The 72089-nt window shown below is 39.7% G+C and overlaps 1 protein-coding gene across 2 annotated transcripts; it reads right to left on the bottom strand.

The window, feature by feature from the left end:
- Positions 1–11363: 11363 nt before the first annotated feature.
- Positions 11364–38623, bottom strand: GAD1 (glutamate decarboxylase 1). Of its 2 annotated transcripts, XM_026045838.1 has the most exons (17): positions 38586–38623; positions 37327–37474; positions 35624–35686; positions 31719–31877; positions 31058–31300; positions 30637–30727; positions 26009–26121; positions 24487–24602; positions 24306–24385; positions 24060–24114; positions 22364–22480; positions 22130–22194; positions 19773–19851; positions 18339–18488; positions 17411–17518; positions 17018–17107; positions 11364–15266 (listed from the first exon to the last, which is right to left on the bottom strand). In XM_026045838.1, exons 2-17 carry the CDS (start codon positions 37394–37396, stop codon positions 15093–15095), a joined length of 1773 nt encoding a protein of 590 aa, XP_025901623.1. In that variant the 5' UTR covers positions 37397–37474; positions 38586–38623; the 3' UTR covers positions 11364–15092. The 2 variants fall into 2 exon arrangements, with proteins under 2 accessions (XP_025901623.1, XP_025901704.1); XM_026045919.1 differs by lacking the exons at positions 11364–15266; positions 17018–17107; positions 17411–17518; ... (7 more) ...; positions 26009–26121; positions 38586–38623 and adding an exon at positions 37920–37954 and having other exon boundaries at positions 30633–30727.
- Between the last annotated feature and the right edge of the window lie 33466 nt (positions 38624–72089).

Below are 72089 nucleotides of genomic sequence, written 5' to 3' on the forward strand. Positions count from 1 at the left end.
ACCTCAGCAGAGGTTGATGTAACTTTGGCACTTAGGAGTCCTTTGCCATTTCATTAAAGCTGTTAAAGAAAAGCTCTGAACTTCTTGTCTTTCTCTGTAAAAATAGATGAGTGTCTATTATCAGAAGCTTAATACTTCTGTCCTTGAAAAGTTGCCATTCTGATGAAAATATGAACAAAAATATGAAAATATGAATTTTCATTCTTGCTATTCCTTGCCTGCATGTGGTGAACCTAGAAAGGCTTGGCCATATACTGTTCTTGTTAATCATTCAAGATAATCCTTCCTGAGAAATATTAACCAGACACCTCTCTGGAGTCATCAGCTGCATGCATGAGGACCTGAGATGCTATTTCTCAATAAAATTAGCCTTACCAGAGCATATTAGCTTCCAGACAAAATGCAGTCTTCACATTAACTCCTTTTGGATTATTCCACTTAGGTGATGAAGGATGTTCACTGTAGATGTCCATTGATTTCCGTTAAGGGCTGAACTAAAACACCAGATTTATCTGAGGGAGTGTTTCTGAACTTGGTCCAAAGTTCTACAGATGAAAGCTAGTCTATAAAGAAAGAGCAGCATTTAAAACCCTCTTAAGTAAAAAATGCACAAAACTTACATGAGAATTTTGTTGCATGGAACAAAATTGCCTGAAAGTATCAGTTAGGATCTGATAACAACAAGCTGCGTTTGTTCAGAAATTAACTAACAAATATAAACTACCCGCTCCTTTTTGTGTTTATCTCAAAGCTGCGTTTCAAAAGTAATTAAAGTTAATGAGCTGTGCTTTGTGGTAGAATCACGAAAACTTAATTGGCATAATTAGTTGGGAAATGGCAAGTGCATCTTCCTGGATAACAACGTGTCGTCATTTGACAAGAGTAATAATGAATTTCCTAAATAAAGCAGGGCCCTTCTAATATGCTGATAAAATAATAGAAGCCACACATATGTGCAAATGATAAATTGCTAGATTGAAGCCTGCATACAGTTGTCTCACTAAGATGGATGTGGAAGTGGCCTTCTTGAAACTGTCAGCCAAGGTCTGAGCTGGAAGCCTGTTCGCAACAGTTGAAGCAGCCACATCTGACCTTTGAACAGAAAATGGTGCGAACACTTTCAGTGCAGATCTGCATCCCTTTGCAGAGCAGAAAATACAGTGGTTGAAGAAAAACAACAAGAAGTCCCTTCTTCTTATCAGTATTATTGGTGCTGGGCAGATAGGAATAAAGATGGATGGAGAGAGCAAATCATGGGCAGCAGGGAGGGAACTATGGAAGCATGGTGTACAAAGCGACCAGATTGACCCAAAGCATTTAGAAGCTAAGACAGGCAGAAAATGACGATTTATTATAGAAATGATCTTAGTATCTAACACAGGCAAACATGCCAGAATAAAACCTTTTAAAGAATTATTAAGATCAGTGAATAGAACCATTTTGATTAATGGGTGTCTTTAAAATTAAATTAAATGAATACCATTATAGGTATGTGATGGCCTGTTCCCCTAGTGGATAAGGGGGTAAAAGGAATTGTCCCAGTGAGTGAGTACTAAGGCAATAATTCTAGGCAGAATGGAGCAGCAGTGTCCAGTGACTGGGAAGAGGATGGGTCATAAGGTAGATCTTGGTCTTAACATCTTTTTTTCCTCTTAATCAATGTATGATCTCATTGACTCCTGCTGTATGCATTGACCTGCATGAGCAATTGCAGGCTGGAAGCTCTCCTTGCTGTGTCTTGTCTAATACATGTCTAAGAACTGCTCATTGGTAAGTGGCGTCCAAGGGGATTTAATCTCCCTTGCAGGAGAGCACAGAGGGAGCAACTATGGCTACTTGGAAGGCACTCACCTGTCTATGAGCCCTAAATACTTCAGGCTTCACACTAGCAGAGGACAGAAAGCACAGAATCTCCTGCTCTACCCAGAAAGTGCCCTTAGCTTTTGCAAATGGTTGGGAGAAGCCTGCAGACACAGAAATCTTACACCCATCCATTGGTAGTACTCACATTTACTCTCTCCAATCCTAGTGTAGGAAGACAAGCTGTTTCGAGGCTGAGGTTGTCTGTCTAAAAAGCTAGGGATGGTCAGTGTGTGTGTGAGAGGTGAGAGGCTGAAGAACCTGCTCTTTGTCTGCTGCTAGTTACAGTTGCAAAAAGGCTGTGCTTTTCTGGGCCTTCAGATCATGTGTGAAATGTGAAGAGAAATAACAGGGAATTATTTTGAATTGAAGCCAAGCATTAGTGAGCCTCAAACCAAATAACCCACTGAAACTAGGCAGGCTGTGATAAGCTGCTATGGTCTGATGCTCTGAAAGTTAATTAAATACAGGAATAATGTGGGGCTTTTAAAAGCTGTTTTTATGGTCATTAGTTGCTATGCAGCTAAAAAGGGAATAAAATGTGAGCAAGGAAGGCAGTAGCTGGACAGCTTGCTCTCAGGCGTGCGTGGTCTTTCCAGTGGGAGTGCTGCAGGGCCAGCTCTCACCTGGGGCTCGCCAGGGCATCAGGGACCACTCGGGCTGTTGACGTATTTTACTGCTACAAAACACCATCAGTTTCCATTGCATTATCACTGTTTTTCACCAGTGCACAAGAGAGGAGAAGCAGGTCTTGTGAGATAATTAAAAATATCCAGCAGAGAAACAGCGGGAGCCGATAGGTCTCCACCAGCACCACTGTGTTGGGGACGTTGCAGCAGGCAGCAGCTCATGATGCCAGCACGAGGAAGGGCTGCAGGGTGTGCAGGACCAGACCTGGCAGTGCCCAGCTCAGCAAGGGGCCTGCTCTCAGATCTGCCCGCTGCTCAGAGGACACGTCAGAGACGCTCTCGGGGTTGTCGAGCTCTGCTGTCACTAGGGACAGTTCCTCCGTTTCCCTGCACAGAGCACTGCAGGTGCCACCAGCACGTCAGAGGGTGAAGGTGTGTAAAGGTGACCCACAATTCTCCTGCCCAAGTGCGTTGAGAGCAGAATCAGGGTTTTTATCTCAAAAACAGAAACTCAGCAAAAATAATTTGTGGAGGTGTCGTAAATAAAATACACTGGCATTTAACTAAAGATTTTGTAAATTTTCAGCTATAGCAACTCATAGTATAAGTGATCAACTTGGCTGTTACATGGGTGATCTCTGCGTGCCTGGCGGCCACGTAGCTCTCCTACAGTTAGATACTCACTGGCAGTTTGCAAGCAAAGGGGAGAGGTTTGACAAATTATTTAGTGGTAGGTTCCTGACAGAATGCCCTTTTATATCCTGAGAATCTTTAACTGCTTCTTGTGGCCACAGTGCTTTTACCTGACCTAAAAGACCATAGATGACACTCCGAAATAGATGTCATCTACTCCTATAAAGCTTTAAAAATGTGGGCCTGAATTTCTGAATGGGCTTAGTGAAATGAATGTCCTGCCCCCTCTATCTCCAGAGTTCTTCTCAACTTGCAGCACCATTGTCCCATTTCCTCCCAATTCCTGGCCTGAAGGACAGCATTTATAATTTTTACAGAATGTACCGGGAGGAGCAATCATAAGAGAGGAATAAGTAAATTTACAGACTCACAATAAAGGGTGCTTTGATGAATGGTTAAGAAAGGACCGAGAGTTAATGACAAATGTCAGAATGTTTCAAGATTTCCGTGATTTTTAACTAGGAAACAGCACAATATACACAAAAGCACAGACAGTAGGTTTGCTTCACTGTTAAAAATAAATCTCCTTAAATTGTGCTGGGCTGAAAACAGAGTTCGCAATAGAAACACCGATAGAATCTTAATTATAAAAGCGCTTGCACAGAGTAAGGTCTGGCCGACCCACTTAGGAATTAGAATGCAAATACTTAAGAGGCTTAATAGGCCCGCGCTGAGTCCGCTGTAGATAGCAGCTGGCTTTGAAAGTACTGTAGCTAGAGATGTTCCAGGAAAAGGGTTTATAATGGAGGATAAATTAAGTAATTTTCAACCACTTCATTACAAAACACTTACATGTGTTGTCAGTCATTTTTAACATGAATGGTTAGCCAAAAATTTGAGTTTTTTAGAAACTGTTTACAGTAAGAAACTAGAATGATAGTCAGAGGGCTGCTACTACAGTCCTTTTTATTTAATAAGAACATGTTAAATCTTGTTTTTCCTGAACATAATAAACAATAGAGGTATTTTGGAGCAGAGAATCCCTTCTGTAGTGTGCCTTGGGTGTCCAGTGCTTTGTACAGCAATATGCACTATTTTTGTTATGGTTCTATAAAAGGCTAAAAACTTTTCTCTTAGATGAAGTCAGCTGCAGTTTGCTTACACTGTCCTTTATCTAGAAGTGAGTCTGAGGCAAAAACTCCAGGTTTCAATTTGTTAACAAAGCAAATCAACGAATAAGTCTTCCTCTGAATTTCCTGACCCAGCATTTAAAATCCAAGATAAAGCAGCAATGGGGTAGAAAAGCAAACCTACACCTTGATTGAATTGTTAAATTGCTGGGTTCTGCTCAGAGAAATGTAGAACAGCTCTTTATGAAGGGTTTCCTAGAAGAATAGTGTTGCACAAGGTCTTGCCAGAGAGGGCTGAATTTAGAAATAGGCCGTGGTGTCCTTTAGTTTTCTATCTTCAACAGCCCTGTTTGCTATTCCTGCCACACAGGTCAGACATTTAGCCATTTCTGGCAAGAAGTTCAGATCTTTCCTGGCCTTGCGGAGTTATTACAGACACAGTAAATGTTAAGAAAAGAAATGAATCTCCGGGATCAATCAGACAGAACTAAAAAAACTCTATTATTCTTGAGTATCAGGGGCAAGAAACATCACATGATGGTATCACTGATATTTCCTTTCCTAGAGTTGCTGCAGATTTCCTGCCTTTGGGCTTCTGCTGTCTTGTCTTGCCAGGGACAGATGAACAGGGTGAGAGAAGAGGAAATAAAAAGGTCAGAGAAAGTCCTTTAGAGACAGAAGGAATAAAAGAAACATTATCATGAGGAGCTGGAGATATGCAGGATAAATACCACACTCAGGCTCCGGCAAAGGGATGAAATGAAGCCGTAGGTTGCGCGTGTTACTCGCAAAACTCCCTTTCCTTGCTCGTGGAGCTGCAGCTCTCTGACAGCCCGGCGACGGGCGCTCATTAGTCACAGAAGGGCACATGCCTTCATCTTCCGGACAGCTACAAACTAAACACTATTAGCCTCCTTCCAGCCATGCTTGAAACAATACATTGCTAGCTCAAAGAAAGCAATCTGCTCTAGCCTCAGGAAAGGATCTTTTTAGTCTTTGTTATATTTTGAGTTATTTTCATCCCTGACATGTGCTATGAAATCTTGCAAGCTCTGAATTCCTTACGCTAGTTCTTATCTCATTTCAGAAAAAAAAAAAAAAAAAAAAAAAAAAAAAAAAAGACCTCTTAACTTCTTCTCTTTTATCTTTTTTTTGCCCTGAGAAGTCTTTCAGGATTTATTCTCTTCTGCCCCACTGGCTGATAACTTCTTTCCCTTTAAGCCTCAAGAAGAAGGATTCTTTTATCTTCCACAACAACAAAGTGTGTGTGTGTGTATAAATAAATAAAGCAAAAGGAGGATTGTCTTAGTTTTCACTGTTATTTGTAATATCACTGGGACAGGATGATGGCCCTGCTGGGACCTTGTGAACACACTTTATTTATTCCGTGATTACATTCAGAGATTTGAATGCAATCAAACACAGTGGCAACATAAAATATACAGGGGAGAAACAATCCCCTATTCCAACACTCCTGAGATAGCCTATCAGGAATGCCATTTGAGAGAACTACTCTGCAGATAGAGTTTAATATGGTGAGACTGCTTTTCTTTTATAGAAGAATTACTAGAGGAAATAAATTTGTTAAAGAGAGAGAGAAAACTTGGGATTTAACCTAATCTTGTGAACCTGGATGTAAAGGAGGTCCTATCATTTTCCCCAGAAAGCTGGCTCTCAGGTACTTATTAGAGTGGCTAGACGCTGGAGCTAACTCTTCCTTCCCTGGGTATCCAAGTGCTCCTGGCACCACGGACTACAAGGAAATGCTGCAGTGTTTCCTGAGTGATTTAGCAAAACCAGTGAGTTTCAGAAAAAGTAAACATGCCAGAACTTACTTCTACAGCTATCTGGATGCAAAGATGTTCAACTGAATTAATTTGCCACAAGATGTAGTGTCCCTGAATGGCCATTTATTTCAACTGCTTTTCCATCTCACTGCAGGTGAATGAAACACTTTCTGCTTCCTGCTCTATGCTGAAGACAGTAGCAAAGGATGTCACCCATGTGTGGCGCTTAAGAATCAAAATGAGCAGTTTGTCATCTGAAACACTTGCAGGGAAAGCCCAGTGATACAGGGCCATAGCACTTTTCCATGCTGCTGACATGAGTGATTCAGTGGGCCTCACTAACACAACCTGCTGCAGTGGTGGTGTTTGCTTTCCTCAGCAAGCACAAACCCGGGCAGAGAGGAGCTGGCAAGCCCGGCTGCGTCCCACTGGGTTGTGCTGGAGTATGTTTTATTTATTCTGAGATTAGACCTGTAGGCTTAAATGCATTCAAAATCTGAGGACTTACTGTACTGGCTGGGAAGAAGCAGGCAGTTGCTGAAGCTTCTTTCTGGTCCGCTGGTGCTGGCTCCCCTCTTGCCAGCTTTGCCAGCCCGGGATTGACTCTGCCAGGATGGGAGTCACTCTCCAAGTGCCCTGGGTGGCTTTTGGGTGAGAGCACACTGCAAAGAGTGGGGTGTTATCCATAGGATAGGATAAGGAATGAATCTTAAGTCACTGGCTACAAGGCTTCTTCCTTCCTATTTGTAGGAGTAGCATTTTGTCATGTGTCAAAGAGAACTGATGAGCAACACATTTATCAGGACTTTTAAAGATGGTCCTGGAAGATCTTTGTAATATTTTCAATGAGACAGATGCTACCTACCAAATGTATTTCTCCAAAGGTCTTGTCTTGTCATTGTCTTAGATACAGCCACCTGCGAGAAATCATACATGGCTTTTAAAACTCATCACAAATGAGAGTGTTGTCCTAACCCCAAGCACTACTGGGACAGGGATATGGGCTGAGGAGTTGCTCAGGAGGATTTGCAGAACAACATATATTACTCCTTCAAGATCAGAAGAGCTAAATGGCTGTTTGAAAAAAAAAAAAAAGGAAAAAAGGGGGGGGGGGAAGATCATTTGGAATTTTTCTTACTGAAGTCAGTGTGAAGGGGAAAGATTGTCAGCATCAGTGCAGAAGAAATTCTTGTGGTCAGGAAACCAGTAGCTGAAAGGCAGTTTACCCGCTGGTCTAAAGGGAAGCCACAGAACTGCCTGGCGGAGGAGCAAGGAGAGATGTAAGAAGGAGGTGAGATGCAGAGCTGGTGCAGACCGGCCTGTGAGGCTGGGAGCTCAGCTTAACACAACTGTTTCCTGTTCCCTCAAAAGTTTCCAATTAACAAAGTTTTTCAAACCCCAAAAAAAGCTACTGAAAATAATAATGAAAAAGTCCCTGAAAATGACAATACAGTTTTAAAAGCCTTTATCAATAGCAGTCATTCATCAGGTGTCCAAGTCCATTGATCACAGAACTCCATCTTCCAGCCTCTTTCATAGTTTCTCTGACCTGGTATGGATTTTTCTAATGATTAACACCAATAAAAACATTAATATGATTGGGGGAATTTCCTAATTTCTCCATTATAAATATACAGTACAGTTCTTCACCACTGAGGAAATATTAGCAGCATGTTTACTATTATATCTATTCAGGCCAAATAAATACTAGCAATTAATGATGGGATAAAAAATCTGTGATCCCATGTAACTAATTCTTCCAATGTTTTGCCAGGGAATCAAAATGTGACTCATTTTGTCTCCCCCTATAAACCATGTTCATTACAGAAGCAGAGGAGCACACCTCATTCTGAAGCATTACATTTGGCCTGAGTTTTCCTGTGTGTAATTCCACTAAACTTCAGTGCAACCACACCAGAGTGAGCTCACTGTTTTATCTTTAAGTCAGCTTCCCAATTACCTCTTTATTTATGCTCTTAGGTCACAGTCTGTTAGAGAGGCCATCATCAGATTACAACCTAACTGGATAAATTAGTAATGTGGTAATCTATTAATAGTTTATTGTTTTGTTGTTGTTATTTTATTTAAGGGCAGCCCCGCTAAATCCCAGGAATTAGTCAGCTGCAAAGTAATAGCAACTATTACTGACCCACCAATTCAGCATTTGCATCCTCTAAAACATTACTGAGCCCAGAGACCAACAAGTGTTACAGACCTCATAATACTATCCCCAATTACAATGTGGCTTACAGGGCATGGATAACTGTGAATAACATAGTAAATATCTTCAATTTATAAGGTCATTAACAAGTTATTTGCACTGTGCAGTGTACAGAAAAAGAAAACAAACCCAGCGTTTTATAACATTTTATATATTGCTTTATCGTTTATATATTGTTTAACATTTTATAACATTTATAAATTGTCCACACTATTAGAAAAAAACCTTATGTAAGATAGCTAAAAATAAAAGAATAAAATGGGTAAACCAGGGTTAACCTCTCTCAACAATTCCTGTTTGCATCTTTCAATGAGCGATGTAAGTAGATAGTAGTTTTTGCACAAATCACTTTTTAGGTAGATAACATATGCTAGCAAACATATAGTTTAAAAAGTATTTCCAGGACCTATGGATGTAATGAAAACACTACCACTAGAAAAAACTTATGTATTTAAGACTGTAGACATTAGCAGTTATGGGTAGGCAATTTTTAAAATATATTTCCACATCAAATGTATTCCTACAAAACAGCATACTGCAAGATGCTTCAGATATATGTAGTGAACATCACTTAAATTCTGCTATCAAGTAATTTCTTGCTTTCTTTTGATCCTTTGCTACTTCACAAATTACTTACTCTTAAGTGTGCTTTCTGTGGGCTGGACAATTCTGCTGGCTTTGAATTGTTGCCGTATGACTCTTCCTTGGCACCATTTGTATCTGAAGCACCTAGCAATATAATTATTATTTTTTAATAGGTTTCCCTCTAAATCAAATCTCCCACTCACAGAAGTAAAAGACTGGTCTTGTAACCTCATAAAGAAATATTTTTCTCTTCTCCCTCTCTCACACATGTGCACACTTGAATAGGTCTGTTGTTCCTTTCAGAGGAAATGTCAGGACTATGCAGTGCTGGGAAGTCAAAAAGCATAATTTACCTTTTTTAAAAAAATTGGATGCTCTATGAGGAATAATTTGATGTTGCTGTCCCAGAGATGTAAGTATGTACAGGAGCTATGCCCATGTAGAGATTATGTAGCTAGGTAGATAGATGAGTTGGTAGCTCATCCTGTAAACCCCGGACTGAGGCTGTGTTCCCATGTAGAGATCACTTGCTCATAAAGCTATTTTAATTGATAGCTTTTTGCTAAGAGAGGAGAGGGGAAGAGGCATCCCTGCTGTAAGTTCCAGTCATGTACATTTCTCTGAATATCTATCTAAGTCACTATGACATACTCACTGATTTCAGGTCCTTCTTTGGGTCATTTTTCCAGCTCACTGGAAATGGCTCTGGATTGAGAAGCAGAGTAAATGAAAGAGTCTCCAAATTCCCCCAAGACTGTCCATTCCAGGGCTGGAGTGCTTCCAGCACACCAGTAACTGCACGGGGATTGCAGTGTTGTGTATAGACAGTCATCATGAGGTCTGAAGGCATTCAGCAAGAGCTAAGTATAATTACTGACATTGCTGTCAGAGATATTCTGGGAGAAAAAAGACAACCTAAAATTAGACTTTTGGGAAAGGCAAATTGTAGCAATTGCTAGTCTGGTAGCTCTTTTTAAAGAGATGCTGATGTGCTGGGTTCTGCGTGCGCCCTCAGCACGGCTCACCACTGCAGCTGTGGTGCTGCAGCCCCTACGTGGGGCGTGCAGGGGCAGCTCTCTGGTGACAACTACAGTCCTCACAGCTAGGGAGCCAGGTCAAGCACAAATGCAATCTGATGTCTGATCATATCTTGCAAAAAGACAGGCAATATATTATATTATTATCTTGTTTGGAAAACAAGAGAATATGCATCACATTATATTGTATGATGACAAGGCCAGTAGAAATGTAAACATACAGAATAACTATATTTCACTAGGACTGACCAAAAAAAGTAAAAAAATATCAACTCACTGGGATTTTCATTATCAGTGTTTGTAGCAAGGAAAATAAACTTCTTTCTTTTCAAGTTCACAAAATCTCCCTTGAAAAATATGAAGACTAATAGAAGATCTATAATGATGCAAAAGAATATGAAGAAATATACTGATCCTGAAACATAACACAACAAAGTACAAGTAACATGCTTGGAAAAAAAAATGCAACTTACATAAATGAATGCACCAAATTATTGGAACAGCTCGCCTATCAACAAATTAAAACACTAAATTTTTAAAAATCATAGATAAGCCCAGGACAAATAGGTCTAAAATTGCAAGGGATTGTGCTAGCTCCAACGATTAAGAAAAAATTAACACTTAACAGTCTGTGAATTTTCCAAAGTAAAATACAGCAGTTGGTTGTAGTCAGTCAGTTTTCTGGAGATGTTAATTCCTCAATACAACAAAATCAAGAGCCAAGTGAATCTAGGGCTGTGTAGCAGTAAGGCCTGCTTCTGCTAGATCTAGAGCACATAGCAACAGAAGCTGCTGGTTGGGTCCTGAACTGGGCAGTTCCGTCTTCCCATGGCTCTGGATCAGAGCAAGGGAAGGAGCTTGCAGAAATGCCCAGACACTCTGTGGCTAGCAGAGAGCACAGGCAGAGCCTGACGCGGTCCCAGAGGCACCAGCAGCCCCCTTGCTCCAGCTGCCGCTCCTGCCCGGGGCTCACAGGCATCAGACACTTGAACTATTTGTTCCCAAGTGAACTAGGATGATAGCTCAGAGCAGGGTATGCACTCTTAATTCAGAATTTCACTCACTAGAGATGTAATCACTCGTACACACACACACAACCCATCTACATACTTTTGTAGGTAAGAAGAGGAAACAAAAGAACTCACAAATTATATGAGACAAAATGAGACAGTTTTAAGATCAACTTTTATTGAAAAATTAAAACTGCATTGCGTATCTTCTTTGTAATTTTGACATTTCTTTAACCACAAAACAGAGATTCTGTTTAAAAAATCTCATCATATTTTTCACCATTCAAAAAACAGATAATGAACTGAACAAATGACAACTTTAAAATCCTAGGTTATTCTCAAGGCCCCTGGTTCTGTCTGTCTGCCGTGAACACTAGAATCCAACTATGTTCTCCAGAAAAAGGACCTTTAATAATTTGATCAGAAGTTTTGTCATTCAAAAATCAGCAGCTGCTGTTGATTTTTATTTCATGATCAGTCTTTTCCAAGTAAATCATATCTGCTAATAAGAGCAGCAGCTACACCTTTAGCTAACACCTTGCTTGTTGTTTACTTCATTTGAATTCACCCACCCAAAATGCTGGTGACTGGCAGTATGATTTTAAACACAAAACTCATCATCCTAAAATATGTTTTAAACCTCAGAAAAACAAAGTTACTCACCTGTAATTTCAGTGCTTTGAATTAGTCACCACTTCCACATAGCCTTTTTGATCTTTCACACTCAGTAGTATATGAATTAAAGCATAGGAAAATTCCAGGTAAGCTTTCGTTTGAGAAGCTGTAACATATTACTCAGATGAAAATTACCTACTGGGAACAAAATACAGATGAGTTTTCTCACCTATGAACTTGACTCCTCTTTTGAAATTATCTATCCAAGCTGCAAGTGAGTTCTGACATGAGTCCTGTGCCTGTGGAAGGAAGCAGGTAAACATAATGGGGAAATTCAGTGGATGATATTAGAATTAAAAGCTTCACAAAATAACTAATTGTGAGTATCATCTGCCTCAGGATGCAACACTGCAGAAAAGTAAGAGAAAATGCAGAGTGTAGAAAGATAAATTTAAAGCCCCTATCTCAAGAGACAGGAGCTCTGCAATTCTGACAGAGGCAGGAGGGTCTCTGTTGTTCCTGTGCATCTGCAAGCCACCACTGATAATGGCTACAACCCCTCATTTTCTGATCTTCTAAAAGCAAGATGCTTCACTAAGTGAAGAAACAAAGATTTTAGTGAGAAACAGGGTTTACATGTGCAGAAAAGAACTAGGTTCTGTCCAAGGACCACCCAAGGCTTGCTGGCCTTAGATAAAACATACTGTGCTTTTTCCTGGAGTCAGTTATAGTTCTCTTTACCTGGTTTATATGCTTCTAGGGGTATAAAGTTTCAGCTACCAAAAATTATTATTGCAATATTGAGATAATCTGGATACAAAAATTATGCAGTTAGAATCTAAAGGTTAAAGGACTAAGTTAGATCTTAGGATCTTACAACTAAAGTAATAACGTTGCTGAAATACTTTGACTAGGGAGCTAAGGAGGTGGAGGAAGTCAGGAATTTTTACCTGAGATCTGGTTGAGGAAATCACGAGGATTAGGGCGTTGCTTGTGTGGAAGAGGCAAAATCCCCTGCTGAATCTGGGTTAGTAGTAAAATGTCTTTGTCTTTGTGATCCTAATTTATATTGTTTCACATAAACAGCAAAGATAGAGAGCTTACATAGCTGGTCTTTGAATAAAGCAAAAATGTGACAGAGACCAGACTTCAAGAAGTCTATGGTTCAAAATGTGTCATACACATCCTCTTCAGAACAAACTCCCTTCATACTCCTGAAAACAGCTTCCAATCAAAAGCTTTCTAGTTTTGATGAGTGGCCTGTATTTATAAGGAATGGCATTTTAACATAGAAGCTGCCACTGTAGCCAGTATTCATGCTGACTGCTTCTATATTGCAGGCCTTCAATCCCATTGCATGGATTTTAAATGAAAAATGTTAAGTATTGAAGACATGGTAAGATATCAAGTTTATAATTAAGGAAGAGTAAAGTTTAAGACTAAGAAAGCAAGATATGAACAGCCCTGTCATGATAAAAATAATCTAACAAAATTAACCTTGTACTGTTGAGATTATTGGGAAATTCATGGCATAAAAGTAATAAAGATAATCTGCTCAAAGTCATTAAGAGAAAGCTGAAAGAGTGAAAATTTAGAATCATTTTTAGACTTAAATCAAATGATTTCTAGAAAAAAAAGTTTTACAGAGAGTTATAGAAGATGGCTGAATAGGAGCCCTAGGAAAAGCCGGTACAGCCAAATCATATGACCTGGCAATTACCATGACAGTTTCTTCTTTTTCCCTCTTCCAACTAGCTGGAGCTGTGAGACAGCTTCGGATGCAGCCAGTGGGACTGGGAGGATGGAAATCCCTCTTGGCCGTTCCCACCGTTCCACCGCTCTCCTGGCACGTAGAGCAAAGCCTCAAAGCTGGGGAGCGCTGCCACTGCAATCCTAAATCAAAGTGCAAGTCTTTACTTTTCTTTCACTGAATGTTTCTAAAATCAACTTTAATGCTGATTTTGGGGAGAAAACCAACAACAACTGATCACTGACTTGCATGGGTGATAGCCATGGAATCATGTATAAGAAGATTTGGAATTAGCATGTCCCATTTCCTGCCAGGATAGTCATTCTGTAGGCAAGGGGTTATTGAATCTCCATTCTGTTCGACTGCTGCGCCTCCGGCATGGAGTTTTCCACTTGCCAATACTGGTTACCTAATCGTTAAAACGGAACAAGCCTCAGATGACTCTGGTGTCTATATTTTGACAAGTGTGGCCTGTTGTGCCAAGCCAGCTGTACTTAAAGAATCTGAGATGAATTTTGGGCTTATTTATTTTATAAGCTCCAAAATGTATAGTCAACTCCATTTCACTGAAGCAATGATGCTGGCTACAGCTCCTACAGAAATGCTATAGACCTTCAGGAATCTTGCTATAGAATTTAGTTAAGCGAAATTCATAGTGATCCATCCTGAAATACGACACAATCACAGGGGCCTTGGTTAGCAACCAGTATTCACTAGGAAAGCATTCAGAACACTGAACAGACAGTCTGACATTACAATTAATAAAATTGAAAATTCTCTTAAAGGGATTTCATTATTTGACATTCTATATACACTTTTAGAATTCCTTATAATCAGTAAAATTATCTGTAAGTTATTATTCTGAGGGCATTAATATTTAAACAAAAGTGTCAACTATTATTTTTGTATTTTTTCTTTGGCTCACAAATACACTAAAATACCATAAACATTATTTAGAACTTCAGTAATATATAAATAGGATACATTACAAATGGAAGAAAATACAAGACAACTCTTTAGCATGGTAAATCTCTGCATATAAATAAGCAAATATTTCATTTACCTACAATTGAACAGTTATCTTGCTGTAAAACTATTACATTTAAATCCTTTACACAAAGTCATTTAACAATAATATACACAATCTACACAAATTAACCTCTAAAAATACAGCAATAATATACCTTTTACAATGACTCTGCTACAGTTATCCCCTGATGTGACACTAAAGGGGAAATACAACTATTTTACTCAAAGGTGCTGTTAGACACTGCTGTTTTGTATGTGAGAGAAGCACCAACAGTAAGATTTAATACTGTGAAACAATTCTTTTAGCTCCTAGAATCTACATTTTAGAAATATTTCTATATATCTATTTTTATCTGCCAGAAAAATCTGTAGCACATTATCCACATGGTTGTTGAAGGAATTATTTCTCTTAAGGTGGAAAACATGCTGTGGTTGGATCTTATTTCATAACCACATATATATATATTCTATATATATATATTTATATTTATTTATACTGTACATATATACCATGTAGAGTTCTTAAATTTCTATTTTAGTACTTATTTATTTCCTGCTGACTATAATAAGCAAGACCAATGTACGAGTCAATAGTACTTCAACTTCAAGATAACACGTTTTCCCTCAGTAAAATTATCTACCAATACATATATGTTTCAGTATCCTATAGATTTTTTGTTTAAAGATGTTTCAGGAGATTGGAGCTTACAGAAAGAGGATTTCTTTAAAACATGTTCTGCAGAACTGGATAAAAAAATAGCCAGTGCTGGAAAACAGTGAATTAGAGAAATAATTCGACCCCTGTACTACAGCTCCTGCCCCAGTCTCTCTATTTCCTCAATGAGGAAGTCAATGTCAGACTTAGTTGCTGCTGGGTTTGAGATGACCATTCGGAAGAAGTTGACTTTATCCCCCTGAGGCTGATATCCAACCATGGTAGTACCTGACTCCATCATCAGAGCTTTGATTTTCGGGGCCACCTTTATTAATGAAATGAGTAAAAGTAAAAGAAAAAAAGAAACAAACAACAACCAAAAATAAAACAGACAGAGAGAGAGAGAGAGAGAGAGAGAAAGAAGTAAGCAATTCAGAAGCTTTTTGACAGATCAGAAAGGCACGATTTTATATTAAAAAATCTGTAAAAGAAAAAGGGATATGTTACCAGGTCAATATTTAAAGGTCAATAAGCAACAATGAAATCCATCTTTTAATAAATCTCTCTTTTTTTAATCAAATGTACATATAATTTCTTTGTGCTGACTAATTATTCTAACAGGTTGAACAATTAAAATTAATTATTGAATATTTCAATATTCAATGCTGTAATATTTAGGTGACATTAAAAGTACATTGTTCTACTGGAGCATTAAAAAAAAAAGAGATTTTATCATAAGGAAAGATGTTCTCTCTTTTTTTGAAAATATACTCCAATATCAAGTTTTCAGGGACCACTGATGCTTTCCATGAGAATATTATGTATTCCATCAGCTAATTTGCTGAGAAAAAAAAAAAGAAGAAGAAAAGGAGGAAAAAAAACCAACAGAAAAATAATATTTCCTATTAGCATGTTAGTATAAGCTCTGGAAACCCAGGAGTTTTGTAGTCAAAATCTTTACCTCGATTTCATGTTCTTACTTCCAGCTTATAAGGAATAATGTTCCAATGGCCTTAGTATGTGACATCAACTGAGCTCAGTTTTGCTGTCCAGAACATATTTGTCCTGCTTCACTCTCGGCCAGCCAAGGCCGTTTCTCCGGCTCTTTTACTGTTTTGTAGGACACTTTATAATATCCTCTAACATTTAAGAGAACCAAGGCAGACATTTCTTTTCTTTTCTTTTTTTTTCCCCAGTCTCATCCATCTTCCTTTTCTCTCTCTCTCTCTCTCTCGGCAATTTCTTTAGCATTTCACTGGCTTCACCTAGGAATTGCAGTTGTCTTCTGTTGCCTTTCCTGACGCAGCCACAAAATCCTCTACAAAACCTTCCAGGTTTGCCTATTCTTCTGCCTTCCACACACACAAAAAAATTGCAACTCATTTTGACAACTATAATTTCAGTCTTTTGTCTCCTGAATTTACTTCAACACTACTTCTGTCTAAAATGCTACTAGAGAAGCAATGTATTTCATTTCCATCAACTTCTAATTACCATGAGAAGTTTTCCTGGCTTTTTCTACTGTGTCCTCACTTTGCCCATTCCATCATTCCTTAAAATAAATTTATCCCCAAATCCTCCAAAGGATATTGATTTTTACTCAAATGCATTACTTAGTGAAATATTGTGAAGTCCCTAGAGACTAACCAGAACATTAAAAATAAAGACTCAAGAATATGTAGGTTTCCAGGTCCTTTATCTGTTCTACTACTTTCAAACTACTGCTGATATGTTGTCCTTTCCCTTGCTGATATGTTCCCTTGGTCCCTTGTCAGGGACCACTTTTTCTCTAGCTACTTTTGAAACTCACATACACTTCTGGAACCATACAAATGATGCCTAACAAACAATGATGTTTGTTTTGTATTTAGGTCTACAGGAGAAAGAAATATGACTTCTTCCACAATACAAATAGGACACAAGGGGGAACAGGTTTCAAAGACCTTACCAGCAATTGAACGGATATCCCAGAACTTGCAATATGCGTCAACACATATTGTGAATTATTTTTGATAAATGGAGTATTTGGTGTTAAAACAGGAGATTATATTTTTGCATTTAATATAGGCCTCATACCCTGTGTAACTTTTCTCTTCTCTCCTCGCAGTCTGGCATGCCCCTGAGACTTGGCGGAATATACCAGAAACATACATTTGTGTGCTCAGGCTGCAAAAAGAGCAACCAAACACATACATCAGTAAACACAGTAATCACAGTAACAGATCACTCATACTAATAGAGCAACATAGTTTAGCATAGGTATGGCAGTCTAAACATAGTGTTAACTTTGCTGTTTCTGTATGTTAGAACAAAATAACATATTATTCTTTGGAATATTCATATTATTCTTTGGAAACTAAGAACAGAATTTCAACATAGCTGGATTGAAAAACTCTGAGAAGTGTCAAGACTATTTTCAGAATTCCATAGATTGGCCTCTGCCTGCTGGTTAATTGAAAGAAAACTTACCTCTCCTTCAAAAACCATCTCAAATTCTTCTCTGTTTTTGATTTTAGTATAGAGATACTCTGCCAGTTCCAGGCATTTGTTGATCTGATTTTCAAATCCTACTGTACCCTATTTTAAAGAGAAGGTAAATATTAACTATATGGTTATTTTTCCTTTTCTGATGCAATCACCTTTTCAGATAAGCTTCACATGTAAACCAGTTTAGCCATAAAGTGAAACATTCAGCAGGATTTTTTTTCTAATTTAAAAATAAAGGTAATCAATCATTACATAAGTGGCTACATCTGTGCTAGCTGTTATTGATATTTTGATTTTGCTTTGATTTTAAGATAACTTATTATGATAAATAAAAGAACTTTTGATTTTTAGTAGATTTTTAGATCTATTTTTTCCAACTTCCCCAAATACCAAGAATATTAAGTGTTAGCTTCGCAGTCTTTGCTGAATGGCTGTGAGCATGGAATGGAAACTATTTTCAATGCCAGAGAGTCAACTGGTAAACTATTAGACAGGCAATTCCCTAAAAAGCAGGGTTTGTTTTCAGAGTTGCCAAAGCCATGCATGCAAATATAGGGCTAAAAAGACTCTCTGAAGTCATCAAGTCCACACTGCTGCTGCCGCAGGTAACCTACCATAAAATCCTGATGTGAGCGTACAGAATCACCACAGAAGACCATTTTGATGTCCTGCCCTCGCTGCTTTTACTGCAGGACTGTCCTTGAACTGCACTCCTTTAGTGACTTAATTCTTTATTTCACTTTCCAGCTGAATTAACTGATGGCCAATATTGTTCTACAGCTTAAATAGCTCTTGATTTCATACTTACTACCTCTGTGTTTAGAGGTAGTTTGTTAAAAAAAGTATTCTATGAGACTTACAGATGAAATACATACATTTCTAACATTCGAAAGGAACTTTTATTACTTACCTTTGCCTTCCACATCAACCAGAACTTGAAAATGTCCACGTGTCGCCCACACTGTATTGCCTTATCACCAGTATCGTAAGATATATCATACTGTTTATCTTGCTGGAAAAGATATCCTGCACACATTTGATTGCAACCTTGAAGTATACCCTATTGTTAAAAAAATATATTTGAATATATATGAAACTTATATGACATATTTCGTCTGAAACTTTGTACATTAATGTAAGGATTGTATGTCAAATATATACAGAACTTTTCTTTAAAGGACCAGATTATGAAATATGGACCTAGTTTTGAGAAGTAGGATCCATAGACAGTTTCATAAGCTCACTTAAAAGACCCTTAGGAGTAAAATATCCTTAAATGAATTTGGATTTTGAGTTTTCCATACTAACTTCATCCATTTGACTTTTTAAGGTTATTGGGACTCAAGAGTGTATTTTTAAGATTTACATTTTTGATGTGTTATACACTATAATAAACTTATTGTCTCTCAATTCAGTATGTAACTATATATATTAAAAAAAAAAAGTTGAACGTTTCAACTTCATATATTGCCCAGCTTTAGGACATTTTGCATCAGTAATCCTCTAGGCATTCATGAGCCAAACTGAACTTTTTTTTTCTTAAAAACATGAAAAAATAAGGAACTCCACTCCAGGGTTGGGTTACTTCACAACAGCTACTTTTAAAATGATGGAAATTTGTGAATTGCTTCTAAGAGTATATGAGGGAATGTCAGAAAAGCAAATTCTTATATACTACATAGAAATCTTACATATATGACATTTCTAAAGGAGGTTGCATCTTCCCTAGAATATCTTAGTGACTCATTGCAGAAGCTCAAAGACCATTGTTACATCTGATAAATACAAAAAAACACCCAGAGTTCTCATACAGAGAATGATTTTGTCAAAATCCTACAAGAGTTACCATGGTCAGCACGTCGGCCACCAAAGGAAAAAAAAAAAAAACAGCCATTGCTTCCCAGCAATAGATCTCAAAGTATTTTACAAAGGACAGCAAATATCACAGTTCCCAATTTAGAGATGAGTTGCTGAGAAAACCAGTGACAGAACCAGGGCTGAAGCCCCCAGCTCCTACATCCCAGTCTACACATGGGCACCAATTCCTCTGCAGCCATCCTCCGCAGCAGCAAATGACATGCCAGGTAATGTAAATCAACAGGTAAGGTAAAACAGTTGGCACTTCTTTTAGAAGTCCTAACATTATATAATTATCAAGACGAAGGGTATATTTTCAGCAGGTCATAGGTAGGTAGAGAAGGTGTATTAGCATAGCTCTAGTATTGTTATTGGAATATGCAAAGACACACCAGCTAAAAATCTGGTCCCTTAAAAAAGCAGGAGTTGATATTTTGATATTTACAATTCCTTTTTTAACTGCTTAATTGCTAAATAGAAAGCAAACCTTTTCCCGGATGAGAATGGCAGAACACTGCAACAATACTCCCATCATCTTGTGTGGGTTCCAAGTGACTGAGTTGGCTCTGCAAAGGAATTACACATTCAGTAAGTTTGGGAAACAGAAACTTATCCTGGAATAGCTACCTCAGATTTCTGCTTCCATCTGGAAATGTGTGGACCTGTTTTCTCTATGGAGAGTATTAATGTCTCAGATGTCTTCTTTCCCACTGCACTGTCCAGGAAATGAATTTTCCTGGATTAATATTGCCGTGTTAGACTTCTGATTAGTTTTTATTGTTAATAATACAGCTAATTAGTATTAAACTATGCTGATTAGCTGATATTGTAACTCCATCCCCAGAAGACTTCACTTCTAGAAACAGCATTACACAGACTAAGAACAATTTGACAAGTTATATCAGTTCAAGGTCTGATTGGAAGAGGCAAAGAAGGGAACAACCTGAAGCACCAGGAAAATACAGTTCCTCAATATCCCTTCAATAGCTGCTGGAAGAATACAAGGGAAAGGAAAAGACTCTCCTAAAGCTTATCCACTTTTCCAGTTAGAGCTATATGAGGTCTTTTCTATATTAACTTGTTAAAATCATGGATTATTAAAAGACTATAAAACTTTATAGCACATGCCTACTCTTCTGTGTATAAAGTTTAAAACATTTTATGTGTAAGTACAAATGGATTCCTGAGATTAATTTACTGGCCAAACACATGAAATATTCTGTAATTTTAGCAAACTATTCTAGGCAGTTTAATGGGGATGCTAAAATGAATGTTCCAACCTTACACATCTACTGACCTCTTCATTCTAGGTCATTAACTAACAAATATCCCCTTGAGTCCCTGTGCTGTCTAGCGAAGGAAAGTCCATCGTTATATATTTCATAGACTTTACTTATGGGTCCATACAATGTGCTGAGAATTCCTCCTTTCCTCCATGTTGCTCTCAGGGACACAGGCAGAGCCGCAGTGCCTCTATCCAGGGCAATGCGGTGACTCATTTTCCCCGGAGTCTGAGGCCCACTGGCCCCACAGATGGTCCAGGTGTGGTGCCTGCACGAGGTTCAACCTCAGTACACGGGGCCACGGGAAGGGGCAGCCTGTGCCGCGTGTCCGGAGGCCTGCGTGGGCACTGCAGAGCAGCAGGGCATAGTTCACTCGCAGCCTATCCAGAAATAAGGTTAAGAAATCATTTTTTTCTCAGAAACTTAAATTGTAGTTCGCAGGGTGTAGGTAAGAAACAAGAATTTATGTAACAGCTCATTTTCTTTTGAGTGAGCACTACTGTCCAGCTGAGCATATTTAGTTAGTTAGTTTCGAAGTTCCAAACAGAGGCAGTCTAGCTTTCCCAGGAAACACTGGGTTTATTTTAAGAAGAGAACTTCATACTCTGTCCTGCAGAGCAGCCAGAGAGTGTTCTAGCACCAGCAATTCAAGCCCTGCAGCCACAGCCATGTGTCAGGCCCTGTATGTCCATGTCTCTGGGCAGGCCAAGTCCAACCTGAATGTAAGCAGTAGATCCCAGCTGGGATCTGTGACAAACCAGTGTGTGGTGTGAGATTCCATATGATCTGATGCCACTGCATGAGTGACTGGCAGGTCAACTGGACAGATGTTTAAGTGGTTCTGCTACTTCAGAGCTACCTGCTGCACCACACTTTACTTTCCCTCACCAGAAAGGTCCACATGGTTTTTTTCTTCCTTGGCTTGGTTCAGTCCTTCTGCATACTAACTCAGACCATTCTTTATTCTATACTTTTCTTCAATAACTGTATAGGATGCCTACAATGGGGAAAGTTGGTTTCCTCTGTAGAGGGGCTTTGCTCCTTTTTCAGACAGAACACAAGCTTTTTATTTATTGAAAATGACTGCAAATCTCATTTGGGAGAGAAACTCCACAAACTCCCACAGTGCCATGGCTTTACATCTTTGTGTTCCTCCGTCTTCACTGCTATTCTCAAAGCCCTACATGTCATATTTTTCTAACCCTTGCACCTTGGTTTTCTCACATCTCACTTCATTCATTCCCAGATTTGGGATCTGGTCCAAGCTATGCCTAGAACAACCTCCCTTCCCTTTTTTTTTTTGCCAACCAATACCCCTATTTCTCTACAAGTCTGCTGAAAGCTTACCTTCCACTCAGCTGTGCATCTTCTCAGTTGTTTTCTTCTGCAGGACTGTTTTAATCTTCCTGGTCTGAACCTCTCCTGTCTGTCTTGTTTTTGTTTGGTTTACTGTTTAATCTCCTTACTGCAGCAAAGTCATCTTTTCATGCATTTGTGAAGTGTCATGCACCCCTATAACACTGCTTCAGTTATAATAAAACTAATAAGCAGTACGTAGTACCTTTCTATTCCATTTAGTTTATGACGATGCTTTCGGGACATTAAGAGTCCACCTCCCCAAGCAGCCTGGAAGAGAGAGAAAAAAGAAAAGAGTCACTGTTTTGCCTGAGAAAAAGAAAAAAAAAAGAAAAAAGCCTAGCATATTTTAATTTACTCCAGCTCTAATAATAAATATTTTAGTTCAAATATTTGTTTCAAACATTCAAATAAACTAGTATTTTCTTCAGCTACTTACGTCTACATGGAGCCAGAGGTTATATTTTTCACATATATCTGCAATCTCCTGTATTGGATCAAAGGCCCCATATACTGTTGTGCCTGCGGTTGCATTTACAAACAGAGGAATGTATCCCTACAATATAAATAAAAATATTAGTTAAATATAAAATCCAACCTAGCTCAGAAAAAAAAAAGTGAAAATCTCTTTAGAATTGTCGCCATTCTGTTGCCCATTTTCCCATCATAAAATATTTTTCTTCCTGTGTGAAAGACACACATAAGCAACAGTAGAAACTAACAAACCGGATACATGGTACGAACAAACTGGCTATCTTTATCACACTATAACCTCACAAAATTAACTAATCAGAATCCAGTGTTTTGTCTAATCTCTTTCAGTTTGGAGATTGAAATGTTTCAGTAACAAAATAGCAATTGTCAAGTAAAGCTAAATCTACTTTATCTACCATAAAGGGATCAAAGCAGAACAAAGCAATCCAAAACAAAAGCAATAAATGTGGTGTTATACAATCAAAGCAAGTGAAATAAATGTGAACTGCAACTTTAAAGAATGACCAAATATAAAGAGGTTAAAAAAAAAGCTCTAACTTTAGTTGCTCTATACAACATTAAAAGATTTTTCATTACATTAATTCAAAAAGTAATAACGAATACTCCAAATAAAAACAAAATAACGCACTGACTACAGTTACTGATCCTGCAAACTCCAACTTGAATTCTATGGGAATTTTAGGACTAATCTAAATTTTCAAAAGTTTTGACAAAAATTCAAAGTTTGACTAAAATCAATTTTTTACTTTACACAGATTCACAGATTCACAGAATATTTAAGGTTGGAAGGGACCTCTACAGATCATCTAGTCCAACCTTCCTGCTCAAGCAGGCACACCTACTGCATGTGGCACAGGGTGGCATCCAGGCGGGTTTTGAAGACCTCCAGAGTAGGAGACTCTACAACCTCCCTGGGCAGCCTGTTCCACTGCTCTGTCACCCTAACAGTAAAGAAGTTCCTCCTCACCTGGAGACGGAACTTCTTRTGYTYCAGYTTGTGGCCATTWCCCCTCGTCCTRTCGCTGGCCACCAGTGAGAACAGCCTGTCCCCTTCCTCCCTGCATTCTCCCTTCCTGAATTTATACATATTAATCATATCCCCTCTGAGCCGTCTCTTCTCCAGAGAAAACAGGCCCAGCTCACTCAGCCTCTCTTCATACGAGAGATGTTCCATTCCCTAGCATTGCTCGGAGGGAAGCCATGGCCAGATTGGGAAGGCCCCAATACGTCTTTTTAAATAATCTTTTTCTCAAACACAAGGTTTATTCCCAATATTCTCAGATATTCCATGTACTTCAGATACTTTTAATAGACATTTCCAATCCACCTGATGTTCCTGAGCAGCAAGTTGCAAAAGAAAATGAAACCAGAAAATTCAATTGTGGGATGGCATTTTATAATTATATAAAATAAAATATAGAAAATATAAATAAATATATTTTAAAATATAGAGAAATTAAACAGTAAATGGATAGCAAAATATAGAGATGATTGCCTAAAACAATACATAAGTGTATAATTAAACATCTTAAAATATTATTAAAGCGTTCTTAGTTAATGTTAACCCTCAGCCTTTAAAGGGAGAGATAACACATTTTATTAACATGAGCATTAAAGCTCTAATTCTTAGAAACACAAACCTTTTGTTTGGCTTCCAAAATTTTGGCCTCTAAATCAGCTGGTATTATTTTGCCTCTGTAATTATTGCAGAAACAGAAAGACAAAGAAAATTAAAGATTGCACATAGAAATACTAGTTACAGTTGAAATAATTTAATAGGATTTTCTCAACAGGCCATTAGCAGTTTGACACACTGTACTGAACCAGTCTTTAAGCACAATAAAACAAATTTAACAGATGAACACATTTAATATATCAAAACCTACCTTTCATTGCATTTTATCAAAATCACATTGTCTGTTCCAAATCCAAGTGCAGCTCCAGCTTTCTTTATTGAGTAGTGACTCTGCAGCAAAACATATGCTTATTTAATAGTAGTAATTAATTGGCAAAAGATCTTCAAAATATATATCAATAAATTAACAATTAATAGTATCATAAGCTCACGTGTTCCGAGGTGAAAAGAACCAGTTTAGGGACTGCAGCCATGCCTTTGGTTTTGACTTCAGGGAAATACTTGTAGCGTGCAGCCATTATGCTGTACATATTGGAGATAGCTCCTCCTGTGAATGAATGTGTAATAAAATTGTGATTATGAGGAAAAGAAAAAACTTATTAGACCGAAGACAAACATGCCTCTTTTGTGCTGTGCAATGAAATAAATCTCCGAAAATAAATCTCTGGTTGCCTGTCTAAACAGGATAGGGACAGACCCTCTGGAAGGTCATACTGATAGTCAGGATTTCCTATCTCTCTTCCAAATGCTAATATTTTTGCAATGCATTCCTAAAGGCATCCATTTTCATTTTGCTGCCTTTACATGACAGCTTGTTGTTAGCCAGAGTAGCAGAAACTTATCAAATTGACTGGGACTGAAGAAATGTCACATGCTGAGTGGATTTATTCCATTTTATCAAAGATGTAGAGATAAATGCCTAAAGGTAGATTTCTACATCTGAGGTAGTTATTCTAAACTCCCTTGGTAGTCAGTTAACAGAAGGAAGTACTTAGTAGGCTATGATTCAGCTAATCTGTTTTGAAATTTATTTCTGAAGAAGGGTAATTTAGGGAAAGCATCTATTCCTCTTGCTTTATTTACAAAAAGATCCCAGGATAGCTAGCAGAGTTGTACAATGCAGACATCAACATTTATTGAGGCTAATCTTGTCCATAAAAAAACTAAGAGAACTTATTCCTCTGGTATTTCTTCACCAAGAAGAACACTGGGCAAGATCTTCCATATTTTTCTTGCAGAGGTGACTAGCAAACAAGTAAGTGTGCATTCACAGATTTTATACTGATAATCTCAGAAAAAAAAGTGGAGTTTGCCCTTCATCCTCTGACGAAGCCTATTTCTTCCCAACAAACCTAGAAATCTGGAGCTCTGTTAGGTGACCATTTTGTCTACACACAGGCTCCAGGATTTCTGCATGGTTTCATATTTTTTCTGCTACTGCTGACAGCCTTTGTGGGGTGACACTTTGGCCTGCTCTTCAAAAAATCCTGGTTTGGGAACTCATATTTCTGGGAAAATGATACCACAAGATGCGACCAACACCTAGTGGCACTTTACCCAACTGTGCGCCCAAATCCTCATCAAAGTCAGTATGTGATTCTCAAAAGTTGTTGGTCATCAAGGTTTGTGATTGCTCCGCACCTCCAGGTAAAACAGATTAAAAAATAATAGTTACCAAGCTCATAGTGTTTTAAAATGTTGTGCAAGTTTCTGTATAGCCATTTGATATGGTACATAGTCATATAACAAAAGATAAAGAGCATTTTCTTCAACTTTTTGTGCTATGTTTGAACAAAATATATACATCAGATGGGAAATGCCTATTTCTAAAATTTTGACATATCATTTTGAGTTGAAGATATTTCATGAAGAATGTGGGCAGTCAAGCACAGCTTAAGCTTATTTTTATTTTTGAAGTTTTATTCAAACCACCGAGAGTGAAGTGCAACCCACCAGGTGAGAATATCCCATCACCATCTTTATTGGACCATCCAATGATCTCTCTCATCTTTCGAAGTGTTATTTGCTCCATGAGTACAAAAACAGGGGCAATTTCATATGTAAACCTGCACAGACAAAACAACAACAGATTACCAAATACACAATGAATTTCTTGTCTGTGATTCTTAATAAAAATGTTGAAGATTCCTAAAAAAAATCCCATAAATTGAGGGTCTGATTTTCTTTTCTCAAAAAAATAAAATAAAATGAAATCCTCAGGAAGAGAATACTGGCAGTATTGGTCATCAGAGACTATGACTTCCGCTGTCTTTAGCGACTTTTCTATATAATCAACAGAAGACTCGTGCTCACCATCACAGTGCTGGTCATTGTTATGCAAAATGGAACTGCAACTTATTTGTTTGCCGAAGTGCCAATTTCACACTTTTGGAATAAAATATATCCAAAAACTTATGAAAACAGTGAATTTCACTCAGCTAACCTCAAACAAAATTAGAGATATTGAGCTAAGGCTTCAAAATCTGAATACAATTAATTATGTGGATTTATTCTGTTTATCTCCAAGGACAACTTATTTCTAGAATACCATATGATCAATATCTGTCAAGAGTAATTATAAATGATGAATTTCTAATTACCAATTAAAAAAAAAAACAAGACAGCAGTCAACTGTTGTATCCACTTAATGAGGGCAAATGCATTGCATGGTCTAATATGCCATGAGGTCATGGACAGATACATGGATGGAAAGTGACAGTCATACAACCATTTTTGGTGATCAAGGTACATGGATAAATTGCTGCTGCTGTAAATAAGCTCTGGTTGTCATATTAAAATCTTTTTTTTTTTTTTTTGGAAGTAGAAAGAAACTTACTTATCTGAAGACGTTAATGTGTGACAAAGACTGTCTTCTATTTACATCTACACTGCCTAAAACAAATTATTAGTTTTTTCAACAAACCTTGTCCATGTCCTTAATTTATCACAGATACGATAGCAATATTTTTGAAGCATTTAAGAATGAATGCTATTGTTTTCTAATTCTTGCTATTTCTAATTTTGAAAGGCCAAAATACTATTTACTTTGTCTACATCATGATCAGACATGTCAGAGAGCCATTTGGACTGAAGATCTGCTGTTGTAGAAAATTACAAAAAGACAGAATAAATAAACCAGATGGTGCCTCTTTTCTCAGCAGCAAATCTTCTCAGTAGCCAAATTATAATAGTTGATTTTTTTTCTTTTTCCCCATACTACATGTCTAGAATATTTTCCAACCTTTACTCAGGCAGAATGACCAATTGAAGGCAATAGGAACTCAGTACCATATAAACTACTGTAACCTAAAGGAAGATATGTTTAAGTCAACATATCTTTTACATCAGTTTAAATGCATTTTCATTTTTGTCCTGAGAATGTACACTCTGATGCCTACATCCTTGAAGATTTAGAGGCTTATATAAAAAGCATATAGATTCTGGCAAGTTATATATAGATATATAATTGTAAATATAACATATTTAAAATAAAATGTCAAGTGTTCACAGAGGAAATGTTGAATACACACAAAACCAAATAAAATAATACTTATTTATTTTACTAGGTACTTACTTTCTGTATCTCCAAAAACTGACAATCCAATAAAAGAAGATTGTGGATGATTACAGATTCACAGAATCTGTACAAGTGCACTGCTCACTCTTTGTTATAAGTGATAAGGCCAATGCAACTATGTTAGATGAAGGCTGTGTTTTTCCAAATAGCGTTTTGGTGAAGAAATCTCCAAATTATTTGATTTAAATTTAAAGGGTTTTGAAAATGTCACTAAAATATAGAAAATACATTTGGCATGGTAAATAAATCTTTGCTACTTCAGAACCAAACTCCTGATGAAAAGTCCTGATGAGACTTTCCATACAGTTATAGCCTTTACAGGTAATTCTAAGAATTAACTAAAATGGATACCAGCCTCTTTTCTTTGCTAACAGTATATGAATGTCGGCAATGTCAGGCACTTTTTTTTTTTTTTTCCCTTCCCTCTGGTAGTGCCTAGGACTGGCCTAATTTTGCTCTCACCTAAATTCTACAATATTTTTATCAGGACAAATAATTCTGTCTCCTTACTGCCCTGTTTGCCAGTAGGTAAAATGAACAAACAAAGCACTTTACATAATTTGCATGCGTTATCTTTGCATAAGTATAAATACATAATGCAGATACCATCAGTATAATTTTCTCATCTGGTTAACAGAGGACATCAAGGGAATGTTGTGATAATGCTTTCCCTTCCCAACCTCAGCAGCTGGCTGAGGTGAGCATCCATGCTACAGATCTCCAGTGTTGTTTGAACAGCAGCAGCTTCTGCAAATTCCACCTGAAAATTTCCCTAAACATCTTATGCTGATGATTGAGCTGTGAATGTCTTATTGACACATCCTTTCTAAGGAAAGGTTATTATACTTAATTTGATATATTCACGCGACAGTTAAATAGCATTTCATGACAATTTAAAATATTAAGAGCCACCAGTGTTTTGACTACTCAAAATTCATTTGGGAAACAAAATTATTTTTAATTGTTCACATATATATTAAGTATTGTTCATAGCTAGCTAAAGAATACAGCAATGGAAAATGAGTTCCTTATCACAGTCTAGTGCTACTGTCACATTACATGCTTGTCTAGCAGGTCAGAACAATTTCTAGATAAAGGTCAGAACCTGCTCTTCTGTGCTGAACCACTGCTCAAAACAAAAAATATATTCCCCAGAGCACCAAGAGTTGATCTGGCTGTTTACAGTAACCTTCTCTGTTTGTAAATCATATTTTACAAATATCTTGCTTTATCCATATCTGTAATTACTCTGTTATTTTAAAGCACACCATACTGACCCTGATTTGCTGAGGGGATTAAGAAAAGAGAAAGCAATATATTATTTTGCTTTTGGTAAACCCCCATTTAAAAAAAACATGCTTGTAGAAAATTATTTTCAACATGTGTTCTTGCTTAAAGTATAAATGCTCCATACACTCTACAGAACTGTTTAATAAAATACTCCTAAATCCAACCAAAGAAAATTAAAGCAAATTCATAAGGAAATAATTACCCTTGTGAATTGAGTCTCCTATTCTTAATAACCATGGCAATACTTTGAAGATCATCATATTCTCCTGCAGAGCAAAATTCTACTTTACCCTTTCATTTTCATGCTAGTTCCCTGATTGCAAAAGGACAGTCAGGATGACAGTCAAAAGAAATGTGGCTTACAAAAAGCGACAGGCTGTGTCTAAGCAATGCGGTATAGTTTCCTCACATATGAAAACGGTATTTAAATTTCTCATTTGGAAAAGTAATGGAATTTTCACCTTGAATCATGATGTTGTTTTAACAAAGAAAAAAAAAAAGAAAAAAAAAAGAGAGAGAGAGATGTACCTTGTGGTATTTGCTTTAAATTTTAAATGCATGCTATGGTGTTTGTTTGTTTGCTTGTTTGTTTTTTCCTGCCAGTGTTTTACATCTGAACATCTCATATAGATTTTTAACAGAGAACTAATTAAGAGAACAATTACTATATGCTGGTTTTGGCTGAAGCACCTTATGTAGCTTTCTTTATCACTAATGTCACAAAACAGGCACAGCTTGTAAACTACGCGGAGCTGCTAATAATCAGCTCTACTTAATGAACCATTTACTCATGGAAGGGCCAGTAAAAAATGTGTTCATTTTTCCATTTGCAGATATATTTCTTCTGTTCTGCCAATTAGCAGCGTTGAGTCTACATTCCCAAACTACAGATAGGTTTAGATGGAAAGAGCAGAGCTAAAATGCTCAATACAGGGCAACCAGAATACAACCAGAAGTGGCCTCTGTTACCTGCCAAGCCTTGGGCTTGCCAACACATTTTGGGGCAGATGCAAATCAGTATACAAATAAAAACTGGCTAAAAGTTTTTCTCTTTTTTTTTTTTCTTCTCGTGAATTATACTCTTTGCTGCAAAAGTTCAAATTTAGACAAGAAAAATGAGGAAATGTTTTCTCTTTCATATATTTTTGATTTTTTTCACAAAACATTGACAAATTTAGATTGTCAAACAAACTCCTTCGTTATTATCAAATTAAATGTCATTGCTGCATTTCTAATCCCGTTGAAGACACCCAAAAATGACAACTTTGCGAGGAGATGAGCAAGAGAAGAGGAGGTGTCAAGCCCATTATCTTTGAAGTCAATAGGAGGAAAGACAACATAAAGTTCTAAATATTTGTATGCTACTGTTAAGAAATGGATAGCTGCAGAATTACACAATTCTTTAGATTACTGTCTAAGAACAAATCTGTGGGAAAAAAAAAGATAAGTCTAAAAGAAGAGCAAACATTTCATATTATCATATCAGGATAAGCATGTTACACTTACCATGTGCTCCAGGGTATTTGTATATATCAGCGATGTAAAAGAATTTTTTAAACTGTTCAGCTTAACAACTTAAAGTAAAATGTACTTTCTTACACATTAAGAAAAATTACGAGACCCTTTTAGTGAGAAGCCTTTCAGAAGTGAGATTCAAAGGCGGCAAAGAACTCTCTATGATACCGTTCCCGGGCAGGCCGGGGGCTGCGCTTACATGTTGGTGTTGGCTGTAGACGTGAGCCACTCGCCAGCCAGGCCGATCATGTCCAGTCCCGTGGAGAGCTGGTTGAAGAAGCGGGGGTGACCTGCAAGGTGACGAGAGCGGCTCAGTGCCCGCGCAGCCGCCGCCAAAGGGCGGCCGGGGCCGCGCTCTGCCCGTGCCGGTGTGCGTGACGGGCTGACGTCCGCAGGGTCCCCTCCCAGACCTCTCCCTCCCCTGGGAGCGCAGCCTCTCTTAGCGTTAAACGTCTGGTGAGCATAACGAAGAAAAACTGCAAATCCCGCGTCGTTTATGTCCTCATTTACCTAATGATACTGCTCCCCAGAGAGAGAGCAGCTCGCGCTCCGTTAAGGGAAGGAGGCTCCGCCGCCAGCCTCAGTGCTGCCGGGGCCGACCGGGCGGAGCGGGCACCTACCTGTCCTCACACCGTACTTGAGCGTGTCCCGGCAATCCACCAGGATCTGCTCCAGGGACTCGGGGTTGTCTGAGAGCTCCAGGTTGAAGCCCTCCATGCCTTCCAGGAGCTGGTGCGGGTGGTGGAAGTCCAGCACTTTGGTGGACCTGTCAAACGTTTTCCTCACGTAGTTGAGGAGGATGTCAACGACCTCGAGCAGGAACTGCATGGTCTGCTCCTCACCATTCTTGGCGGGCAGCAAATCTGCGGGCAAGAGCGCAATGAGTGGTGCCAGGCCCGTCCCGGCGGGCACAGCCCAGGCAGCAGGGTCCGCATCTGCCCGAGATGGGCCCATTTCTCCCACCCACACTCCTCATCAGTGGCCCCTGCCAGCAACCCGCTCTCATTGCCGGTTTACTGAGAGGAAAACTAAGTGGGAAATCATTCTGCTTTTAGAGGCGAGTGCCTCCAGGGGAATTACTGCACCTGAGCTGGAGCGAAGCAGCCCACAAGTCTATAAAATCTAAAATGGGAGATCTTAACCAAGCATGCACGCAGTTTCCTTAAAAGTGGCCAAGCAAAAGCGAGGTGTGAGCACAGCTGCGCTTCCATGGGAAGCACAGGCAGACACGTTAAGGGATGAACCTGATCGGGGCAAGCAGGAGCTCCACAGGGTGCTCACCTCGGGCATAGAGGTTGGAGAAGTCCGTTTCGGTGCGCCTGAACCGGCCTTCCCGCTCGCTGTTCTCGCAGGCCAGTAGGCTCTTGGAGGACTGCTTCTCCTTCAGGGAGCTCACGAGGCGGCCCTTGTCCTCCAGGCTGTTGGTCCTCTGCAGGAACCCTACATTGTTATTGCAAGGAGCACAGGTCAGAGTTTTCTCGCTTGCCAGCATGTTTTGAAATGTCTACAGCAGCTCTCTAGACAACAGTGCAAAGTGGTGTTTGCTCTGGATCTAGCTAATGAGGTCAGGAATAAGAGTATTTATGGAGATTATTTGCCTCCAGGAGGCAGAGCTCAAAATGCCATCAACTGCAAGAACCCAGCCATGCAAAAAACAAATTTTCGTCATTTAGTGCAGTGGTAAATTCTTATTAAGTCGATCAGACAGATTCCACTTCAGTAATCAGCCACTGGAAGAGAGTTCAGGATAAGTCAATGCTATTTCAGCCTGCAGGCGAAGTTTATGGACCCAGCAGACAGGGGCAATGATGTATGATTGAAATGAGGGCCACTTTCACTTCTCTGGTGCTCTCGCGCGCAGGAGCCCTGAGCGCTCTGCGCCCCGCGGGACTCTCCGGGCGGCGGAAGCGCCCGCAACCCCTTCTCTCTGTGCCCGGGACCCCGCACCCCAAGAGCTGCCGCTTCCCCTCCGAAGACGGCTCTGGTGCCAACGCCGCAGTGCCCGGCGCCTCCTGCCCTGCAAGGGGCCGGGCAGCACCACGCGGGGCAGGAACGACCCCCTGCCTGAGCTCTGAGGTCGGGGAATGGGGGGGGAGGCGGGGAGGCGAGTGAGGAGCGCGGGCCGGGGGCGCTAGCAAGGCGGAAGCGACACTTCACAGTTTTCATGATTTCTTCCGTTAAGGCTGCTCAGCCGCAGTTTCCCTTTACGCTTTTAACGACGGTAACGAAAGGTTCGGCTTCCCCGAACCGAGCTGGCACTACTGGCTATGCCTCGGAACCGGCCTCTGAGAACACGGCGGGGCGGCCCCGCTCCCCCGAGTGCCAGCACCGCGCCGGGCCGGGCTGGCCGGGAGGACGCTCCCTGCCGGAGCGCGAGGAGCCGTCGGGCGAGCTCGTCGGGGCCCGGCCGGCCCGCGGGAGCTCGGGATGGCGCGCGGCAGCTCGGGGATGTCGTACTCAGTGCTGCGCTGTAGCAATAGCCTGCTGCTCAATTCTGTTCCCCTATGATGCTCTCAGAAATATAAATTGCCAATCCAGAAAATTAATGCAAGTCAATCTCTCTTCTTGCTCAGATTAGGAGCAGCCATTCCGGTTTGATGAAAATTCGTAGTTTCGTTATAATTACTTGTGACGGTTCCTGCAACAAATCACCCGCTTCTTCGGCAAGCGCCGTTTTCCCGCTCACCAGGTGCAGCAGGGCCTTACGGCCGGGAGCGGCCCAGACACCCCCTCCTCCGCAGCCCCTTCGTTCTCGGGGCCTGCGGCCTCACGTTTTTCCCCCAGCCCGTCTTTCCTCACGGCGCTCGGGGGGGGCAGGAGCCAGCAGGAGAGCTCCGCAAGAGAGACATCAGCCGTGCGACAGGCAGCCCGGTTCAGAGCCGCCACCGTCGCGCAGCGCCGGCAGCGCCGTGGGGCGATGAGCGCGGCTGCCTCCCTCGTCGGGGGCGTTAACGGGGGCGACGCGGGCGGCGGTTCGCGGCTCTCCTCGCGGGTGCCCCCCGCCGCCGGAGGCACACGGGGCTGTCGGAGCGTGTCCCTATTAGGGCGAGCGCAGTCCCGCTCAGGGCCGTTTTCATTGTTTGCACTGAGAAATACCGCGCTTTTGAAAGCGGCGACATCTCCTGTATCCCAGCGCGACCACGAATCCTGCGTTGGGAACAGCAGCACCTGCAACTCAGGACTGACCCCGGAGAGGCGAGTCCAGCGCCTTCCCCGGCCCTGCCGCGGCCGGAGTTCGTGCCCCCGTCACGCGCAGAGATGGTCGCTCCGGAGCTGTCTGTAGGGCCGGGAGGCGCCGCCCGGGGCGGGGGCTGCAGACGCCCCCGGGCCGTTGTGCTGTGTCAGGTGGCGCCGCGGGTGCCCCAGGCGGCGGGGTCGGGGTGAGGGATGCGGCGCCAGCCCCCGGAGGAGCCGCCTTCTCTCTGCGCTCCGTGGCGCTTCCTACAGCCACGTCGAAAGCTCCGCGGCGGCCGCGCTCCTCGGACCGGCTCCGCTGTCGGATGGAGAGGAGAGCAGCTAATCCTTATCCGCCCACTTGTTTGGGGAGAAATGATGCGTAAATCCCGAGTAGGTAATTGCCGAAAATACCAAGCACACGATAATCAGGAGCAGACAGAAGGACGCACCGTATGGTTCAAGAGCTGAAGCCCTAGTTAAAGCTACTTTCGGCACTAATCCGCATGGAAAGGCTAGTTTTGAGGTGTCCACTTTCCTGCAGCATTATAACTCCATAATCTGGAGGCTTTGGGGTAACGCCTTGTGAAAAGTAGGGACGAGAGGTATCGATCGCCATCGTTAAACGTCGGCTTGTTCACATCTGTAATTCGGAATCACTCCGGGCACTTGAGCACTTCACACCAGAGGCAGCGCTCCCTGCGCTTTGCGGGGGCCAGGTCCGAGCAGAGGCAAATCATCGCGGCCTAAGCCCCACGGCCAGGGCAGGTATTCCATGAAAAGCCAAGGCAAACCAAAGGCGGAGTAGGGAGAAAAGGAAAACCGAAAAACTCACACAGCGACCCAACTTTCGACCCAGGTCGAAGGCGAACACGACTTCGTTATTCATTTGGCGTTCCCTTCACAATGCCCTCCAAAACATTTTTTTCTCTCTCTCTCTCTCTCTTCTCCTCTCTTCTTCCCTCTTTCCCCCCACCCCACTTTCTCGAATCCCAGAACGTTTCATTTTCGCGCTTTCGATGTAGGTCCAGAGCTGTGGGAAGGGCGGTGGGGCGGCCCTCCTCCGCAGCCCGGCCCCAGGCAGCGGTGCGTTACTCCATCAGTTCTGCTCGCCGGGCTAGATTAAAACGATGATGAGGAGCCCGTGGCCCCGGCCGCGAGGGGCTGGCGGGGAAGCGCTCCATTAAACTCAGAGCAGGAGCTATTTATAGAACCAAACGGCTGCTCGTTAATGTCGCCTGCGGGTGCCAATGAGCTCTCTAATAGGCACAGGATTAAAATATTTTGCAACCTGGTTCTTCATCAGTCCTAACGTTCTTGTAACAAAACGCATGAATAAATGCACTCCAACTAAGAGGGGCTTCGCTCGTCTCTTTGCTTGGGTAAAACGCTCATTTCTGTTAGGAAACAGTGGTCTCCTTCCCCCCYCCCCCCCCCCCCAATAAAAGCCAGCGGGGGAAACGGGAAATCATTTCTATTCATAAGGGGCGCAGGCTAAGCGAAACGGCTCTCTCCATCAGGAAACTGAGATTTGCCTGTTTGTCTCGCAAAGCGAAGGCGCTCCAGAGGAGGAGTGGGGAGACAGCTTGTTATCTGCAAATGAATCTCTGCTGTACGTCGCAACCTGCCCGCGAGTGTTTCCCCGCATCTTGGGCAGCGGCTGCCAGCGCTATCTCTCTTGTGCAGCGAGCTGACATGTTGCTCTTAATAAGGACCCCGTTAATCTTTTCCCCGCCAGGAGATCTGTATTTTCCAGCCCGATAAGGCTGAACATTTCCAGACGGCGAGTGCTGGCCCCAATCCCGGCTCGCTTCTCCCCGCCGCCCCGCTCGCCTGAGGGGCGGCGGGGCGCGGACTGGGGTCGCCCTGGCCGTCGGGGCCTCGGCGTGGACGGCAGGGGGCGCCCACGGCCACGTCGAGCCCGCCTCGAACGGGAAGGGATGGGAAAAGAAGGAAAGGGAAAAGATGGAAAGGAAAGGGAAGGGACGGGGGAGGCGGCGGCGCGAACTTACCGCATATCTTGAGGCCGATTTTCCGGGTGCACCCATGGGCCACGCCGCACCACGTGTCGTAGGCTGGAAGAGAAGGCAAAGAGGGTCCGTAGGGCAGTGGCCCCGGCAGTCTAGCCCCGCGTCGCCCCCTATTTCCTGACGTCCCCAGCACCACTCATGGCCCCAGCGGCTGCCTGGAGAGTTTCAGAAGAAACGGCCGCCTTCCAGTGGGCTCCATGTCCCGGGTCAGTACCTGGCTCACTCAGGGCTCTTTGTCTCTCCGCTGACACTGAAGTGACACGTTGCCCGTCGGGAAGAAAGGGAAAGGTGTCTGGGACCAGAGCATCTAATAATTTACTGGCAAGCATCCAGGGAAATAGCAGCTTAAAATAAACTGGCATGAAATGGGGTCGCCGAAGAGTTCAGGAATTAATTGGGTGAGAAATAGTATTTGACTAGATGATGGAGCCCGTCCGGCTGAGGCGCGGCCCGGCGGTGGAGCGCGGGGCCCCGCCGCAGCAGGGCCCGGTCCTGCCCGGCAGGAGCCCCGGGGCGGCCCCTCCCTCGCGCCGGGGGCTCCGGCCGTGCCCAGCAGAGCGGGCAGCGCAACGCGCCAAACCCGCGCCCGGCCCGACGGGGCGCCCGGGGCGGCGGGAGGCACCCCGGGGCGGCGGGAGGCACCCCGGGGCGGCGGGAGGCACCCCGGGGCGGCGGGAGGCACCCCGGGGCGGCGCCGCCGGCAGCACCGGGACGGGTGCGCAGGGGCGGCCCCCACCGGGCAAGGAACAAGGGCAGGGACCGCTCCCCTTCCCTGCCCGCTTCCTTCTTCTCTCCCACCCCCCCACTTTTTTTTTTTTTTTTAATGGCTAATATCGCAACGAAAGACAACAGTCTCATCATCCTCATCGGAAGGAAAAAAAAAAAAGAAAAAAAAGCTGTTTTTCGATAGAGTGCTGCCTGTCGCCCCCTCCCCCTATTTTTTCCAGTTGCAGAATAATCACAATAACGACGCCGCTGTTCATGCCTCAGAGCTCCGGCAGCGCTCCCAGGCTAAAAGCCATTCCCCACTTCGCGGTGCCTGACAGCCTTTCATTTCTTACCGATGCCCCCTCTTTGTCTCTGATGCTTTATGGCATCGAACCTCTTTATTCATATATATATATATATTTTTGGTAGACGGCTGTCTGTATTGTCGAGCCAGGGCTATAAACCGACTCTCCATCCACCTGCAGCAGCCTCTGCTTCCCACTCGCACCTCAATAACTCAAGGCAAATTCAGAGCAATTAGGAATACAAGGCCTTAAAAGCTACAATTAGCATCCAAATTTCACTTGATTATAGGCTTCATCTGAAAGGCAGCGGTTGCATTTGCATTTATAAAATGCAAGGCGGGGGGGATGCTCTTTAAGCTGATATAACTTCACCCTTTAACCAATCCATATTCTCCACATCGAATCCTCCGATTTTTGACCATCCGGAGGCTTCGCTTTGTTGCCATCCCCCTTGGCTGCGGTGGGAGCTGAAGCTGCCGGGGAGGTTTTTCCCCCGCCCAGGTTTCGCTCCGCTCTGCCGCGGCCGGGACGGCGCCTCCTTTGTGTGCGGTGCCCTGCGCACCTGGGGGGCGGCCCGGCCCGCATCTCCCGTTTCCTTCGCAAATCGGCCTTTCCCAGCCGAGCCGAGAAAGCCGCCAAGGGGCTTAAAACAAGAAAGAGAACAAAACCTACTTGTGGGTCGCAGATTCGTTGGGGTGGGGTCCGGAGCGTCGTTGGAGGACGATGGAGCGGAGGAAGCCATCGGTTCAGAAACGCGTCGCTCCTCGGAGCCTAGCTTTGCCTCCGACGCTGCTCCGAGGGGCGCCCAGGAGAGAATCCCCTGCAAGGGAGAAAGGCGGCTTTAGGGTCCGCTCCCTCGGCGGGGCGCCCGGGGCCCCGTTACGTGCCAGAGGGCTGGCGGCTGCGGGCAGCAAGGAGCAATTTCAGTCCCGGCGAGGCGGCAGCGGGGGCGCGGCCGACGGGCGGCAGCCGGGACGGGACTGGACCGAGCGGCAGCGGCGGGGAGATGGCGGGACGAGCCGGAGCGGGTGCCGGGGCGCCGCCTCCCGCGCAGCGGCGCTCGGCGGAGCGCAGAGCCCGGCGCAATTACATCAATGAGGGAGGCAATTACGCGCCTCGCCTCCAATTGGAACCAATTTACAAAGCGGGCTCTGAAATGAGCAGCGCTGCCAAGCTGAGCCTCCTCCCGTGCCCCATCGCCCAGGGCTGAAACGCGCGGCAGGCGCAGCAGCAGCGGGGAAAAGCGACAAAACAGCAAGACATACATGGCATTCAAACATTCAAGGCACTCAAACGCCCAGCAGGGCTCTCCGGTGCAGGTAGCGTTAGTGGTAGAAACGCAGGAGGAGGCAGCTCTGAGGAAGATGCCGGACTAGCCCTGCTCCGCGCCGCTGGTTCCCGGCGGACACGACACTCCGATAACCCAAATTGGTCGCTGATCGAGAACGACCGAGCCAGTGTTCCGTTCCTCTCTTTTTCCCTATGGCTGCCCGAGATTTATTTTATTCTCCTTTAAAGGAAGTCAAGGTCACAGTAACGAATGAGCCCGTTCTTTGTTAGCTGGTCTTCAAAAACCGGTAACTACTAATTCGTTTTCGTTGCTGGGCGGATTTACGCCCGCGTGAAAACCCAATGGATTGAGGGTTTCAAAAGGAAATAGGTATCTTACTATTTTTCGTTTTTTAAAGAGAGAATGAAAAAAATCCAACCAAACAAAAAGTAATCCTACGGCAGGAGAGATCTGCCAGACAATGCCTGAAAGTGGAGTAACAGGTTAGCTCAATGTCTAGGCGCTGGCTGTCTCAAAATGCCCGTTCTTCCTCTGTGGCTATGGCAGGGACCACAATAGGTTTTAAGGAAAACATATCCACATCTTCAAAATGCATCTCCCAAAGGCTTGAAAAATAGGATGTGGTTTAGAGGAGACTTACCGAGGGACAAGCGGACCGTTCTCGCTCCTGGCGTGCAAGCAGGCAGGGCGACTCCAGCCGGGAGCGCCTCGCCGCTTATAAGCAGCGCGGGGGACGCCGCCGGAATACCAATGGCGCCGCGGAACTCCGTGCGAGATGACCTTTTTCCCCCCAAGTCTTGGGATTTGCTTTTTTAAAGCGCGCATCGGCGGCTGATGTGCTCCGACGCAGGCATGAGTCACAGGGGGGCGGCGCTCGGCGCCGCGGGCGCGCAGCACGTGCGGAGCGGCCCGCAGGCCCAGCCGCCCGCAGCTCCCGCCCCACGCCCCGGCTCTGGCCCCGCGGCGTCCCCGGGCAACACCTGCAGCCCCGGCCTCGCCGGGGTTGCTGGCGGCCGTTGCGTTCCGGGAAACGCCGCTTCTCGCCAAGCCCGTTCGTTGGGACTCAACTCGGGAGCGCGTTGCCGTCGTTGCTCGCGCTCCGGCGCCGCCCTTGCACCCCGCTAGCCGAGAAACTGCTCAGGCGGGTCCGTGCTAAATGCACCTCAGCAAAACCACCCCCTCCTCAGCGCCGTGGGAGAGGGGCCGTTAGGGACCCCTCGTTATTTCCCTCGCCAGCCCTCGCCGCTGGGACCAGCTTCCTCCGCGCAACTCTCCGCCAGAGGGTGGCAGAGGCTCAAAGACAGAGGCGCTTTTTGTTTCCCCAGGGCCAGGGAACACCTGGATTTCCGTGACTTACCTTCAACGCTTTCGTTAGACAATGTTTTATACCAGACCAGCTTTTGCTAAAAATGGAAACATTAAGACAGCCGTTCTTTTCTACTCCTGACAACCCGAAATTTCACTGTTTTCCCACCTCGCTCCCCAAAGATGCTTTGCTTACAGCTCACAGCAGTGGCCGTGGTCGTATTTCAACACGCAGAGGTAGCTACACAGATGGTTAAAACCAACCTTGCTATCCAAGATGACACACAAGGGGCCGGGAGGAAGCTGCAAGGCGAAGGGAGGAGGGAAAACAGGCTGAAGGGTCGGAGGATTTCATCTCGAGCAGGGGGGCTGTGCAGCCAGGACGGCTGACACTGTAATGAGCGGCAGGGACGTGTCCTTCTTCAAGGACTTATGGGAAAAAGTAGGAAGTTAAGGGCATTTTTTGAGATATACCTGGGCCAGTATTAAGTGGCCAGGCGCGACGGAAACGCTGAGAGCCCAAGAGGCAGCTTTTATACATAGTTTTAGAGGTACTAATAGCTCCAGCTGTTAGTGCCGGGTTTGCACGACGAAACAAGCATTCTGGCTACCCAACGCTGTCAGTCAGTCAATAACTCCTCTCCAAAATAGGACCCTTTCGCATGTGTTTTCTATAGTTTTAGAGGCAGTTGCAAATAATTGGGCAAAATGTTGACTGTATCGCACTAGACATAGTAATTATGAAATTATGACCAATTGTCTCTATAATCGTTAATAAACACACGTGGCTCGGGAAAACCGTGGCAGGCAGAAACGAGCGAGCCCGTCTCTGCGCTCAGCACCGCGGACAGCGCCCAGCGCCGCCCGGGGGCCGCGGCGGGGCCGCGGGAGCCTCCAGCTCGGCCCGCAGCCCCGGAGCAGCCCGCGCTGGGGGCGCCGCCGCCCGCGCCCAAAGCGCCGCGTGCCCTCTAGGTGGTGCTGCGCGCCCAGGCCCGGCCTAGCCCCGGCTCTGTCCCTGTCCCCGGGCAGGCCGCTCGGCAGCCCCGTCCTGACGCCCCAGGCTGCTGCCCGTCCTTCTGCTCCCCCCGCTCCGCTGTGTTGCCCGTCCCGGTGTCACTCGTGCTCCAGCTGCTGGTGCTCGAGGGCACCGGGGCCCGGTTACGGAGAGCACTGCGCGCGCTGCGGGGAGCGGCCGGGCTGGGTCCTCGCTCCTACCTCCTGACATTTACCGAGCTTGGGAAACAGGGCAAATATGCATGGGATCAGCTACGGGGAGCAGGGTGCAGACGTGTCCATAACTGGGGCTTGCAACCACTTGCCTGCATTAGAATTTACTTACGAAAGCCAGATCAGAGACTCTCTCTCCTTCCACTTCTGTTTGTTAACTGGATATGCTAAAATACGGATCTCCAGTTCCTTGGGAAGGCACAGGAATAAATAAAAGGGATATAATTAGTATCATTAGCAACAGCAATCAGTGATTATACAACGGCTCTAACAGTGGACACGTAACTATGAACACAGAGCAAGAGAACATTGTTCATATTGAACAGTGGCAGTTGGCTTGAGTGCTCATTTTACCAGGAGCTGTGCACAGTATTCTAAATAACAATTAAATAAATACACAATATTTTAAAGAGATAGGAGGGCCTTTTGCCTGCACTTTAAGGAGTTCAAAATGTAACTACACACCAATTTAAAAGCAGTGGGGGAACTAGGGCAAGACAGTCCACCTTAATACTTGCTTATTTTTTTTCAATTTATTTCTTTATATTCTGAACTATAGTCATATCATATACACACTTATCTATGAAGGAAGGAAATAAATAGGTCTTTTGCTGATTTTTGTGACAGTTTTTTTTTCCTCTCCATTTGGTAAAATGTATATTTTAGGTGATAGGGAACAAACATTCTCTTTTCTTAAAATACAAACAACACGATGGATACTGAACATTACTGATGCTCCTGGGTTGGGTTTTTTTTTTTTTTTTTTTTTTTTTTTTTTTTTTTTTTTTTTTTTTTTTTTTTTTTTTTTTTTTTTTAACCACATAGTTATGATTGTAATCCATTATCATGACTTTTACTGCAAACTACATTCATTGTATTGGGTATCTCTTTTTTCCATCTTTTCTAGTACCCAATGGCTCATTTACCCACAACTTTGATAGAACTCAATAGATTTAAATGAGAATTTTACTTAAATCTTTACTTAAATCTTTACTTAAATGAGAATTTTATCTGGTTCTCACTGGCATTGCTGAAAAATCACAGATATAAATTATTATCTTTGTAACAAAAATGATCACAAGAAGAAAAAATAGTGGACTACTGCTCAGTTATTTGGTACTGTTCAAAAGAATCTGCAAAATGGAAATCAGGGTGAAACCACCAATTTATAACTTGTGCTCTCCTTTTTATGTCACTCAGTGAAAACTTTTTAAAGGTAAGAGATATGTTTGCTTTGGTTTTGTGACTAATCAGTCAGTGATCTATCCAAGTGTTCCATATTTAAGGTCATATCCATTGCTTGGCAGCAGCAGATAAGCTGCCAGCCAGGACATTCTGCACTGCTCTGAGTAAGGACATTTAGAGAATCTGCTGTACACAGTTTTACATACTTTGTAGCATTTTTTTTTTTTTGCAGGATGTCCCCTTCCTAGCATGTGTCACCATCCATTCTGATCTGTTTCGTCTAAAAAACAACCCAAAGAACAATCCATTCCCTAAACAGCAGCAGCAAGAAATGCCCCGTCAGCACTACCAAGCAAACATGAAGGCAAGCAAAATCCCCTCCCAAAGCCCCCGCCACAATACTTCCAAGCCAGAATAAACTAAAGAAAAAAATTTAAGACAATCTTATTTATCTAGATGATCACATTAAAAAAATACAATTATGTAAGTTGCACTTACATAATGCAAGTAATGCATTACTTCCGCAATTGCAGAATTGCGATTTTAACATGAAAAATTGAAACAGAAACAGAAATGATAACATACTCAAAGTCTGTTTTCTGCCAGCTTTAGGAAATTATAACTATTTTACCTCATTACTGAAATAAAATAGCCTCTTATTAGCAGTGTCTCCCTTAAACTCTGTAGGGGCATTAGCTTGGATTTCCTCCTTGTGATATATTGTTATAAGTGTTACATGTCTCATTGAGCAGTATCTCCTATTCCCATAGCGGGGCATTGGTTTATATTTAGAACATTCAGTAATTTCAGTAATGTTGTTGTAAGACATAATGCAGTTCAGCTCATCAATCCCAGAATTACTTTGGAGAGCTGGAATCTGGACATCATAAACAATCTTCAGGAGATGAGAATGTGTCTTTTTAGCTTGTTTTTAGCAGTTTACCCCAAATAGTAATCAGTAGCCAGCAGAATAAAAGTCTTTTTGCAACATCACACCTGAAAAGCTTGATTCTCCTGGTATTTCTTTAGCTACAGCATTATAGAAATCTGAATAAAATATTCTTTCAAAATAAAAGTTAAGCACATCCGATCCCCATCCCGTACTTTGACCCTTCAGAACTTCCATGAAAACCCTCGTTTACCCAGAGCTCTTGTTTACTCTCATTGACATTTTGGTAGCTGCACTGGGAGGAGACAAGCACAAAGAGAAGGATCATGTCATCTGCGTGGATGTAGCTACTGGGCGCTAGAACAAGAGACATAATTTAACCTTGCTATCTTACAGTTCACATTGAGGCTGAACAAAGTTTTAAAGCTCGTGCACATCAGATAAGAGCAACACAGCTTTTAACGATGAATCAAGCATAACCTACCTCATTACAGTCAATACCCACTTACGGGTAATCTATCTTAAGGGAGACTTAATGCTTATAAGGGTTTAAAGGAAATGTCTAGGAAGGGAATTGCAAGTGTACTACAGACAGTGCTGTGATAACTCTGACAGCCGAGTTTTCTGCAGGGCAGATAACATTACAGCTCTCCTCTCACCTGGCTGCAAACACAGAACTCCAACCTAGGGCTTCATTCTTTAGTATTCTCTTCTCAGTCATATGATATTTTTTTCTTCACAGATTAATAGTCTTTTTGAACAGAAATCAAAATTGAAACTAAACTAAACTGAGGATGAGTTAACAAAAAATCTGAAACATTTGACATAATATCTTTGGGAAAAAAGGCCACAACTTGAAAATGTAAATAAAAGAAAAAAAAAAAAAGAAGAAAAAAAAGAAAATACAAAGTCCTTCTGGATATTATTTGACTAGTGACAACCACTCAAAAGACTGGGAAGCAAGTATTTAATAAGAAAGCTTTTCTAAAAGAAAATACATTCATAGTAAAAATTAGGTTTGTGTTTTACCATTGGGTACATACCTAACTTAAAATAGTTACCAATATAAGCTTTAAAAATGACATATTATTATATAAATATAATAAAGACATTTATCTAAACATTTCATTTTCTTAAAAAAACAGTAAAAAACAAACTTGTTAAAATAAGTCTGACTTCTCAGACTTAGGAAGCTATGAACAGCCCCAAGTAGCATCATAAAAGCTTTCAAAATTTTCAGTTCAAGGAGTACAAATCCTTTTACTACGGTTTGTATTTATGTGCAGTTTCAATCACTTGAATCTCTATCAATTTCTGAGTTACTAGATTGATTGTCCCCACAGGTCACTAAATTTGATCAACCAGACATAATGAGTTTCAATAAAGCTTCCAAGCCTTTCAGAGACCCTCCACATCAGTCCTTTTGTCTTTGCTCTCCCTTTTCTAGCAACTATTCAATAAGAGTAGGCGAACTTTTCCTGGTCTCATTTATGGGCCCTATAACTGTGGCAACGATTCCAACTTTAAGAGCAACTTAAGCATTCCCCATTATCAGACTGACACTCTCTCACTACTTTGACTTGCCTTTTCCTGAGCATGAGACTGTAAAAGCAGATGACACATTTTAAAAGCAATTAGAAAAGAACAAGTATTATTCTCTTACTCTTTACAGTAATTCTATAGAAAAAAAAAATCAACATACTACAGAAAAGGCACTCGAGATGTAACCTTTAGAAGTGGCAAAGATACAGAGAAACTCTCTCCATTGCACTTTGTACCAAGATGAAGTGTTGGAGAACTGCAAAGACACCTTTACAACACAGGAAGATCCTTCAAGGAAAACAAATTCTCTCAAAGATTTCATTCTAGAGTTTCATGTCCTTTATGCTGCTGCAGTTAAACAAAGAAGCAGTCACTGGAAAACTAATCCCTACAAGAGTCGGAAGCATTTGATAATCATCATATTTGTCTTAATTACCCAAAAAGATCTTCATTAGGAAATATTGAACAAAAAGTAACGTAACACAGAGCAGCTAAAGGCAACATTGTAAACCCACTCATATCTAAGAAAGTAATGAAAATATATGTATATTTATCTGAGTATGAATAAATTAACGAATTATTTCTCTAAGCTTACAAGGACTTTGATGGACATATTACTTTTTAAGTATTTGTTTTTCACAGGAAAACAAACGAGCAAAGTATTTATTCAATATAGACCTATCACTGGTAAACTCAATTTGAAAGCTTTTTGAAATTGAGATAAAATGAATATCCTTAAAATTACAGAACAGAACTGCTACTATATAGATTCAAATACTAGTATCAGGCCTTAGAATTTTTGTAGTGAAAGAATAATACTAAACTTTAATCTACTGATGTATTTAATAAAATGTTCACTGCAACTTTTCTTCTATCCCAGGACATGACAGCTATGTATGGTTTTCATTAGTAAACTTGATTGGATGTGATACATTCAGCCCAATTCTGCATCCCTGTATACCTTAATATTTTGTATAATAAAATTCGTACTATTTTGAAAATAAACTGTAAATACAGTAAGCATTAGCTACAAACCTTTCCTGCAATCTAACGGTTCAATCAAGGTATTTTTTCTCTGTCTTAATTGAGAGTTGCACTGTCTGTGCAGATGTATACAGTTTACAGGTTGGCATTCAATTTACAGCCAAAAGTTGAAAAACACTTAATTCATTATCTGCTTCTTTCAACATTGTAACATGGTTCACTTATCTTGGCCATGTGCACACCAACTGATTTGAGGTAATACATATGGCAGGCATCCCACATAGACATCTGCATTAAAAATGGCAGAAGATATTAGCACAAAATGTAAACCATCTTGAGTTTATATTTCTGATCTATTCTTGAGATATACTACTAGAAAGGGAATCTGCCCTTTGAGAATATCTGCATCATTTTCTAGTTTTAATGCAAGTCCAAAATCAGTAGAAGTATCCCAGTCCATGATTTTTCTCTATATCTTCTAAAAGTATGAAGATTACTTTGTTTAGAACCTTGGACCAAATGGTTCTTTCTTAGAAAACATCTCCAAATGAAAAAGTAATTGATAGGAACTGAATGATGTGGACACTAAAACTAGTATTAGTAATGCAGAAGTCAGAACTTTAAAGGATTTGATCATTTTCATTCCCTTCAGTCTAAATGAGAAGAGAGGTGCTCAGCTTCTCTCAGGAAAGCATCTGGCTTACCTTTCTCTTATCACTTCTCAAACTTTTGTTATTTCTACAGATTATTTGTGGCCAGAGAAAGAGCTAAATTTCTATGGTAAATTCACCTAGAGGCTTAATCCTATAATCCCTTTACAGAGATCAAACTGACTGAGGTCCCTTCCAACCTTAAGCATTCTGTGAGTCTATGGCAGCACGAATTCATACGTCCTCAGGTAAATTTTTTTTTTCCTCCCACCACGGTGGGTGATACCTACCATCCCTACCATGGTTCATGCCATATCAGTGTGCAAGCTTTATGAATGTTAAAAATATCTGTATGTTAAATTCATCATTGTTACACAATCTTACTGGTTATAAGGATTTGCTGATCAATTTAACAAACAGCAATTATTCAACTCTACTATAGGGTTTCTTTCCAAATCTGGACAAAAGACATTTAGTTTCTGAGATATGTGTTTTATATTTGAAGTTATATATTTTTACAGAGACATCAAGTAAGGAATTTTAGCTGAAATATTCTTAAGAGCTATTTCATTAATGTCAAAGCCATAACAAACACAGCATTTTTTAGCTAGCTGTGTTTATATTTTATATTTTAGGGTACCATTTCTGGTCACTGAAAGTATCATCACCATTTGCAAGACACAGTCAACGTAATCATGTGGAAAGATAAGTTCAAATGATGAAAAGGAATGTGGCAAGCATAATGCTCCTAAAATACAACATATTTGCTCAACTAAAAATCCACAGCAGAGTTTCCACGTGACTTGCTGCTCCAGGGTAAAAATATTTTACCAATTACTTCCGCATATGTCAAGTCTGCATGTGTCATCACGTTGTAGAACAAGGTAAATTCTAAAGATATAAGTTTGAAAATAACACATACACAAAAAGGACTAGTGAGGCTCGTGAGAGAAGTTATGATTAAACACTTTAACATGCCTGTTGGAGAATCAAAATCATCAACTGAAATAGAGCAGAAGAATTTCCAAACTATTTTTCCTCAGAATTATCGGAATCAAAACTTGCTTCACTTTCTTCCTCGCTGCTATCTGAACAGCTAGTACTCTCCTTGTTGCTATCACTGCTTTCATCAATGGTTTCTTCATCATCTTCACTCTCCTCTTCAGCAAGTTTCTGGGCTCTTTCTGTCACAGAAAGACACAAGGTCATTCATTACTGAATTTGTTTTACATTACAGGAAGTTTTTCTTTCTTTTCTTTTTAAAGAAGTAAGCAATTAGTTTTACCTGTTTCCAATTAAACAATTAAATATTTCTTAATTCTTTCTAGTGAGGTAAGAAAGGTCTGCAAGAACTGGCAGAACAGAAAGTTAAAACTGTGATCTTAACTTATATCCTGAAATGTGCTGTGACCACTTTGTTCTTGAAATTGGCTCAACATAGCTCTAAAGCAAGCACAGCTGGTAACCAGAGATTCACTCATTTATGGGGGAGTGCTCAGAAGAATTTAGCCACTGTTTAAACTTCTTTGTTGTTCCAGTTTCCTGTAGCTACGTAGTGGCTCTAGAACAGGAAAGGACTTTTTTCCCCTCCTCAGGTGTCTTTAAACTCCAACAGATATCAGAGTAGGAACTCTTGACCATGAGTAACTGACATAAGCTGAAGTTACCACGGTAGGGAAAACATAATGCCCATCTTAAGACCAGCCCAAGTCCAGAGAGAGATTTAAGTTATTGAATCTTTGCCATTCTTCCCTTATCGCGCTTTATTACAGATTTCAGTAGAGGGACCTTTTCTTCAGTTTAACATCTTTCACCCTAATATCTACTTTGTGATAAACATGGCCTACATTTTGGTATGAGTTAATGGTCTGCGTCACATGGGTCCGTCTCACAGCAGCATTTTTTTTTTCTTTTTTTGGTGAAACTATTTCAGGTGGTTTAAAAAACAGGTTTAGTTACTGCTTGCTAGGTCTCTCTCCTGGAAGTTTCCTGCCCAAGCACCAGTTTTATTTACCTCCTCTTTCACTTCAGTGCAGAGTTAAACAGATTAGTTTAAGGTTCTTACTGATGCTTTGGACTACTGAGACAGATGATGGGAGGTCACCTGTCCATCCTACCAGTTCTGAGTTTAAGAGACGGTTTCTAAATAAGACTTCTGACTCACTCCTTTTTCCCTTGGCATGCTGTAAAATGAATATTTGCAATTAACAACTGGAAAGTGTTACTCCCTTATTTTATTGCTTAAGGCAGACTATTTAAAATGTACAAAACCCAAAATAGCATAAATATTTTTTCACTCAATGTTTTTTAAACATAAGGCTCCTATTGGTACAATAACTCCAGTATTTAACTGTAAAAGACAAGAATATTTCCTCAATATCTGTGGTTACAATTCTCAAACTTACCTATCAACAACTTTTCTTCAAGAAGTGGAAAAAAGTGCTTAGCCTCAGTATTTTCTGGTTCATAGATCAGAACTGCAATTTGACACATAGTATATTATTGTTATGTATACAACGGCAAAATAAACAGAAAATTTGAAATAGAACTGACATTATGGCCATTACACCCATATAAAACTTCACATTTACACATACCAAAAATGGATACTCATATCTGAAGAATTTCAAACTTTTTGTTACAAACTATTTTCTTGGTTAGTGTCATAACTTTGATTAATCAATTAGAACTGAAATGTCATTATTTGCATTTAATTGCTTATTAATTTCAGATACAATTTTAATTCTAGAAAAAAATTGTAAGAAAGATGTATGCTATTTAAAAGCATTAAGATTATGAAATACATTAACTATATTGGAAACATGCATAATATATGCATAAAATCCAGGCAACAAGTTAGACTCAAATGAACACCAGAAATACTAGGTCTGAAAAAGTTCCATTAATAGTATTTTCTGTAATATACATATATATACACACACTATAAATTGAGGAAAGAAATCTAATTTTAAAAAAGCAATCTGTTCCAGAATATTAAAAATATAGGAAAATACTTGGATTCCAATCAACTGATCATTGTAGAATATCTCAAAGAAAAAAAAAAAAAAAGTTTATTCACTAGCTTTCTCTTTACATTAGTGATCTATTAACATTCTCTGCATTTATTCTCCAGGACATTAAATTCACTTATTTAAAGAGGTAAACAAGAAGAAATAAATGTACTGATATCATCAAATATTTTATAATATGTTAAGCATATAACTGCTAAATTATCACTTCTTTTTCCTCTCTACAGGATACTTTATTATGCTAAAATATTAAAGCTTTTTTGCTAAATATACAAACAACGTATTATAATACTGTTTCAAACAGCGGAACTAGATGATAAATAGTTTTGCTACAAGAAGGTGACACTTTTAACTCAGCTTAGAATGCTTCAATACAGAAAATAAATGCTGAGTGACTGAGAATAGCAGCTGTTATGAATGAAATTGTACTGTCAGTGGAGAGAAGTCAGTCCAATTACCCCAACTGAAATATAATCCCCCTCTGGGTAGTACTTACTCATCTGACACAGGTTTTTTGCAAGACTGTAGTTTCTATTCATAATTGCTTTCAGGAACTAAAATATATAAATAAATAGAATGTATGAATCTGCATTTAGCTATATACTAATATATGAACATAGTATTTTTTTCTCTTACAAAAACATCCTGTATGAAGATAATATAAATAAGTGCTGATACTAAAACTCACAATTAACTCCAAGTTTTGCCTATTTTTACTTGAAAGATACACTTGACGAGATTGCTAACAGCTTTTCCCAAATAAATGGAGAAATGCACTGTTGTGCTACTTTCTAGAAAGATCTAAACAAGTCTGACAGTGCCATAGAACTTGCTTCACCTGCCTTTTAACTCTGACAGTTTAAATCCTGGATATCTAAGCAGAATGGCACAAATTCAAACTACCGTGGAAGCACTCAGGAATGAGAACAATCTTATCAACATGAAGTCCAGCTCACTTCAGTGGAACTGCCCCATTGAATCAACTCAGACTAAAAGTCTACATGAATGAAGATTAAGTTTGGTACAAATGGTGATTTTTCTTTAAATGGGAAAACATAGCTGTCCCAGCCCTCTGCTGTTCTTACACAACTAGATACAATTAATAGCCCTAGATTAAATACAATTAATTAATTTAGCCCAACTAAATACAATTCATATATGTGGCAAGAGTCAGATATAAAGACTCTTGCTTTCTGAGTAACCATTTTACTTCTATAATTAGACTGAGATTCAGATTTTTTTCCATGCATCATTTTTTTTTTTTTGGCCAATCTTTTCCTCATCAATCTTAAATCACCCCAGAAGGAATGCTTACAGTGCTTACAATTTGTGGGATCCACAGCAGCTGTTGCATTGCATGGCAAACAACTTATTTAAAAACATAAACACTTAAAACAGTATTGTAAACATAGAAACAAGTATATAAGCAGGGCAATACTGCGCCTGGCAACTGTTCACTTAGTTTAATATCTGCCCAAGATGCCCAAAACATGACTGGGGAAGAATATAAGAATAGGGCAAGTACACAAGTTACTGCCTCCTTGCCATCAACTGTCCATAGCACAAGAGCTTTCTTGTCAGATGTGCTTTCTATCTATTGAGCCCATAAGCTTTATTCAAGTCCTTTTTTTTTGCAGAAATCTTGTTGAAAATGTGGGCAAGGACCTGCTTAAATACATAGCAAATGTATGAATGACTGACTTTCACCATGCAAATCACCATCATTATTCAACTCTTGTTCAACTCTTAGAATTCTAGGGAAGAATTTGCTGCAGAATTGTGATCTGATTTTTTTTTTTTTTGTCATTTTGTGATTGTGATCTCTCTCTCTCTCTCTCTCTTTTTTTTTTTTACATGACTACAGTTTTAGCAAGAAAAAGTGAGGAGAAAAAAAAATGCAAGAGTAAGTATTATTTCAGAAAGAATAATTCTAAGAGTTAAAAACTGCCTGAATCATATCCCTCAAAGCTCGGAGTATGGCTGTGAAACTGTAATCTAAAGAAAAGTACAGAATTCACAGTTTTGGTATAGTAAAGCTCGTATTTTTTTCTCTATTATACCTGACTTTAAGAATTTTTCTCCTCTATTTTCTCTAATAGAGAGTTAAATGATCTGAAATGAAGACTCCCTTCTCCATACTAAAGAACAGGAGTTTACACAGGAATTTGGAACCAGGATAAACCAGTCTGAATCACCTGGAGAAGACAACAGCAGAGGCAATTACTCAATCAACTAATGGCAAGCAAGGAAGAGAGTAACAACTGTTAACTCAGACAACTCTGCAACTAGTGAGGTCTCCAACTCTGTCCTACTTGGCAAATACAGCAAAATGTGTAAATATATCTGTTGTCAGACATGTGTTGCTGAGACAATCATGAGAATAATTGACATGATACATCATTTTTATCAGTGAGACCAAAATCATGTGTAAATTTAGGTCTGAGAATGAAAGGTTCTTCATGGATATCTCAATAAGCCGACCAATCTTGTCACAGAACTGAAAGCCCAGCTCTAGTCCATAAGTCTAGGCACTCTAGGCCATAATGCCTACTTATATTTAGACAAATCTAATAATTGAAAATTTACCTCTCCCAGTAATTCTGTTGGTGCACTAAACTTCCCACGTTCATTTTCATTTTGTTCATTGCTGATTTCATTACCGTCATCTGGTATTTCTGTCCGCAGCTCATCAGAATTGTAAATTTCAATACCATTTGCCTGAATTTGAGCACAAAGTTCTTTCTCAGGGGATTCCTTAATGTTTGTGGATTCTTTTTCATTTTCATCTAAATAATAATGATAAAAAAATAGTATTAATGACAACATAGCAAATAATAGCCCTTGCAGGGTGGGTTTTTTTTTTTTATGTTCAGAATATATCCCAAATATTTATTCATCTACAATAAATTCGGATGAGGACTTTTAGCACTAAATTTAAAATATTTTCTGCTTAATCATTACTACAAAAAACACTTCTTAAAATTTGCTTGGAAAATTTTCTGGACTTCAAAAATGCTATTATTATAATTAATGAAAAAAACCTCATTTCTCTTCCTGCAAGTTTGCACTAGGATAGTTCACGGCAGGGCTAACTGCCTGTAAGAAATCAAAATGCCAGGTATCTGAACATCTCTCATCTAAACACCTCTCTGACTCACAGGAAGAAATATGGATTATATTTTACCGGATATTCAAATAAACACACATTGTACAAGCAACAGTAGAAAATTTAAACCCACATGAGTTAAACACAATGGTCTTCTGAATACTTAGGAGAAAATGCTGAAAGGAATAGGTTCAACAATTACTACTTTTTTGAGTTTTAAAGTAACTCAATGTTAAAAGTAACAAAACTGAACCAGATTACTGGTCTCAATTTAGTTTCAAAAATACTAATTACACAATTTGTTCCATGAGATTTTAGTTGCAGAGAAGTCTTTGAAAAGTATGTGTCAAAGAATATAGGAAAAAAAAAAAAAAAGGTGAACTCTATATTATAAAATAAAGTCAAAGAATTGATGCAGATTTATTCAGACCAGGTCCTCTTCATGGAAGTATCAGTTGTCCAAAATTAAGCGGTCTACAGTCAAGGTCACAAATAAGAAGTTCAAATATGTCAAGGTATGCAAGTGAACAGATAGTCTAGGCTATTCAAATAACCTCCTATAGTGATACCTGGGAAAATGGGAAAAAAAAAAAGAAGTCCCATCTCAACCTCCACCAATTCTGCTCTTACGGATGGGACTGCAGTAAACCGTCAGTAGAGCAGACTATCTTGGAAGTTTAAACTTTTATGTCAGAAACAAAACAGTCCTCAGCAAATAACACCTTAAACACAAGCATGTGGGTAATTGCATGGTGCTATAAATGTATTAAATTGCTTCTGAATGCTATTGGGGCCCAATCAAAAGTCCACTTAAGTTTGCAAGAGGCTTGAACTGAAGTTTAGATCATGCCTGAAAAACAAACGAAACCTCTGAGACTGGGCCACAAAGTTAATTTTACCTTGAACTCCAGCATCTCCTACCACTGGGAGCAACTCCATTCCGGCAGCGCTCACTTCATAGCAGCTGCTCCTGCTGTTCCGAGAGCCGACTGTGAGGTCACTCGCAAGCTCGTAGGACCCAGGTGGTGACAGAAGCCTCCATTACAAAGCAAGACTGTCTTCTAGGGTAATAAAACAGTGCTACTTGATACATAAATCATATCTATTCATTGCAGAGTACCAACACTGGTAAAAATAACCACAATAAGTCTATGAACTTCATTGGATTTTTTTTTTTTTTTTTTTTGGTCAGGTGAATCCTTTTTTTTTTCCCCTTTTTGGTCAAGCAGCTAATATTTATACCAAAATACTAGTTTTGGATCAGCAGACTGGGGGGAGGGAGCATTCCCTTCTGCTGCTGGGGCAGGACTCTCTACCCACACAGCAGCCACTAGCAGCAGAGGATGTCCTCATGGGTCTTGGACATCAAGAATGCAAGAGACTTGACTTGCATTCTCTTTCTTCACAGTTATTTTATACCCTGAAAGTCAAAAACCTCATGGACTTTCAAAGGAAGAGTTAGAAAAAGAGAATGAAACAAGCAAAACAGTTACCCAGGGAAATTACTACAATGGTCAATGGCTAAACAGATATGGGGTGTTCCAAAAGGATGCTATATGCCATCAAAGGACACTCATTGAAATTTAAGGTGTAGATGACTCCATCTCCATGTGACGAAGAACTTCTTTCCCGTTTGGGTGACAAAGCCCTGGAACAGGCTGTCCAAAGAGATTGTGAAGTTTCCTTCTCTGGAGATCTTCCAAACACGCCTGGATGCCACCCTGTGGCACGTGCTTGAGCAGGGGGTTTGGACTCTATGATCTCTAGGGATCAAAAAAAAAGATTGTTTCTACCTTGTACAGACATTTTATTATTATTATTTAAACTCATTTTCTTCTTTATTCTTAATAATTTTCAAAATTTTTAAAAATTACATTTAGAAGTCAGTAGATTACTCAGATTGCAGGAAAGGGGAACAACACTATCATGCCATTTTTGACTCCTCTGAGCAGGGAGAAAGGCAGATGCCTAACTGTTGGAAAGGTTCAAAGTGGAAACTCTTCTGAGGATACTTATATTATGGTCACCAAACCCCCAGGTCAGTGACCTTCCCAGATCAGCATGTTGAATTGCAAGGGTCCCTCCTTAGGCATCTGTCTCCCCCTAGGCACTAATACCATGGTGACTATTCAACTGTCACTAGTGATTAATTGCTGTTTTTTCTCCCCTCCCTCTTTGTTTTGAAATAAGAATAAAAAAGTACTTAAAATACATTTACATGGAGAATTAAGAAGAAATTAGCATATATTTTCCTTCAGAGTCAATAAGGTTGAAGTTCTCTGATTTTTCATATCTTAACATGGGCCATATGGATAGGGTTTCATTACTGATCTTTACATTTCTACCGAAAGCAAAAACCAGAAAGAGAGAGAACAACCCAGTCTGGTACTATACATAGATGTGTACATTTCAAGGCAAAAAGAAGAATAAATAATCTATTCTATAGCCTGTTTCAACATAAATAAGGCTTTGACTTAATTCCTCTGCCAAATTTGACATTTGTCAAATTTTCTTGTCTGCCACACAAGGTTATTGATACAAGCAGAATTCAGATTCTCCAGCTTCAGAAGGCCTGAACTTTAATCTGGCAAAAGCTATTCTGTAACATTCCAGCCATTCCAGCTAGTTTCAGTTCAATCTAACCCAAGGGCATCAATCACATATTCATAGTACACCTATCATAAACCAATCAGCTATACCACAAACCATAGATAAATTGAAGTATTTACAAATCTTACCTGTATTTTCTTGTGTAGCTTGGGTAAGACTGCTGGACAAGATGAAATACTCCATCTACATGTTGCATACATATTTCCAGTAGTGAAACAATATAGAAAAAGCCTATAAATTTCAGAAATTATTAACATGACTATTTTTTCACCTGTAAATTGATCTCTAATGAGGTTTAACAGTCACAGCAAAGTAATATGCTCACTTGTGATAACCACACAGTAAATATAAATTCTTCACAGAAGAATGGGTTGTGTTCAAAACACATACTTACTGAAGGACAAAACAGTAGTTCTTGATGCTGTATAATGCATTAATAACTCACTGCTGAAGCTAAAAATACCTTAGAGTTGCAAAGTCCCAGAAAGGAGCAGCCATAAAGCCTGCTCGCTCTCTTCATTCCTGCTTTTCATACAGAATAAGAAACTTTGTCTCAAGTCTTCTCCAATTACCTAAGCTCTACGAAGAATATGAACCTAAAGGATTTATTAAATTCACCATTAATTCAGTGATAATGACTTCACTGAGTTCACTGAGTTAAAAAAAAAAATAATAAAAAAGAAAGGTCTTACAACATCTCCAGAGTTCTGAACACATTTATTTTTGAAGTCATGTCCAGGAGACAAAACCATGCAGCTCAAAACTTGTTTTCTCTGGCTGCACAAATCCTCTGTTCCCCCATTTTGTTTATTCACTCCCTAGGCAAAGGCAGATCCTGCTGACTGCAGCTGCCTGATATGTGCTACTAGTCTCTTTGGGGCATCCACCACGCATCAGAAAGTCAAGCTAGGATAATATTCAGCTCCCTGCACATCTTGGTAACTTGCAGGCTAAGACTGCAGTTGTAAACTGCTGAGGGGGGCTGCTGAAGTCAGTGCCTCCTATGGCCAAAAACCATCTCCTGTTGACAGACCTCTCCTGACCAACCATGGAACTGGCCACTGCCAAAATTACCTAAAAGATTAAAGACCTATTTAAAAAATTTAGGAGTAATATTTACATAGCACTTCTAGTAAAAGTGCACAGAGGGATGAAATCACAGAATCACAGAATGTTCAAGGTTGGAAGGGACCTCTAGAGATCGTCTAGTCCAACCTTCCTGCTCAAGCAGGGACACTCAGAGCATGTGGCACAGGGTGGCATTCAGGCAGGTTTTGTAGACCTCCAGAGAAGGAGGCTCCACAACCTCCCTGGGCAGCCTGTTCCAGTGCTCAAAAATATTTTTATAAAAATAGAAAATATTTTTAATGGATATTTCAGAGCTTTGTTTTGTAGAGGAGACATCACTCTTTACCATTTGTGGTTCAAATCCAAACAAACTTATACTAAGGATTAAAAATGTAATTAAAAAAAAAGTCAATGTAATTACAACCTTACAATAAAAATATATTTTTCAGCTTTTACTGAACAAAGTTAGTGAGCTGGCACTCTATTCAGAAAAAAATGCTTATGATCAGAGCATGAGTCTCAAGACCCTGATGCATTTTTTTCCCACTGAAATGTAATTTGTGACATAGACACTAGGCCAAATTTCTCTCACGAAGTATCGCTCTAATGTTGTGGCGTCATCCTCTTCTTTGACACATATTAATTGGTGACAACAGTGGAAAGCATACTTACTGATCATGAAGCTCTCAGTAGTTTCATTAACTGCCTTAAATTTCTTGTTTACAACTTACTGATGTTTGCCTTTCCTTTTTCATAGTTGAGAATGGAAGAGAAACATATTTAAGGCAAATTACTTTCCAGATAGTGAGTATATGCAGTTATTATGCTAAAGCAAAAGGAACACTCCCTCTGAACACTGAATCCCCTCATTTATCATTGGATTACAAATGGATCAGTGCTATCAGCATCTGCCATAAGTACCAAATCATGAGCAACATGATTAAATCACACCGGATATGAAATTGTCAGTTATAAGGGAGTTCAGCTATTTATTTATTTGGGTAAATAGTAGCTCCAGGAAACGCACCCAAAGTTAGAAGATTCAAATGTGAAAATTTCTGCCACAGCTATAACATTCAAATAATATTATCTAGTGTTCCACAAGGTTTCTTTTCCCTTTTCAAATTCAAAATAATAGTTTTAAAAGTCCACTTATAATAGTTTAGGGAGATGACATAAGTACATATGTTTAGATAAGTACTGAATAACTACCTCAGAGTTCCTACACAGTGTGCCCACCTCACAAGTGTAAGCTATTTCCAAGTAGCTCACAAATACATTTGAATCACAATTTTATCTCTGAAAGCATTAGAGTTACGAAGGCAGCTATATTCCACTGAAGCTCTTACTTAGCCTTATTTTGAGTTTTCATTATCACAAATGATTTTCCAATCTGATAACACAAGCTGAGTTTATGAATATTACATATAAATGCTAAATATGGAGAGTTATGGGGAAGTGTGAAAGACCAAAATTTCAGATAAACTCAAACAAGCAAAAACACACTTCAGTAGGTTTTGATTAGATATCAGGGAGAAAAAAAACTTGACGAAGCTGCAAAACCCACATCTGTGGAGATACTCAATACTCAACAGGCCTAGAGAAATGTATCCACTGGCCCTGCTTTGTGCAAGGCATTGGACCAGATAACCTTTAGATATACCTTACAATATATATTATTCTATGACTTATACAGCTTTTTCTCCAAGCATAAAAAAAACTAATTAGCATGTGCTAAGTTTATATGGTCAGTTTAGAAATTCTAAAAATTAGCTCTCAGGACACATTCCATATTGAGATTGCCTTTACATTGCTTACTCCAATGAGCAGAATCTTGTCACAAATCATGATCCAGAACCACTGAAACAACACTTCTTCATGAATCCAAGATCTGCATTAAAAAAAGAAATATAGCAACTTGTTTATTTTGGCAAATCCAAAGTTTTAAAATTATAAGGAATTTAGCTTGAGTACTCAAGGTTTTCAAAGATATTGTAAAGATACTGTAGAGCTGGAACTTGCACACATAAAAGCCCATGGCAAAGGTTGTGCTGACATCAGGGGTACTGGCTTAGCCCTTGAAAAGCACTATGCCAATAATTTTCTCAGTTGATGTTTCTAATTACATCATCATCATGTATTAGATTCAAAACAAAAAACATATTGTTTTTATTTATCCATATACTTACCCATACTAGTAGCTAATAATAAAAAATCATATAGAAAAAAAATCAAAGTCAATTTCACAGAACATAAAGACGCTTAAGTTTCTGAAACGTAGCCTGCACAATATTGTTAACAGTTATTTTTTATTGGATTTAAATAACAATGGCGCCAAGTGAACCATAGGTTAAAGTGTCAATCCATGTATTTCCAGTCTTTCAAAATTAATTGGGTGACAAATGATTGCATTATTGAGCTCTAATTGCTTAAAAAGGCATGTAATAGATCAGCTGCAAAACCAAAGACATCCTCTTACTGTGGTGCCGTTGGATTGGTTCAATAACCGCTTCTTCTGAAAAACAAATACAAAACATCTGTTTTATATTTTGACTCACCTGATACAAATTTTGTTCCTCAAGTCTAAGATTTCTTTAACTTGAAGATGTATAATCAGCTCCCCACCTTTATTCCCAATATAAAAAGCGATATTTTAAGTGTTAGCAAATTGCTCAAATATGTGCTTATCTAGATTTCCTTGATTATTTTTAAGTTAAATGCTGTTTTAAAATTTGGAAATTGTCAAATAATTTATTAATCCAGGAGTAAGGTGATGTTTATGTTCTTGGTGGTTGTTCTTTTTAAACAATTATGCCTAACTGATAATAATAAAAAGAAAATTCACAGTGCAAGTAACTTTTTAAATACTAGACTACCAGAACTTGTATAAACAGACAAGCATCTTCAAAATAAAAAGAAAGTATTTTTTAAGTTCTTTTTAAACTTAAAAAATAACTTTGTATTTTTAGTTATCTACAGTTACTAAAGCAATTTATTAATTTGGACTTAATAGTTAACTCAAAAAAAAAAAAAAAGAATAAATGAATTGAATCAGGAACTTTATAGTGTTTGTATAAGCTCTTGATTCGGACTCTTCTCTAGGCCTTCATCTCTTTTAGAAGAAAAATGCCTTGCAAAGCGTTTCAGCACATCATTACTTTCTACCTTATTATTAAAGCACTGAAGTATATTTTTATGTCCTATTGAGATCATTAAAACTCAAATATGTACATAAACATATTTCTCATAGATTCCATACCAAGCAAGCAACACGAATGCTGCAATTACATGCTCCTTAGTATTTAAAAGGTGTTTATGACTACAAAATGTTCTTCAGATTAAGGAGCAATGGCAGTCTCTGAAGTTGTATAGCAAAGAGAGATCAAGAAGTTTTCTTGCGAATTCAAAGCCAAAAAGGTTACTGCACTTTGATAACTACCTAAAAAATAAACAATCAAAAAAAAACAACACTCCATTAGCTGAGATACACTTTTTCCCTCATCTGTAATTAAAGTATCAAGACCACGTAACACTCAAAGAAAAAAAATGAATATAAAGTTTGAACAAATATTTACAAATAAAGCTGCTAGAAAATTTATTTGGATTGCAAAAAGTGATGCCAAGTATAGCAAGTACCATGCTTAATCTACTCTGCCCTTCAGTAAGTGCACTTTTTATTATAATTCTAATTTGATCCACTAGGTGGATTGCTCCTCTTTTATCCACCAGCCCTGATCAAATCAGTGCAACTGAAGAACCACTGAGGCATGAAATGATAGGTCAATGTAACCTTGTCATTGAGTAATACTCCTGAAAATCACAGTAAACAAAACAAAACAAAAATTCATTGTATATGCCCTAGGTTTTAGGCATGAATTTTCAAAACCAAAAGGAGGAACATTTTTACCTCAAAGAGAATATAGTGCTGCATATTATAACATGAAAATACATTTCAATAGTTTCCGAACACAAACTCGGGAGGGGAAACCTGCCCATAAATGGTGGATGTAGTGGCCATTAGAATATCCCTTCATTTCCTCCACCACCAGGCATCTCCAAACCAATAACTGCTGCCTTATGGTTTTATTAAATAAAAGCCTTCTGGAAACTTCTGTCATCAAGATGTATCTTTCTGTTCTTACCTTGATACTGCTACAGAGTCTATACAGTAAGTCCTTTGGAACAGCAAACACAGTACAGGTAGCACTGCCACGAGTTACAGATGATGTTTTCATCTATATTTTTTCACAGTATTTTGTCATTTATCACAACAAGGTTAGCAGTAGGTTGTTAAAGTTTCCTTCTATTTAAAAACAGATTGGGCTTTGAGATATTTCTAGATCATATAAAAATACTTCTTAAGACAAAAAAAAAGACCTGAAATGGTTGTCAAAAACTCAAACACCATCCCAATTGTCACATGGCAAGACATCAACACTTAATAGGTATTTGAAATGTTAGTATGAGTTTTAATTCCTAGTAGTTCCAGTTGTTTAGTAAAATTCCCTGCTGTGCAATGTTTTTAATACAAAATCACGCTTAAAAATTCTAGAGTTATCTACATATGTGTTTGTGTGAGCATACATGCACACTCATATAGAGTAAGGCTGGCAAAAATACCATATAAAAACTCAAAAGGTGGGTGTATAATAATGAGAATATATGTTCACACTGTCTTGAGTAGCTAGAAGAAATGATAATCCAAAAATTTTAAGTGATATTTCATTCCTATTCTCTTTCCTTTCAAAAAATCCCACGGTATTTTGTTTAGTTCATTCATTAACATTGAGCTTTGAAGCAAATGTTAAGTTCAAGTTTCTTACAAAAATCAGAACTCATACTCACTTACGTATAGAGGAATACAATACAGTGAAATACCACTTGATCTTATTATTCTCATTAATGAAAAACTTGTCTACAAGAGCCATGTTGTCCATATCTCACTGCTTTCCAGATGGAAATTTAAAGAAATCATTGTTCCATATTTTAGTTAATATTTGTTTTTCTTGGAAGATAAGCAGAATCTTTAGAGAGAATCCAATAGTTATAATGTTATAAAGTAAGGAATGAAAAAAAATTAGGAAGCTCTTCTAAAATCTTGGAATGTCTGACAACTTAAACCCATTAAAAAAAAGTAATATGTAATCAGGTGCCTATGAAAGACTTAAAACTGTTGTTTATGTTTTTAATATGAGAATGAAGTTTTAGAACGAGGTGTCAAAAAAAATCAGTTTTCATTTGGGACATGAGACATGAGAGGGAACACACACATGTTCTCCTGCTGGATTTGAAGTAGGGTTTGTTAGTGCGATTTTTCAGAAAGTGGAGGTGTCAACCACACAATCCACACAGTAAAACAAAGAGACAGAATTATATTACCGTGTCATTATTGGTTTAAAAAAGGGTATGCTTGGCCATATGAAAAACAAGGTATAAATATTCATAATATTTCTTAAACAGCTGAACTAAGTCTCAAAAGTAAAAAAGACACTAAAATGTACACATCTAGGCTGTTATTAAAATTCTAACAACAAACATACTTGCCACTGTTTTAAGAAAAGTCTTGATAACTATAAACTCTTTACATAAAACAAACAAACAAATGCTATCTGTAGTTACGGACAGGCAATAAGAACATACCTTCTGGAAGGATCACTTCTGTCATTCCAAAAACCTGAAAAACAAACAAACTACCAAATAATTATCTCATTTTTTTTTAAACAAGCTCAGTGTCTACATCCACTCTAAGTTCAACTACAGAGTTATCTGACAGCTCCTATAAGTGGAATCATTTGGTTTTTTTCTTTCAAGTTAGGCTGAAAGGGCCTATGACACAGTTTCCATATGCCAAAAAATTAAGAACATTCAACAAAAAGATCTGCAACTTCTCCTCTAGGTCAAAAATAAATCTATCTATTTTGAGATTTGGTATTATGGGTGCATATATTTTCCTGAAACATACACATCAGAAGCTCAATAACAAAAAGCAGAATTCTTTAACATGTAGTAGCTGTACTTCCTTGAAAGGCGCAGACCAATGGCTCCTCGCCCTCCTTGCTGGCATTTGTACATGTTTTCCCCACACCGCTATCTCACTTTGAAGCAGCCACAGCAAGCCATATTTCAGTTACTGGGCTTTGGCCTTTCCTCACAGAAGGCACACAGCTGTCAGGGAAGTATGATATTTTATGTCTGAATTCCATTGAAGGGCCAGAGTCTGCTCCCTTAAAAGTCAGAGAAAGTTTTTCCTTTGACTTAATGAGGAGCAGAAAGAGGTCTTGGGTAGCAAGATTCATCAATAAAGTGCATATTTCAACTGAGCAAAGTGACAAGCAAAAACTCGACAGATGGAGAAGAATGGCCTCGCCAGCACCTGAGGAAGCGACAGAAGTTTAGACGTACTGACCCCAGACACGATACTCTTTACTCTCGTGACGATGCATGGGAGAGATCACTAAGATAATCTTGGCAGTACAGCACAAGTGATTAGCAGGCTTCTATATGGGCATCTCTAACTGCCCGTGTTTATGAGTGCTCCCACCTGTTCATCAAGGCCTCTGCCACTGAGGAGCAACCTACACCCACCTTCAGGCCTGCGCTGTGCAGACGAACACGTCTCCTAAATCCAAGCACACAGCTCAGTGAGCTGACAGCAGCAGCCTCAGGTTGGAGCTCTCTCCCTTCACGCGTTCTTGTCTCAGTGGCGCCCAGAGCCACTGACTACCCCAGGAAGGATATGGGGAGCACCATGGCACTGCTGGCGTGATAGAGAGGAGAAGAGGAGCAGAGCAGGCCTCGGCACAGACCGCATGGGGAGGCAAAGCAAAGCGGAGCGGGTTTCAGCACAGATGCAATTGGAGCAGCACACAGAGGGCCCATGTTCTGAGCAGCCAGGAGGATGCAAAAAGTGTCGTGATCCACAGGTCCTCAGCAGTGAAAACTAAAATGGACATGAAAGCCACATTATTTTTCAAATAGGACTAGTAACTATCAGAGCCGTGGAGCTGCAACGTGCAGATCCACACACATAGGCACAAGACAAACAGACGAACGATAGATCTATCCCTGACTGTTAAACACAACGAGCCAAGTACAGCTGCAGCTCAGAAGTTTCTGAAGAGCTTTTCCCCAGAACCTGGGAGACTGGGCCAAGGGGAATGTCTGTTTCATATATGCTTTGGTTTTAATCCACTTTCCTTAAAGCATCTGCTACTGGGAAACAGGTTGAACAGACCTTTGCTTTGGCTCATGCTAGCTGTGCATCCACATCAAGAGGAAACGGATTCTTCTTGTTCCCACAGGAAGCTGTGTGCAGCAGCAGCTCCCAAAACCTGGGGCTTTTCAGTTATTACTTGCTTGGTTCTTGAGGCATGCAGTTCTGCTGCTTCTTTAAGGTCTCACCTCCCCACAAAGTCATATCATTTTAACTAAAAACAAATAAACAAATGTAGTTGCAACGGCGCTAAATCTCTTCTGAGGACACTGCATTAGACTGGGTAAAACACCTGTCTCCAGCTGCAGAGGGATGAATCAGAGCCTTGCTGCGATCTAAACAAAAAATGTGCCCTGGTGGCATGCTTATAAATAGGAACATAATCACTCAGGCCTCAAAGGCATCAATGGCGAAGTGTGATCCTAATGACACCTGTCACAGGTGCTGTCAAAGGCAATAAAAACCTATGGACTTCATGTTAGCCCATGTGCCACAATCCCTGGACAATCCAAACTTTTAGGGCTGACTCCATCTTTTTGTGAGCATGTTGAGCTGAAGGGCTGCTCTAGTTTGAACTCATTTATTAATTACTTAAACTAAAATATATTTGATTTAAGCAAAAGACCTAAGCAAAAGAGAAATTTGGTGTTTTAATTACATCATTTTGAAACAACACTGGGAGTTAGATGGTGCAGATAAAGCCTCATTTTCACTCCCAATGTATATGAACTTAACATGTTCTGATCATACACATACACATATACATACACATACAGAGGGATACACTGGAGCTCAGACAACCTGTATACTAGGTAGTGGCACCTAATAAAACAAATATCTCTATATAAAACATCTTCCCTTAAAATTCTACTGCTGATTATTACTTTTAACCTTAAATACTTGCAGACTTATTATTACTACTACAATTATTACTATTATTATTGCTATAAATTTGTGATAAACATATATATGTTGTTTTCCTAACTGTTCATGTCCCAGAGAATTCCCTTTTTACCTCTTCTGAACTGAGCTTCAAGGTTTGTAACACCTTGTTCTCATATAATATTGATGCTCTGGAACATGAATGGAGAGAAACAGTTTGGAAAATAGTGACCTTACACACACAAATATTAAAGTTTATTTGTAGAGCAGAATTTCTTAAAATCCTCTGTATTAATCATTTCAGCAGCTTTAGATACATTCCATACTGAGGCATTAATGATATATTCAGATTACTCAGTATTAATAGCATTAACAGATAAATGAATATCTTCACGCTATTAATAGATAGTTACTATTAATAGATTTGCTTTCTGATCAGCAACTTAAAATGTTGCTTCTTTCGGAAAGGAGGATGTGCTATTTTGTCTCCACAGAGCTATTCAAGACAAATCTCTCCTTTAAAATTCAGATTTTGATTATAACTTATGCGGAGGCAAATTTCATACATAAAAAAGGGAGAATGGAGTCAGGATGGCCACTTACTTTGTCTCTGACTGATGCAAGACTTTATGGCTTAACTGCTGAGCAGGACGTCTCCTGCAGGCAAAAAGTAAGATGAGACTATTTTTATGCTTTTGATTTACCTTTCTGAATAAATGATGATAGATGAAAGTAGTATCACTCTACAAAAAATCACAGGAATCAGCAGCAAGACAAGATGTTTGGTTGTTTTAATTAAGGTTTTTCATGTGGCATTCTCATGTGGCATTGAAACAGCACAAAATCAGCCATTTCAAAAGCAAGATTTCATGAGACCATGCTATTTTTGAGATCTATACTTTCAGGACATATTAAGGATTGTATATTACCCAGTCTATCAGTTTTAAGGGTCTGAAGGCCCTCTATAATTAGAGGAATTTTGTGGGGGATCATTTATCTTATTCTATTTTATAAAATTCTTTTCTGTATTCTGTGCTTCCCTCCGCTATCTTTTAAACAGGAAATAACACTATTTAAAGTGAAGGAATAATTAACATGCAATTGGCACGTGCTGCATAGGTAGAAACTAAAACAGGCTCTGAAGTGATTTAACAGTCTGGCCACAGGTGTAAGATGAGGTCTGCAGCATCCCCAAACTGTTGCTCCCCGGAAGGTATTAAGCATTCAGAGCAACAGTTTCTTGCCCAGCGGCAGTGCATATACAGAGTAATTCCCTTCAAGATTATAGCTCCTTTTCTCAGTGTATGCAGTCAGCTCAGGAGCTTTTGTATTGAGAAAACAGGACCTTGTCTCAGAGCCTCCCACCTGCGCAGGGGCTGCTCAGGTGCCTGCAGGACACACGAGTACTGCCTTGTTCCTGGGCCCCAGGCAGAGGAGGAGGATTCCACGTGCCCACACCCTAATCTGTGTTGCAGATCTCTACAAAAACCATGGGGAATCTAAGCCTATATCATCATTCTAATTGTTTTTACCAACATCTAAGTTTTGCATCTTTGATAGTGTGTGTATCTTAATTAGTAGCTGGCTCTCAAGTGTATTTAAAAGCAAGTGAACAAACCAAATAATTGTATAACTCCAACACATCATTCTGAGTACTCAAAATATCTAATTGCTATAGCTTATTAAAAATACGCCTAAACTCACAATCCTCCTTTCCCTTTCTTGAACAAAGCAAAAGGTGGATCCATATTTGAATAATCTAGCTAATACCTATCACCTACTTAAAGTATGGGATGAATGAATGCATATAATAAAAAAAGAAATGAACATCTAATGTACTTGGGTACTACATAAAGAATTACTTTAATGTAACATGCTATTCTGCTTTACCAGCTGTTTAGCATTTAATATTTCACAGTTGATTAAAACTGTGGTTCTAATGAGAAAAAAATAATTGAATGTTAAAAACAAATGGTAATTCCAACATTTGGGTGTTAGTAGATTCAGTATTCCACTAGCATGGTACTCAGGAAACTTCGTGAGTACCTGGGCATTCTCAATAGCATAACTGAACAACTGGGGGGGAAAGGAGAGGGCACAACTGCTTAGAAGGCAGCATAGCAGTTTTGCACTGCAGCTCCCTATTACAGAGGCATTTGGGGCTGTAAAAAAACCTCTCAGACTCTGGAAAAGCTGGGAGGAGTGAATCACCTATACACTTCTAAGAATTCTTGGGTATTTTTCTCCTCTCTGCATTCAGGAAGGAATAGAGGAGGGAATTAGGAGTCTTTTTTGTGTTGATGTTTGTGAGCATGAGCAGAGGGTTGTAGGTTTTTGCCCCAGCTGCCCTAGCAAATGGTAAAAAATGTGGCCCATTTAGAAGAAATGTTTCCTTTTGTCTTGTATTCTGCTCTCCCTCCTTATAATTCTCCCTCCTTATTAATGGCATATTATTCAGATATATGAACATCTGAATGATACTCAGAGCTATTAACTTCTCTTCTGCTTTGAGGTTATGACTTGCACAAGCCCCTCCTCCAGTGAGAAAAGCAACCCATCCCTGTGGGTGCAAGATGTGTGGAGTGTGTTCAACACTGCTGTTCTTCGTATCTGACATCCCTCTCTTTGGGCAGCAGAGCTACCCAAACTCAGTGTTTACATGAATTAACTTAGATACTCTAACCAGTTTAACGGGGCATGGCAGAGAACCTACATCCCCTGACAAGATTGCTCATTCTTCTGTGACTTTTGTCTTTCTGACAAGTCTGACTTCCCAAGCACTGCTCACATCTTTGATTATAGTACTTTGTGAATAGCCTGTCAACATCATTATTTAATTTATTCAAGCATTTTATTAAGAAGCTCAGACATAGCCTAAGGTCTCATGTACGGACATAAGAAGATTTGCTTAATATTTTGGAAAATATAAAAGTGTAATCTTTGCTTGTTTAAAACTATTTCTTTGAGTTCTGTCAGGGCAAATGAACAGTAAGAGCCAGAGAAGCCACACAGCTAAAAGATTATGTAATGTTGAGAAGTACCTTATATATTTAGTTACTAAGGTGACTACCTAATGTTTCTAACATGTAAAATATGCTGATGTCAAATGCTTGGTTGGTCCTTGCAGGGCTCAAAGGCAAAGCACTACCACTACTCTTGGCCATTCTCGAAAGCCAATTATTTAGACATGAATGGAAAACAAAGCCATTTCCATATTCCTTTAGGATTAACATATGGGGGCTGAGAATACCTGGCATTCTCAGGCTGTGTTATCTTTCCTGTCTAATCTTTAATGAGTGGAGTGTGTGCATTTTCATTTCTGTTCTTCACATGTGCGTCCTGGTCTTGCGAAGAACTGCCTAAATAAAGAAAAATGTAGTGGTGTGATTGACATCTCCTCTCCTTACAGAGGAGGGATCTGCATGTGGAGATCACAGGCACACCATCTGATCTGGAATAAAGCATGTGGGGTATGACCCCAAGCAAAGATATAGGCTTTGCTCTAATAAAATTTCTTTTAACCTGCTTTGTAATTAGAGCCTGTTTTAGAAAGTGTGCTCTGTGATGGCTGGTTTATGTTAAAAAGGAAAATGATAAATGGAACTTTGCTTAATCAGCTCAGTATTTTGATTAAGAATAGGGATTTAGAGATGTAATATCTTGTTTTTACTGACATGCCTACCTTTTAATAATACAAAAATATTATAAGCACAATTTTTTTTTCTGCATGGAGATGGTGATACAGCTATTTGTATTTAGATATATATAACAGGAAAAAATACACAGTTTATCATATTTAAGTATTTTTTTTCTTATTCTTTCCTCTGTTTTTCATCTCAAAAAATATCATCTCCTGCATGTGTTTTTCTCTTGCATTACATCTTTCCTTCTATGGTGACATGATACTCAGTTTGGGACACCTCAGTCACTGTCATGGAAGAAGTTTGTAATTAACTGGCAACTTGATTACAGTATAGGCTGGCAGAAAGGGCACCATATGGTGCTGCCTGAAGTGAGTTACTTGCTCAGCGCTGGCATCAATGGCTGGCAAAAGCTGGTGACTGCTGTCCTGGGAAGGAGGAATAAGACAATGCACTAAATGGAGGCTACAAAGGTTCTTACCTTAAGGCAGAGATTATATTACACCGTTAGGCAAGAGAGAATTAAAACCAAACCATAAAAAGTCTGTGTTCTTTTGAGGATGAGGCAGTCCAGGCTTCTACCACATGCTGCCGTTGGCACACTCATGCCAATCACGGGAGTGAAAAGAACTTAACTCTTAACTGAGATAACTGCAAGAGCAGAAGACACAAATATAAATGCAGCTATATGGAGAAGACAGCACTTTTCCTTCCGCTTCACACTGGAGGAAGGGAGGAAAAGGTATGCGAGAGGAAGGGTCTCTACAGAGATGCACATACTAAAATGGCTCGCAGTGTACCATATTCTTACACTGGTAAACTCCCTCATATGCAAGCAGAGCTAAGGGGAAGCAGATACTGCAAAGAGGATTAGTATGGTATCTTCGGAAGTTCTATTAGATGAAGAGAAAAGCTGCAAGATGCAAGTTAATTCTAGTCTTATTAACACTAAGGGAGAAACCTAGATCTATGTAGATATTCAGTACAAAACTTTCACACCATTAAAGGATGCATATAAACCTTTCATTGAATACTGAGTCCATAACCAAGTAGACACTCAGCTGTTCAAAGCCCTTGGCCACTAACTTCAGTACATTTTACTGTGGGTTTTCCTATATACCCCCTTGCAGATGAGAGGACTCTCCCTGCCCTTCTGCGCTATTTGTTCTTTCTCAACCAGCAGCCAGGATTGGTGAGCAGCCTTAGGTTGGTCTCCCCTTATAAACATGGCTATAAAAGTAGCTAGCACTGTAATCGCCAGGGATGGGTCAGGGACGGGCTGGGATTTTGTGTACTCAAGTAAATACCTCACTCAAAAATTAAGAGATCGAGAGAAGAAAAACAGGATCAATGGTCTGCAGATTAAAGGCCAAATCTCACTATCTATAGACTCCCACTGGCTTGCCAATCATGGGTCAAAATACCTGTTTTCTTCGGTTTTCATTATGCGTAATGAAACACCTATACGACTTCAAAATAGTCTACAGTAAATACAAGAAATGAAACCAGCAAACTTACTTAGAAGAACCTTTAAACTGCACGCAGTTCTACCACTTTGCTATTACCTAGATTACTCACTCAACCAGCACTAGCCTTGGATCCTTCCCCTCCATGATGCACAAAACACTCACCTGACACTTGTGAGACTTGCCGGTTGCTGCACACTCCCAGGCTCTTGGTGATCTGGATGATGCTTAAATGCAAAATGCTTAAATATATGTCCTAGGATAACCTTTAGAAGGGACGTCTTGCTTGGAAGATCACTAGTCGTAGGGAGCTTGTGTGATAAATACTCTTTACAGTTTGGGCAGGAGACTCTTAAGAGATGCTTTCAGCTGACTTCCTCTTGTGCCAGAGTAATTAGACCCCACATTTTTATACCAGAGAGATCATAAGAACTTCCTAACAAGTATAAAAATAATTGTAGAAAAGAACAAACCAAAAGGTTCTGTAATGGAATATGGTGAAACAAGACTCATTTAGAAGTGCCTAGATACTGTGCAGATATGCAGTTACTAGTACAGTGAATATTTTACCTTATTTATGAGTGACGTGTCAAAAACCTTGAAATATCACTGAATAATAGCAAATGTATCTTTTATCTGATAAAACAGTAGCAAGATATCAGTATTTTATATTCCCTTTGTCTTCAGTATTCAAGCTTAATATCAGATATAATTGAGAATTTGCAACCTGAATAGCTATTCTAAAGACTTTAGATTTTAATGCAATCTCTGAAAATCTGTAAATACTTTTAGATTAAATATTTCTTCCAAGAAATAGCATCTCCAATTCCATTGAAAGAAGAATCACACAGTGATGATTTTAGGATAGCTATGTCACCTAAAGTAGTTTGAAAGTACTGCTGACATGCAATATATCTGGTCCAGCTGAAATACACAAAGGACTCATATTGAGTATATATTGAACAAACAGAAATTTACAATAGAAAATAAAAGGAAAAGAAAAAGGAAATAAAAGAAGTTGAAAAAAAAAATGGTATCTGTTTAACAAAACATAGTCCTAAAAGAGGATCCATAGAAAATGATATGAGGGGAAAAAAAAGTTCAAGATAAGACAGTTTAGGACTCAGACCCATATTCTGATATGAGTTTTATGCAAAATTCCCTATTTCTCAATATTGCAACTAGACCAAGAGCTACTATTTAAACTAAAGCCAGCAGTTTTACGTCATCATTAATATATATATAACATATATGTATATATAAACAAAATCTTTACCTTTCTTTTAACAAAACCACTAACCCAATCCCAAGCTTTTGTCACTTTTATTTACCTTATGAGAGAAGCATCATTAGTCTGTCCTCTAATCCAGAAAGGAAACTTTTGGCAGCTTAATTTCTGTTATCATACTTATTTCTGTAAGAGTAGTTGAGGAGTTACAAAATATGAGTTTACACTCATGTCAGATTATTGCAATTAGAATCTGGTCAGTGAGGATGAACCCTACTACATCCTCTTATGAAAGTCTTACTCAAACCAATATGAGCACTTTGATGAGATGAAGACCCAAATTAGGGTTTACATGATTTGGACCTTAGCATCAAGGAAACAAAAGCTGAGGTAAAATGTTTTTCTTTTTTTGAAGTATTCTCCTCTCATAAGTTTGCCGAAGCGTGAAAGTCACTTTTCAACACAGAAAACATGCCAAACCTTCATTTTTTAAATCATATCATTACTGTTTTGTAAAAATTAATTAGAATTAACTATGAAATGAATTAGTTTATATGATATGTCTATTATACCAATGACATTTAAGATTTAAAATTCAGAACTGAATTGACCTTGAGCAGCATATGTATTCAAAATGTATAATTAAAAAGAATATTAATAATTTAATTTTATAAAATGAACAGCTGTTCTAGTTGATTGGAAACAGCTAAAAGTGTAAAATGTATTTTGGAAATGCAAAATTAAAAGTTAATTTTATTATAGAGTGCAATTTGCCAACTAGAAATAAATCCTTGAAATGTAAGCAATATATTTTTGTAACACTCTACCCATACATCAGAAAGGTCACATGTATTTTTAAATGGCATATCACTATAAAAGTTTCATGATTTCAATTGAAAAGCTATCATATGATTTAGCTATTTAGAGATTAATCTGAAGCAGCTATGATGGATAGGTCCTCTTTTTGCAATGAGCTATTTAAAAGCTTGGAAGAGAAATATTATTTCATTTAAAAATATTCTAAATTGTTACTTTTGCTTACCTTGCATTCCTAATTTTCTAATTGCTTTTTTTCTTCATTTCCTTTGAGGGATTTTGGCTGAGTGTGTCAAAACATATGTGCTATTCTCACATATAAAAATTCTTATTAGCATTTCACATCATCACAGTTTTTCACTTAAATGCATATCTCTTTTTCTCATTTCAATTATATATATTTTTAACATTTCCATGCTTTAAAAGTCATATACGATGTTTCAGCAACAACACACTATTATTATTATTATTATTATTATTATTATTATTATTATTAACCAGAAATCCCGCACCTTTGACATGGTCCTGGCACTGCCTGGGCTACGCTCTTTTGCTTAAATCCTCAAGTGTGATCCTGCAAGTAATTAAGTCATTAAGTAATTAAGTAAATAAGTGGAAAAACTTTCAGCATTTCAGTGTAAGTTCTGTCACAAGGAATGAACGTGAACACAAAATAGTCTGGCTAGGCAACATAGAAGCTGGGTAAAGTCTCTTTGTCATCCAATTGCAGATAACTCTTTCTGTAGTAGCCTAGCTTAAAAATCATCATGTCGACCATCACCAAGATATTTTACACTAGTTTTATCTGCTATAACAGGGTCAAGTCATTTTAGAGGGAGTCATGATCAGTTCGGTTCTCCAGCTCCTACTCAGACTACACGTGTGCCAAAATAAGCCAACATAAATATTGCTTCACCTCTCATTAGTACTTCACCTTGATTTTGGCACTTACTTAGCAGCAAAAGGCCATTATCTGCGGCAATATCAAGTCCATTATTTTAACTTTTAAGTGGATACTGTCGTTTCTTCTCTACTGCTATCAACAAAAGCACTTTCTCTAACTGTTCAGTACAGTAGGTCTGACATTTATACAGAAATGGAAGACCTTTATGAAGAAATGGAAATTAGCGCAGAAATTTATTTTTTAAAGCAGCCTGGAATTCAAAGAAGCTTTCTAAATATTGTTGGCCAGTCGTTCCTCCTGTTACATACTTAATGTAACCTCCTTCCAAAGAAAGGAAGGAGGAGCACTGTACATCAGGAAATACATTAAAAACCAGAAACATTATGCTATTCCTCCTGA

This window comes from Nothoprocta perdicaria, unplaced genomic scaffold, assembly GCF_003342845.1.
Source record: "Nothoprocta perdicaria isolate Ctin4 unplaced genomic scaffold, notPer1 scaffold_0, whole genome shotgun sequence".
Classification (NCBI taxonomy): domain Eukaryota; kingdom Metazoa; phylum Chordata; class Aves; order Tinamiformes; family Tinamidae; genus Nothoprocta; species Nothoprocta perdicaria.

Coding starts and splice junctions, on each gene's coding strand:
- GAD1 (XM_026045838.1), bottom strand. CDS start 37,396: ATGGCTTCCTCCGCTCCATCGTCCTCCAACGACGCTCCGGACCCCACC. Junction 31,301..31,718: donor CTCCAACCTCTATGCCCGAG/GTGAGCACCCTG, acceptor TCTTGCCCGCAG/ATTTGCTGCCCGCCAAGAAT. Junction 19,852..22,129: donor AAACTAAATGGAATAGAAAG/GTACTACGTACT, acceptor ATTCCTTTGCAG/AGCCAACTCAGTCACTTGGA.